The sequence below is a fragment of the Capricornis sumatraensis genome, chromosome 3 (genome assembly GCF_032405125.1).
Source record: "Capricornis sumatraensis isolate serow.1 chromosome 3, serow.2, whole genome shotgun sequence".
Taxonomy (NCBI): Eukaryota; Metazoa; Chordata; class Mammalia; order Artiodactyla; family Bovidae; genus Capricornis; species Capricornis sumatraensis.
Window position 1 is genome coordinate 105,897,021 of NC_091071.1, and position 72,089 is coordinate 105,969,109.

The window sequence follows — 72,089 nt, forward strand, 5'->3', positions numbered from 1 at the left end:
TAAGTAACTTACGTAGTGGAGCCAGGACTCAAATTCAAAGCCCAAGTGCTTAACTGCTGAGGCTATGCCAACAACTCGAAAATGCTGCTTCAGGTACAACTGGATTCTGGTGCAAGGTTCCAAGTGAGTGCTCCTTTATTGTACACATTTTTGTAGAGCAAAAGACTTCCCCATATTTGCCTTTTAAAGAGGACAAGTAGGATTAGCTAATGCCAATTTTCTTGGGGAAGGGCTGTATGCAGGAAAGTTGTTAGCCCGTCTAGTAACTGTGCAATCCAGAACTAAGTTCTCTTAGTCCAGGGTGATTGGCTGGGCTGGTAGAGTCTGAGCAGATTTCAGCAGCCCTGGACCTTGGCTACCATAGATGGTAATCCCAGCCATAGGAGTGCAAGAGGGAGTCACAGGAAACCTTCATGGAGTGAGAAGCACTCATTCCATCACAGATGTTGGGGGCCATGTAGTCTGCCCTCTATCCCTGAGTTGCCAGAGGGAGTAACTGCTGACTGGCTCTCTCTCCCTACACCTTTGCTCCAACAGCCACTGGTTTCCAAAGCACCAAAGCCTATGTCAAGGGCCTCTCAACCCAGACAGAGCACAGCAGGTCTCTGTAGCCCAACTTAGTAAGCCACGACTCACTCTGCTTCTTGGGCTCCCATCACACTCCCCTGCAATCTAACTCCCACCCCCTCCACAACCTTGAAACCTCTCCGGCCATGTTCAGTCTCTGTCCTCCTTGACACTCTGCAGCCTTCACTAACGACAATGACTGGTTCTAGAGTCTTCTCTTTTGGTTTTTCAGTTTCTCTTCCTATTTTTTTGGCTGTTCTTTCCCAGCCTCTCTCGTGGCATTTTCCTCCTCAGCCTCCTTTTAAATGTTGGTATTCCCCAGGGTCTCATGCATGGACCCACCTTCTCTTTCTTCAGATGCTCTCTGGGTGATCACATCTATGACTGAGGCTTCCCTAGTGTCTCGTCTGAGGAGTCCTCAATTTGTTTCAGTTGCCTAAATTTTTCTTAAACTTGAGAAGAAAAAAAAAAAAGTGAATTTCAACAAACCTCTGCTTATACAATTCTTTAAATAAAAAAATTTTTTATTCTTTTTTTACTCTTATTTTTTTCATTGTCTCTTTTTTTTCTTTGCAAAGTCTTAAGCACTGGGTTACCAGGGAAGTCTGAGTACTTTCATTTTACAATGCTCTTTAGATACACATTAGCCAAAACCTTAGAGCTCAAGATTTAGGTCACTCAATATCCAGAAATATCCACTGCAAAACACTTAGCAAAGCCTATCCTTGTTGTAAAAAAGTTAGCTAAATCACACTGTTTTGTTAGGGAAAAAAATCCAATTTTGTTTTTCAGTTCAAACAAAAATGTCAATATTGTTTCAAGAAATAGTCTTAAAAAACACTGAGAGACAAAATACGGAACATACTTAGAAAAATTAATGATTAAAAACAGTCAAATTGATATTAAAATAATACTGATATAATTCAGTTCAGTTCGGTTGCACAGCCATGTCCACTCTGCCACCCACGGACTGCAGCATGCCAGGCTTTCCTGTCCATCACCAACTCCCAGAGCTTGCTCAAACTCATGTTCATTGAGTCGGTGATGCCATCCAACCATCTCTTCCTCTGTCGTCCCCTTCTCCTCCTGCCTTCACTCTTTCCCAGCATCAGGGTTTTTTCCAATGAGTCAGTTTTTCGCATCAAGTGGCCAAAGAGAATTTCAGCTTCAGCATCAGTCCTTCCAATGAATATTCAGGACTGATTTCCTTTAGGATTGACTGGTTTGATCTCCTTGCAGTCCAAAGGACTCTCAAGAGTCTTCTCCAACACTACAGTTCAAACGCATCAATTCTTTGGTGCTCAGCTTTCTTTAGAGTCCCAGTCTCACATCCATACATGACTACTGGAAAAACCATAGCTTTGACTAGATGAACCTTTGTCAGCAAAGTAATGTCTTTGCTTTTTAATATGCTGTCTAGGTTGGTCTTTTCTTCCAAGGAGCAAGCATCTTTTAATTTTGTGGCTGCAGTCACCATCTGCAGTGATTTTGGAGCCCCCAAAAATAAAGTCTGTCACTGTTTCCACTGTTTCTCCATCTATTTTCCATAAAGTGATGGGACCGGATGCAATGAGCTTAGTTTTCTGAATGTTGAGCTTTAAGCCAACTTTTTCACTCTCCTCTTTAACTTTCATCAAGAAGCTCTTTAGTTCTTCTTTGCTTTCTGCCATAGGGTGGTGTCATCTGCATATCTGAGGTTACTGATATCTCTCCCAGCAATCTTTATTCCAGCTTATGCTTCATCCAGGTTGGCATTTCACATGATGTACTCTGCATATAAGTTAAATAAGCAAGGGTGACAATATACAGCCTTGACGTACTCCTTTCTCAATTTGGAACCAGTCTGTTGTTCCATGTCCGGTTCTAACTGTTGTTTCTTGACCTGTATACAGATTTCTCAGGAAGCAGGTAAGGTGGTCTGGTATTCCCATCTCTTGAAGAATTTTCCACAGTTTGTTGTGATTCACACAGTCAAAGAGGTGGTAAGAATACACAGAAGAACCATACAAAAAATATCTTAATGACCCAACCTCGGTGGTGTGATCACTCACCTAGAGCCAGGGCCTTAGGAAGCATCACCAATATAATTAAATTACCGATTTTTATAACAGCTATAAAAACAGGAATACATTTATATGCTGCTTTACTTTTCTTAATTTACAATAATATAAAGTAAATATAGTCAAAAATAATGTTTTTATATAAATTGAAAAGTCTAATGAAAGTTTTAAATATTTTTGCAGTAACTGTATTTGTGTATAATTCTTTGGAAAAAATTACATAGGAATTATATAAAAACAGGTAAGAGAATTTCCTGGCAGTCCAGAGGTTAAGACTCCACATTTCCAATGCACCAGGTGCGGGTTTAGTCCCTGGTGGGGGAACTGAGGATCCTGTGTGCCATGTGGCACAGCCAAGAAAATATTTGTAAGAATAAATTAATTAAATTTTTTTAAACAGATAAAAACTGCTATCATTGCCTCTTTCCTCACCAGTCCTTTTCCCGTACATCATGACTAAATTTCTCATACATAAGTAACTAAAGAGGAAGGCAAATGACTAAAAAGGCATTTAATCATGTACTGCCTAAAATGAATTGGTCAGCAGCTAACATATAATTCTCTTATTTTGCCAATAAGAAGTAATATATAATAAATATTTTAAGAGGATTGACTTTCTTTGGAGGAAAATATTTCATACTATGATTTGATAAATATATTATTGAATATTGTATACCACCTAAAATAAACCATGTAAAAATTTAATCTTCTGATTTTATTCAAAATACATTGAAGTGTTAATAAGCCAGGAAAATATTACAATTATTTAAAAGATTCAGTATCATCAATCTGTATTGCTACAGCCCAGCATAAGATATGTTTCAGGAAAGAAGAACCCTTATCTTTTAGAGAGTCTTTCTGAAATATCTACAAATGAAATAACATGAAATTCTTTTGAAGGATTTCCTTCAAAGTCATAAAGGAGTGGTGAGAATTGTACTTTACCTCTATGGTCTTCTTCCCAAACCCCTTAACTACAGTCTAAACATGAGAAAAATATCAGACAAATCCCAATTGTGGGATATTTTGCAAAATACCTGAGCAGTAATCTTGAAAACTATCAATGTCATCAAAATCAAGAAAATTCTGAGAAAGTGTCACACCCAAGGAAACTAAAGAGATACAAGAAATGTGATATGGTATTCTGGGTGGGATCCTGGAAGAGAAGAAGAACATTAGGTGAAAACCAGTGAAACCTGGAGAAGGGAATGGCAACCCACTCCGGTATTCTTGCCTGGAGAATCCCAGGGACAGGGGAGCTGGGTGGGCTGCCTTCTATGAGGTCGCACAGAGTTGGACACGACTGACGCGACTTCGCCGCAGCAGCAGCAGTGAAATCCAAATGAAGTATGGAGTTTAGTTAATAATACTGTACTGAAATTGGTTCTTTAGTTGTGACAAATGTACTGTGATAACATAAGATGTTAACAATAGGAAGAAACGGGCACAGAGTATATGAGAACTCTGTACTATCTTTTGCAAGACTATTTTAAAAGACAATTCCAGGGACTTTTCTGGTGGTCCAGTGGCTAAGAATCTGCCTGCCAATGCAGCGGACATGGGTTAGATTCCTGATCTGGGAAGATCCCACATGCTGGAGGGCGACTAAGCCAGTGAGTCAAAACTGTTGAGCCCAAGCTCCGCAACTAGAGAAAGCCCTCAAGCAGCAACAAAGACCCAATGGAGCCAAAAATAAAAATAAATAAATAAAAGACAATTCTAAAATAAAAATTTTAAGGGACTTCCCTGGCAGTACAGTGGTGAAGACTCTGCTCTCAACATGGGGGACGCTGGTTCAGTCCTTGACTAGGGAACTAAGATCCCGCAGGCTGTGCAGCCAAAAATAAATAAATAAAGTAAAAATTTTAAGATAATCATTATGGAGAGGGAAAAGCAGATGGGGTGTATGGTTGGGACAGAATTGGCCACATGTTAGTGGTTACTGGGGCTATGTAATGGAAGTTCACTATACTTTTCTGTCTGTATTTATTTATGATTGAAATTATTATATGGTTAAAAAATACATATATTGTGTTGGGGGGGTCCTCAAAGCCATCCACAGGTTCTATGATTTGCTAGGAGGACTCTTGTTATTCAGCGGCTCAGTCATGACCTACTCTTTGCAACCCCATGGACTAAAGCATGCCAGCCTTCCCTGTCTCTCACTATCTCCCAGAGTTTGCTTAAACTCATGTTCATTGAGTCTATGATGCCATCCAACCATCTAGGACTCAGCATATAATCATACTCACAGCTCTGAATTTTTTTTGTTTATTATAAGCTTTATTTGAGTTAAATATAGAAAACAATATACTTTTATTTGCAATTTAATGATGCAAGTTGTTATGGTAATCTTAAATAGTTTACAGTAATTCTTTTTATATTATATATCATATTATCCTTTTGAACATTATATATATGTAAGGAATAAAGCTAATCATTTATGAATTTTAACAATAATCAGAAATTTTCTTCCAAAAGAAGTTCCTTAAGTATGATGCTAGGTATAAAGCTCGTAATTGACAAAATATTTATATTAAGTGTGTGAACCCGCCATTAAATAAAGATAAATATCCTTACAGTGAAAGGACAGAAAATAAAATCAGCAAAGGGAAAAAGCACAGGGGGCAAAGTTCAGACAAAACCAAGCACAAGCTTCCTAGAGTCCTCTCCCTCTGAAGTCATACAGAATTCACTTAATTCTTTCCCAGGATCACACGTGTCTACCAGGGAAGCTCAACTGAAGAAGCCCAGTGCTGTTACTGAAGATTGGTTACATAAGCACCCTCTGCCTAGCACATATCAAGATTCCAGACTCTCAGAAAATATTCAGTATCAACCACATTGTAAAACATTTTAGGCACAGTGAGCCATCCATATGCAGGTCAGGAAGCAACAGTTAGAACTGGACATGGAACAGACTGGTTCCAAATAGGAAAAGGAGTACGTCAAGGCTATATATTGTCACCCTGCTTATTCAACTTATATGCAGAGTACATCATGAGAAACGCTGGACTGGAAGAAACACAAGCTGGAATCAAGATTGCCGGGAGAAATATCAATAACCTCAGATATGCAGATGACACCACCCTTATGGCAGAAAGTGAAGAGGAGCTAAAAAGCCTCTTGATGAAAGTGAAAGAGGAGAGTGAAAAAGTTGGCTTAAAGCTCAACATTCAGAAAACAAAGATCATGGCATCTGGTCCCATCACTTCATGGGAAATAGATGGGGAAACAGCAGAAACAGTGTCAGACTTTATTTTGGGGGGCTCCAAAATCACTGCAGATGGTGACTGCAGCCATGAAATTAAAAGACGCTTACTCCTTGGAAGAAAAGTTATGACCAACCTAGATAGTATATTCAAAAGCAGAGACATTACTTTGCCGACTAAGGTCTGTCTAGTCAAGGCTATGGTTTTTCCTGTGGTCATGTATGGATGTGAGAGTTGGACTGTGAAGAAGGCTGAGCGCCGAAGAATTGATGCTTTTGAACTGTAGTGTTGGAGAAGACTCTTGAGAGTCCCTTGGACTGCAAGGAGATCCAACCAGTCCATTCTGAAGGAAATCAACCCTGGGATTTCTTTGGAAGGAATGATGCTAAAGCTGAAGCTCCAGTACTTTGGCCACCTCATGAGAAGAGTTGACTCATTGGAAAAGACTGTGATGCTGGGAGGTATTGGGTGCAGGAGGAGAAGGGGACGACCCAGGATGAGATGGCTGGATGGCATCACGGACTTGATGGATGTGAGTCTTAGTGAACTCTGGGAGATGGTGATGGACAGGGAGGCCTGGTGTGCTGCAATTCATGGGGTCGCAAAGAGTCGGACACGACTGAGCGACTAAACTGAACTGAGCCATCCATACCATTTAGTTCAAGTGTAATATCAACGTAGGGAAATATTTAGCAGTCAAGTTCCCAAATGCAAGCCAAAAGCCAACCCTGCCAACAAGCCTTTATAAGGATAGTCTCAGGCCTAAACGCACACATACCCGCAAACATATGAACACACAGAGGCATACCACTCTCTGATACAGCACAAGGATGTTTTATAACTCACATTCTCCTCTTCTCACATGCACACACAGAGGCATACCACTCTCTGAAACAGCACAAGGATGTTTTATTAACTCACATCCTCCTCTTCTATGGAAGGTACCTCCACAATACCCACTTGGAGACCCCATCTCCTATTCTGGTCCACAGATGCATGTCTGAAGGCAGGAGGAAGGACCTGTGAGGTGTGGAGGGCTGAGAAGAACAAGTTCCAAGTTTCTCTGTGGGCATAGCCATAAATAAGCCTGGAACTCTGCACTTTTGTTCTTTGCTTTTTTCCTTCTGTAGGTGGTACTTTAGTTCTGAGAAGTCTACCTGGAGAAAGAGAAGGAAAAGAGGAAAAGAAGAAGGCCTTCTGAGAGACAGACAGAATCCCATCAGCAAAATGTTCCTAGATATCTCCTGGATCCATTCTTATGCCGGTGCAGGAGGCTTGGGAATATCATGAAACAGGTGAGTTTAAGGTTCCTAAAGTATATACAAGTGGTGATGTTCTGTGGACAGGCAGATCTGGAGCTGGTGAAGAGCTGAGGGATAGAGATCTGCAAGGGTTCCCATCCCCTTCAAATGAGGTAATACACACCATCTGATATACTACAGTACACAAGCAATGAACTTTTTTGTTAAATCTTGTAAATGTCTTATGAATAGGGCCTTCAACTTATGTGTGTGTGTTTAAAGAATGACTGTAGCTTCTATCATCCTGTTTGGCATTAAAAAAAAAAAACAACTTTCCTTTTAATATACTTAGAAACCTCAAAAAATAGGACTAAGCTAAGTTTTTCATAATTTTTGGAGGCCCAAGAAAGATAACTGGTCGGTACTACACCTTCAGAATTCATTAGCACCCAGATCTTGGTGAATTGAAACCGAAGGAATGGAGGGGCTCACCCAAGACAGCTCCTTTAGAAGAAAAGAGGGTTCTAGAACCAGAACATTTAAGGGACTCCCTAAAGAGCCACCTATAAAGGGGGCTAATCAGAAATGGCCAAAGATATAGGAGAAAAAAAGTGAAATGAGGTCGGGGAAAAATGGCCCCCAAGGGGTGGAAAGGAAAGTCAGGAAGACCCAAGTCGAGAGTGCGTTTGACAGAGGAATTAATCAACAGCGTCAAATAATCGCTGATTTTCCCCGGTCAGCACCAATCAGAATAATTATGCCAACTCCTTTCCCCCTGGTACTGTTTATACATCACTTTTGACTCTTTTTACAGGATTTTAACTGGTGGTTTACAGTTTATGTCCTCCAACTGGACGGCTCCGGGAGTTGATGATGGACAGGGAGGCCTGGCGTGCTGCGGTTCAAGGGGTCGCAGAGTCGGACCCCATTGAGCGACTGAACTGAACTGAATTGGATGGCTCAAGCAGGAGGTCTGAATCTCACTCATTTTCCTCTCTAAAGCCTTATGCCTCCTGCTCAATTAATATCACTGAAACGCTCTGAAGAAAATTTGAAAAACCACCCCCCCAACCCCACCCCACCCCCGAACAAAGACCTTATCTTTTAACCTTCAGCAGCCAAATTTCCCTGGACACGACCAACTGCGCAGGCGCAGGGGCAGACCACCCAGCTTTCTCAGGTCTTTGCATTTGGCGCGAAATCTCCGCTCCGTGGGCGGGGCTGAGAGAGAAACCGCGCTCATTGGACAGGTTTGGCGCGAACCCCGCGGCTCCTGAGCCACGATTGGCTCCGGCCTTCCAGCGAAGGGGCGGGACGGAGGCGGCGCGCGCAGAGCGGCAGCGTCGGAGGAGAAGCAACTGTAGTGTGGCGCCAGCTACCCTTCAGCATTAAGCAGATATGGACCTCGCTGCCGCGGCGGAGCCGGGCGCCGGCAGCCAGCATCTGGAAGTCCGCGACGAGGTGGCCGAGAAGTGCCAGAAACTGTTCCTGGACTTCTTGGAGGAGTAAGTCGGCGGTCGCCCCATAATCGCGGAACTTCCCCTCCCGGCTTCCGGAGTCTGGGGCTGCTTAGGGCCTTGAGCGCGTTTTGGGTACTGAGGGGTCGCGCGCCTCGGAGAGCGGGCCGCGGTGGGGAGCCTGGGCCGGACTGGGCTGGTCTCCAGGGTTAGTGAAATTCATCTGGAGTCCTTCCTCGGGCTCCTGCCGTGTGCGGTGTCCTGGGCCGAACGCTTAGGCCCGTTGTTCAGTCCTCACAGCCCGAAAGGCTGGTGGTCGCGTAGCCCCCGGTTCCCTGTGCGGACGCCGAAGCTGGGTGGGAATGAGTAACTCGTCCAGTTAGGCCGCACGTCTGACTCGTGGAGGGAGGCCGAACTGGCGTGGGAATCCTGGCGGGGGCCTCATGGGGTCCACCGAGGGCCAGGCTGCCCTGGAGCCTGTGGAGGTGAATGTGCGGGAATGAACCCGGTGCTTGACAGATGCTCGGGCTAGGGACCGCCTGCGTTGCTTACGGCCCTGGACCCACTCCCTCCATCTCTCCCTTCCTTCCCTTCCAACGCCCCAAATCCTTCTTTTTCTTTCTTTCTTTTTTTTTCCTGTTGCTTTTTTTTTAGGCTCCAGGCATCTCAACCCCCCACCCCCAACTCTGGCTTGCAGCCACTGCCACCAGTTACTTTTCTTAGATCGCGCAGAATATCGCTGCTCTCCCTGAGTCCATACTCTGCTGCTTCCAGGAAGAAGTGGAAGCACTTAGGAATGAGTTAGGAAAAAAAATTTTTTAAGAGCTCAGCTTTTTAATTTGATCATTTCTTGCATTTGAAGTACTCTTCGATGACATCCTTGGCCTGAGACTCTGCAATAGTCCTAAAAAAATTATATACGATTTTACTGATATGTAGAAACTCTTAAGTTGTTAGCATTGGTTATACTGAAGCTTTAAAAAATTAGCACGTGTCTTATGAAAATACTTCCATCATTAAAGTTTCTTGTGGCTGTCTTTAGGGACCTTAATGACTTCAGTATCTTTAAGCATAACATGACAGGAAATTCTTTTTTTTGTTGTTGTGGTGGTAAAAACTCCTTTTTACCTTTTTTAAACATAGAGTTCACTGATGTTAAGTACATTTGCCTTGTAATATAGCCATCACTACCATCCATCTCCAGAAGCTTTTCTTCTTTCCAAACTGAAACTCTGCACTCACTAAACAATAGTTCACTATTCCCTCCACCCTCCAGCACCTGGCAACCACCATTCTATTTTCTGTCTGTGAATTGGGCTACTCTAGGTACCTCAGATTTGGCATTATACAATATTTGTCCTTTTGTGACCAGCTTACTTCACTTAGCATAGTGTCTTGGAGGTTTATCCGTGTTGTAGCATGTGCCAGAATTTTCTTTTTAAGGGTGAGTGGTACTCATTATGTCTATTCTACCTTTCATTTGTTTATTCATCCATCCATGGACATATGGGATGTTTCCTCACTTTTACTGTTGATAGTTCTGCTGTCTAAATGAAATTCTGATATACTTAATACCACAGTTTATATTTCCCTACTTTTTATAATGTTATTCTCTGCCTGATAACTATTTGTCCTTCGAAGCCTAGCTAAAGATTCATACCTGTTTGTTAAACCCTATGAACCTTTTAGGCAGCCCCAATCCTTTCTTCCCCTATGTTCCCAGGCTGCCATTTTCCGTTACCAGTAGTGTATCTACTGCCAGCTATTTCATCTGAATATGAATCCTATGCTCAACCCCACCTAGCCACCATACCACTTTACAAAGGTCCTCAACTATGTTTGATATTAACAAATAATATAGTTACCTTCACTTCCTTGTAGTTTGCCTTGCAGCTAACTGCTGGGCACGGTGAACAAGACAAATAATCCTTGTATTTGTTGAGAAAAAAATGTTAACTCCCTCTCAAAATACCAACATTGATTTGTCATTCCTTATGAAATAAAGTCCAAATTCTTCACAGCTGTCCTTTCTAGTTTCATCTTCCACAACCATTCTGTCATCATCCACAGTCCTCCCATACCTTTCCTGACTGTCACATACTTGGAAACCTCTGTAGCCAGTCTATCACTCATTTTTTCCTTTCAGATTTTAAGTCTTCCAGGCCAAATTCCAGTGCCACCTGTTATATTCACCTGTCAAATTTCTTTCACCTGTTTTTTTTTTTGGCGGAAAGAACACTTAACATGAGATCTACCCTCTTAACAAAATTTTAACTGTACAGTGTATTGTTGTTCAGTAGATTCTGTTAGAACTTATCCATCTTGCTTCACTGAAACTTTTTTTAACTTTCATAATTTTTATTTATGTTTTAATTTGAATATTGTGTTAATTTCTGCTATACATCAACATGAATCAGCCATAAGTACACATATGTCCCCTCTCTCTTGAACCTCCCTCTCACCTCCTACCCCATCCCACCCCTCAAGGTTGTCACAGCACCAGGTTTGAGCTCCCTGCATCATACAGTAAATTCCCACTGTCACCTGTTTTACATATGGTAATATATATGTTTCAGTGTTAACTCTTTCAGTTTGTCCCTCCCTCTCCTTCCCACACTGTGTCCACAAGTTGTTGTCTTTGTGTCTCCCATCGCTGCCCTGCCAATAGATTCATCAGTACCAGCTTTCTAGATTCTGTATATATGCGTTAATAAACAATTTGTTTTTCTGATTTCACTTTGTTTAATAGGCTTTAGGTTCATCCATCTCATTAGTATCGACTCAGATGCATTTCTTTTTATTGACTGATAATTTTTATTTTTTATTGTCTATAATACCTCCACATTTTCCTTTTCCTCCAACCAACATTCCACTCTTTGATTCTATGAATTTGACCTTTTTTGGGGGGCTTCACCCCATGACTTGTGTGATGTTAATTTCCTGACCAGGAATTGAACCCCAGGCCCACAGCAGTGAAAGCACAGTCCTAACCACTGAACTGCCAGGAAATTCCCAAATTTGACTCTTTTAGATACCTCCTATAAGTAGAATCATGCAGTATTTGTCTTTGTGTAATTGGATATTCATTGGAAGGACTGATATTGAAGCTGAAACTCCAGTACTTTGGCCAACTGATGCGAACAACTATTTGAAAGGACCCTGATGCTGGGAAGGATTGAAGGCAGGAGGAGAAGGGGATGACAGAGGATGAGATGGTTGGATGGCATCACTGACTCAATGGGCACGGGTTTGAGTAAACTCTGGGAGTTGGCGATGGACAGGAAAGCCTGGCGTTCTGCAGTCCATGGGGTTGCAAAGAGACATGACTGAGTGACTGAACTGGACTGGACTGAATTGGTTCATTTCACATAGCACCATGTCCTCAAGATTCATTCACATTCAGACATTGCAGAATATCCTGTTTTAAGATTGAGTAAACATACCAAGAGAGTAACATGGAAACTTACATTACCATGTGTAAAATAGATAGCCAATGGGAATTTGCTGTATGATTCAGGAAACTCATACCGGGGCTCTGTAACAACCTAGAGGGGCAGGATGGAGAGGGAGATAAAAGGGAGGAGACACATGTATACCTATGGCTGATTTCAAGTAGATGTTTGGCAGAAACCAACAAAATTCTGTAAAGCAATTATCCTTCAATTTAAAAATAAATTTTAAAAAAGATTGAATAAACATTTTGTTTATTCATTTGTCTTAGACATTTAGATGTTTTATCCCTCTCTTTAATAGAAATGTCTCTTATGAGAGTGTCAACCCTAGGAGAAGAGCAACACTGTTATTTCCAACTTACGGTCCCTCTGGCATAGTGCTTTCCAGAGAGATGTTCATAATGTATTAAACAGAACATTCTGTATTTGAAGGAGGAATTTAGTTTTCCTCAAAACTATCTGCGTGGTTATGTTAAAAGAATAAAAAGTAAATATGTTAGTATGATACTTGTTAGGAAAAAACACCCCAGCTTTACTTTGTGTGTATGTACATTTTCATTTCCCTGAGGTCTTGAGCCCTGAAGCACCTCGTTTCCGTGTATTTATTGATATTCTTGTACTTAAATGAGCAATTAATCTGTCAGTTTTCCCTTTAGAAATTAAATCTTTGGATTATAACCTGAGTTTTTTTATTTAATATTTTCTAATCAACAAATGCTATCTGTTGTTTTATTGTTGTTATGTACAATTAAGATTGGGAAATGTTAGATCAAGAAATTCAGATTTGGGACTTCCCTGGTGGTCCAGTGGTTAAGAATCCACCTTGCAATGCAAGGGATGTGGGTTTGATCCCTGGTCAGGGAACTAAGATCCCACATACCATGGAACTAAGCCTGCGAGCCTCAACTACTGAACCAGCTGGCACACCACAACTAGAGAGTATGCGCTGCAATGAAAGGTCCCAAACAACATAGTGAAGATCCCACATGCCACAACTAAGACCCGATGCAGCTAAATCAGTAAATATTGGGGGTGTTCAGATTTAAATCTGAAGACCTAGTTTTTTATGTTCCCAACTTTGTACAAAAGATTTCATAGGCATTCTCTCATTTAATCTTCACAGTTAACCTTACAGGATCATGTTCTAATCTTTTTCATTATTATTATATTCAAAAAGAAGAGGGATATGTTTAGAGAAGATAGGTAACTACCCTTAAGGTATACGACTACTAAAATGGGCCTCTCTGGCCCTAAAGCTGATGATCTGTAACCAGTACACTGAATTATCAGGCATTCAGATTGTTCTTTTTACTGCCTAATTTCAGTTTAATCTGATTTGTATGTATCTGCAGGTTCCAGAACAGCGATGGAGAAATTAAGTACTTGCAGTTAGCTGAGGAGTTAATTCGTCCTGAGAGAAACACGTTGGTTGTGAGTTTTGTGGACCTGGAGCAATTTAACCAGCAACTTTCTACCACCATTCAAGAGGAGTTCTATAGGTCTGGTATATTAATCTTTAAGTAGACATGGAACCTGGGAAGCCAGCTCTTATTGGAATGGAATTGTTAATTTGTGAGGATAAAGGGAGGGCAGATGTCACAGAAGCCCTTTTTTACAGCCAGTGGTTATTTTAATGCTGCTCTGAACTAATTTAGGCCTTTGTGGGGTTGACTATTTTTCACGTGCAGATATTGAAAATCTCTGCTTTCTATTGATAGTTTTTCCAAGTGTTAAGAGAATTGTTTACTTTATGTCAGGCATTCAGTGCTATTGCTCTGTCATTCATTTAATCCATTCCCCATCCTGTATTAAATAAAATCCCTTGAAACATTTTAAAAGCTGAATGATATTTTGGGGGCAGAAGCTAGACATTAGGCTTTTAATTTGCTTTTGATTGCTATGTAAATCAAGAAACCTCTTTCTACACAAAATTCTGTCTGCATTTGGATTAAATAAATGTGACAATCTGTATAAATAAAATCAGGTTAAAATAAACCCTGTGGACAGTTATGAAGGAGAAATGAAGACCCAGGAATAAGGAGTCACAGTCCTGTTTTTCACCTGGTGGACTGGGAGATGGATATGTCTCAGTGTTTCTAGTCTTATCTAACCATCAAGAATGACTAGAAGGATAAGCAGCAGAGTTTATTGTGAAAGTATGTAGTAGGAAAAGTTGTCCTGACAAGTGAGAGGGAGGTAGAAAATTGGGCTGATGGGAGAAACACTATGTCCATACTCCATGCACAGACTGTGCCACACAGTTCTGTCTCCTGAGAGTAGCTGATCTTTCAGAGGACTTCCAGATCCTACTGCTTAAACCAAGCCACTGCAGCTGTTTAAAACTTAAATCATGCACACACCCACCTAACCAACCAGGTGAAACGTTTCTGCCAACTTGTTCTCACATCAGTACACAGATTCCTTACCTACCCTTATCCATTTCCTGTCAATCAAGAATTAAAACCTGGAAGAATATACTAGGCCTTGACACCAAATGGGAAGGGTCCTGCATAGTTAGCTTCTAAAGCTTGGTTGTAATCAGGTGAAATTCCTTAGTTTCAGCTATTGGGAAGCATGAAAAGGAAAAGAGGGCTTGGTAAGCCTCTTAAAGTTGGTTTTCTTTTTGTTTGCTTTTCAGAGTTTATCCTTACCTATGTCGAGCCTTGAAAACTTTTGTCAAAGACCGTAAAGAGATCCCTCTTGCCAAGGATTTTTATGTTGCATTTCAAGACCTACCTACCAGACACAAGTAAGAAACTCTTTGAAAGGAAAAAGAATTCATTGACTAGTACACCTATCACTTGTCATCTGTAAAGAGTTACACCCAGTTATCCAGAACATTTAGTTGCAGGAAAATCTATATTTCCAGGGATTATAATACTTCAGGACACCTTTTAAGGGATGTTTAGATGAATTATTGGAGGAAATTAAAGTGCTATTTTGAAAACTTCTAACTACTAAAATTACCTATAAAGTTACCGAGTTATTTAATATAAGATGAGTTTCTGAAATAAAGTGTTTTCTAAACCTTCAAGTTCAAACAAACAAGTTTTCCCCCATGACAACTGTACTATGAAAATACTTATTTAGAAATGTAGGTCAGCAGAAAATATTTTTGTGTGTGTGCTCAGTCACACCGTCATGTCCAACTCTTTGCGATGTCATGGACTATGGCCTACCAGGCTCCTCTGTCCGTGAGCTTTTTCCCAGCAAAAATACTGGAGCGGGTTGCTATTTCCCTCCTCCAAAGGATCTTCCCAATCCAGAAATCAAACACACATCTCCTTCATTGACTGCATACAGTCTTTACCACTGCGCCATTTCGGAAGCCCCTGTTTTGTAATTATAATTGCATTTCTTTCATGTCCTTTGCTTAGGTGTTTTGTTTGTTTGTTTTCATTTATGTATTTTGTTGTGGATGCATGTACATTATACTTCAGGAATGGGCATGTTGACTAAATCACTTTCAGTAGAGTCTAAAGAATACCTTGTCTCTTATTTTAAGCATAAATTATCTTTGAATATCCTCTCATTAAAAGTGAAAATTTTTAGTTTGGACATGAACATTTACTAATGCAGTATCTTTCCTTAAACAGAATTCGAGAGCTCACCTCATCCAGAATTGGTTTGCTTACTCGCATCAGTGGGCAGGTGGTACGGACTCACCCAGTTCACCCAGAGCTTGTGAGCGGAACTTTCCTGTGCCTGGACTGTCAGACAGTGATCAAGGATGTGGAACAGCAGTTCAAATACACACAGCCAAACATCTGTCGAAATCCAGTTTGTGCCAACAGACGGAGATTCCTGCTGGATACGAATAAATCAAGATTTGTTGATTTTCAAAAGGTATTAATTCTGTTTAGATCAGATACAGCCTGTGCTAATAATTCACTTCTAGGCACTTGTAATTATTATAAGCTTAACTTAGGCAATGTTGTAATTGCTTAAAGATCCATGACTTACATAAAAACTGACTACAAGTTTAAGCTAAAAATTTGTCAGGCAAATTTCAATTATCATTGTATAAATGTGTTCTAACTTTTAATAACTTGGATTGGAAGCTCCTTCAGACAAATAAAACATATTTGTCAAAGAATAAACAGTAGTTATCATTGTAAGTTAGAGTTATGGAAACTTTGAAGAAGTAGAAAGATTTGGAGATGGTGGTTAAGAAGGAGGAAGGCATAAGCAAAAGGACAGGTGAAAATGGACATGCTTGTCAACAGCTATGGGGATTATCATGATTCAAGTAGAGGAACCAAACTGGAGATCGTCTGAGAGATGATTTGATGTGCGGCATGGAAGTGCTTGGGTCCTCAAATTGAGAAGTTTGGACCTGTTTTGAAAAGCAAGAGGAATACGTTTTCAGAGGACGTGATTTTTTCTTTCTATCAGGAAGATTAATGGGATGACAGTGGTAGTATTTAACAAGGAGACTAACAGGCAGTTGTGGTTACCTGGGCAAGAGATAGATGGTAGCAGTTAAGAATGAAGGGGCTAAGTCTCTTCAGGACTGAGTAACTCTGGAATATGCAAGGAGGAAAGAAAAGTTGCAGCAGCTCAAGCACTAAGAGAATGAGAACCAGACTAAAATAAATAATATTAAATTCAACTTTTAGTCTTTACTTAGTTTTCTTGTATTATTTTGATATTTAGTTAGTAAGAAGCCTGTACTCTACCCATAACTTTGGGAAAGAGATGCTTTGTATCTGATAAAGAATTTGATATAAAAACCAAATATCAAACGATGAATTTAGGTTGGCAGGGGGGAAACAGCTGTAATAAAGGACGTGCTTGACAATTGGGGAAATACGAAAGTAGACTGGATAATAGAAGGCATGGAATTAAATACTTAAATCCTTGATGTGATTCATGGCATTGTGGCTACGTAGGAGATTGTCTTCACTCTTAGTAAATGAGTGCTTTAATATTTAGGGGTAAAATATCTTGATTTTTGCAACTTCTTTCAAATAATTTAGTAAAAATAGGTGTATCTTAAGTAATGTTAACAGTTGCATTGAGCTGAAGGGTATACTAGATGTGAAAATTTTCATAAAATTTCCCTGACAATTTAGAGGAGAATGGGACCCAAAACACATAATTAAAGTTAATTTCAACAAAGAGAACAAAATATGTATTGTTTAATGAGATAACATATTCAGTAGCAGAGACATTACTTTGCCGACTAAGGTCTGTCTAGTCAAGGCTATGGTTTTTCCAGTAGTCATGTATGGATGTGAGAGTTGGACTGTGAAGAAAGCTGAGCACCGAAGAATTGATGCTTTTGAACTCTGGTGTTGGAGAAGCCTCTTGAGAGTCCCTTGGACTGAAGGAGATCCACCCAGTCCATTCTGAAGGAGATCAGCCCTGGGTGTTTATTAGAAGGACTGATGTTGAAGCTGAAACTCCAGTACTTTGGCCACCTCATGCGAAGAGTTGACTCATTGGAAAAGACTGATGCTGGGAGGGATTGGGGGCAGGAGGAGAAGGGGACGACAGAGGATGAGATGGCTGGATGGCATCACTGGCTCGATGAACGTGAATCTGAGTAAACTCCGGGAGTTGGTGATGGACAGGGAGGCCTGGCGTGCTGCGATTCATGGGGTTGCAAGGAGTTGGACACTACTGAGCGACTGAACTGAACTGAATGAGAATAAAAGTGAAGTTGCAGTTTTTAAGTAGACGTAATCTCTTACCAAATTGAAAAGAATTTTTTAAGATGAATGTTGGCACATGTCAAAAGTCTGCCAACTGGTAAGATAATTTAGGATATATCAATGTTTGTGCATTTAATTTAGATCACATGGCACTTGAAAGAAATCTCTTCTCATCCTTGGCCACTTATTTGTCTCTGTTATAGGTTCGTATTCAAGAGACTCAAGCTGAGCTTCCTCGAGGGAGTATCCCCCGCAGTTTAGAAGTGATCTTGAGGGCTGAAGCTGTGGAGTCAGCTCAAGCTGGTGACAAATGTGACTTTACAGGGACGCTGATTGTTGTGCCTGACGTGTCTAAGCTTAGCACACCAGGTCAGTAATCTGTGGCTCAGGTTTAACAAATTCTCAGTTATTGCAGAACATCTAGCTTCTTGCCTCTTCCTTGTCTTATTTTTGGCTACCAATCAGAGTGAACAAGGAACTATAATGATAACAAAGACTAACTGGTTTTGCTACAGAAGGTACTCTTCTGAAAATTCCAAAGCCTAAATGAAGTTTTAGATTTTTTTGGTTTTATTTATCTGAGCAGTTCTGATTATCAGTACCTTCAGTATCTAGCTATGAAACAACCTGTCATTCAATGTTTCAGGAGCACGTGCAGAAACTGATTCCCGAGTCAGTGGTGTTGATGGATATGAGACAGAAGGTGTTCGAGGTCTCCGAGCCCTTGGTGTTAGAGACCTTTCATACAGGCTAGTCTTTCTTGCCTGCTGTGTTGCACCAACCAACCCAAGGGTGAGTGTCTTAGTAGAATGGCAAAGCTTAAGAAAGACATTACCTGAGGCTGCCGCAAATTCAGTGTTAAAGACAAAGGTTTGGGTTGAGATTTGCTCTTTAGCTCTAAAACCAGACTTTTTCATGCCTTGTTTTCCTGACCTTAAGGAAAAGTCTTATTTTTATGTGTTCAAGTTCAGTGCTATAAGCGTATTGGTGCTATTATTGTTAATGGTGGTTTTTCTGGAGGTGGGGGTGGTCTTGTTTGTTTTTTAATTGTTACAGTTCCTCTGTCACACTCCTTGAGAAAGTACAAATAGAAAAATTTCGTAATCTGGGCAATAGCTTATAAATTACTCTTTCTGAGAGTGATTGACTCCCTGGTATTGTAGTGGTTGAGAACTTAATTTTGTTTGCAAGATGGGAAAGCAGTGAGAAAAAGTTTGGAAAATAGTCCAGTGTTGGGAAATGAGGAGTGAACATAATATTCTGTTCATTCTCATCTTCATAACAATGATTACCATTTTATTATGGCTCATCTCTTGAGCATCTGGATTCATTTAGATAGCAATGCAAAACAATGGTGATAGTTTTTTTTGTTATTTATAGATCACTGGACAGATGACAAGCTCTTTGGTATTTTGGCTAACTTAGGCCTTTCTGGTTAGAAGATTTTTTTTAAAAAGACCTTTACGGGCAACAGATTTTGACCTCCCAGGATGTATTTTGTTTGTGGTGATGTTTCTTCTCTTTCACATTATTTTGACTTATTTCTATACTACTATTTTTTTCCTTTCTCCTCCCCCTCAGTTTGGAGGAAAAGAGCTCCGAGATGAGGAACAGACAGCTGAGAGCATTAAGAACCAAATGACTGTGAAGGAGTGGGAGAAAGTGTTTGAAATGAGTCAAGATAAAAATCTGTACCACAATCTTTGTACAAGCCTGTTCCCTACTATACATGGTAAGAAGTCTATCTGTGAAATAAGCTTGAAGTCAAAGTAATGTTTGTAAAACAGCAACATGTGACTTCTTAAAATACACAAATCAGATGTTAAAAGGTTTTTAGTGGGTTTAGAAGGGGTTTTTATAAAAGGACAGATATTACATGATTCCAGTTGAGATGAGATACTTAAAATAGGTAAATTCATAGAGAAAGTAGAAAAAGATTACCTGTTGAGGAGAGAAATAGGGAATTGTTTATGGATAGAATTTGTGTTTGGTGTTATGAAAAGTCCTAGAAGTGAATGGGTGATGGTTGTAAAAGATAGTGAATGAATGTACTTAAACCCCTTCTGAACCCCTTAAAAATGGTTGCAGTGGTTAATTTTATGTTGTGTGTATTTTGCCAGTTTTCTTTGGAAAAAAGAAAAAATCATTTAGTCTTTTTCTGGCTTTACGACAGAACTGCACTTAAGTATATTCTTAATATGCCAGATTAACATCCTGATCTCTTTTTCTTGTTAGTTTTCACAATGGGAAGAGATTTCATATTTTTTTTGATTATATGTACTGTGCCTAAGCCTGGCATGCTGCAGTTCGTGGGGTCACAAAGAATTAGATACAGCTTAGTGACTGAACACCTGTGCCTATACCTTGTGGTTTCTGTTTTAGCACTTTCTTAGCTCTTGGTTGCTAGCTGCTCACTGTCATTAAATCCCTTGCCCACTGAAGGATATGACTAACTTTTCAGATCTCATGCTTTGTTTTTTTTCCATCCCTCCATATTCAGTTGAAGTAAAGGCAAGAGTTCATAAGATTATGGTTATTTGTCTTAGTTATGTATTTTTAATCATTGAAAATTAACCTTTTTTTCTGCTTAAATATTTGGTCAGTGAAATTGAACTGAAATCCTTAATATTAATAATCCTTTGTGGGTTTTAGAGTATCCTCCCTTCGAATGCTGCTGCTGCTAAGTCATGTCAGTCGTGTCCGACTCTGTGTGATCCCATAGACGGCAGCCCACCAGGCTCCCCAGTCCCTGGGATTCTCCAGGCAAGAACACTGGAGTGGGTTGCCATTTCCTTTTCCAGTGCAGGAAAGTGAAAAGTGAAAGTGAAGTTGCTCAGTCCTGTCTGACTCTTCACGAACCCATGGACTGTAGCCTACCAGGCTCCTCCATCCATGGGATTTCCCAGGCAAGAGTACTGGAGTGGGTTTGCCATTGCCTTCTCCTCCCTTAGAATGAGTAGGTATCAAATTTTTATACTGTTCCATTCCCCCACCATAAATTAATCTATTGCTACATAACAAATTATCCCAAACTTAATGGCTTAAAACAACAAGCAATATTTCATACTGTCTGTAGATCAGAAATTTGAGGGAAACTTAGCTGTGTGGTCTTGGTCAGTCTTTGTAGATTTTGTAGCCAAGGTGTCAACTAGGGCTGTAGTCATCTGAAGGCTTGACTTGAGCTGGAGGATCCACTTACAAGGATGCACTCACTGCTTATCTGTCAGTGCTTGTTGTTAGCTGGAAGCCTCAATTCCTTACCATATGAGTCTTTTCACTGGACTGTTTCAGTGTCCTCATAGCACAACAGCTGGCTTCCTTCAGAGCATGCAGTCCACGAGAGCAGAGCCAGGAGGAAGCAAAATGCTTCTCGAGACCTAGTGCTAGAAGTTTTGCACCTTCTCTTCCACCATATGCTAGTTGTGGGAACCAAGTTACTAAGCCCAGCCACACTGAAGGAGAGGAGAATTAAGCTGTCATCTAGAAATGAGGATTAGCAAAGAATTTGTGGGTTAAACTACCACACCTCCAACGCATTTGTTTCATACAGGTTATAAGTCAGAGAAATTTTGTTTTGGGAATGGATTTTAAATTTTCTGCTTCTAAGGAGTGCTTTGTGTACCTGTGCCAGCATTTCGTTGATGGCATTCACAGAAGGTCATGATAATGAAGACAGAAGAATGTTTCTTCCAATATCAAATTTCTAAAATTTGGTGTTGTCTTTTTTTTTTCTCAATTGTTCATTTCCTTCTTGTATTTAAAAACCGTTTTTAGAAGCAGCTGTAGATCACATTCAGCATCTTGCCTAATCCGTATCAGTTCAATTAGCTTGTATTGTATTTGTATTTAGCTTTGGGTCACTATTCCTGATACAAAAGAGTTAAGTCATGGATCATTTCCTGAAACTCTTGATAGAACTATATAACCTGCAGTTGGAATGAACTAGCGAATATGGTAGGCTGTAGTGGACATAGTTTATTTATGGGGAGAGATATTTGAGGACCGTGACATAGGGAAAGACTTTGTATAGGAAGCAGGACTTATAGACAAGGAAAGACTCTTAGAATGGTGAGCATCAGCATCTGTTTCAGGTGAAGGTATTAGTATAGTGATTAGGTGACTGTAGATTCATAGGATGAGAACCAAGATCAAGATGAGAAACCAGAAAGATATTTTAACTTTGGTCTTAGCTTTGCTTCAGCTGCCTCTGCTCTTTTGGTTGGTAAACATGCCTTTGTAGTGTCCTGTGAAATTGTTTAAACTCGTGTTGAAAAACACTTTGGGTTTTTATTTCAGGTAATGATGAAGTAAAACGGGGTGTCTTGCTGATGCTCTTTGGTGGTGTCCCAAAGACAACAGGGGAAGGGACCTCTCTTCGAGGGGATATAAATGTTTGCATTGTTGGTGACCCAAGTACAGCTAAGAGCCAGTTTCTCAAGTAAGTGCCTAAGATAGTACAACAAAGAAAACAATACGCATAGTTTCAGGCTTTCAAAAACTCTCTTAGGTTAAAGTACACCTTAGTTTGCAAAGGAGAATGTAACAGCATTTTACAGATTTTGGAATAGGTAAAAATTGTAGTTACAATCCCACATAGAATTCTTTTAATCTTTGTATAAAACTCTTTGAATGTATGAATATATGTATATCTCCATGGTTATAAGTCACAGCATGCATATTTTTAATTTTAATTAATACCTTAAATACTTCTCGATGTTTCTCTATTTTCACAATTGTTTTTTGTTGGCATATTATAGCTTAAAAGATAATTCCCCTACCCTGATATTAGACAATTTAACAGAGTAACTTATTTTAATGATCAAATACAGTGAACATCATAATGTATATAAGTTTTTATTTTATTATTTTCCTTTGGGTAAATTCCTAGGCATAGGATTGCTGAGATTAAGAATACAAATGTCTTCACGGTTCTTATACAGGACACAGTTTCCAAAAACAGTGTGATAAAGATGAGGCATTTTGTGCTGAACTTACCAATATGAATTTAGCAGTTTCTGCTCATTTTTAAAAGGTGTAAGTACTTGCTTACTTTCAGACTTAAGAAACTTAGAGGTTAAGATAATGGCAACCAGTTTTTGAGCACCTCTTGTGTTCTTCGTGCTGTGTGTGTCTGTATGTGTGTGTGTCTAGCAACATTCAGACAGGCATATAATATTGTCTTTTTTTTCAGGGAGTCAAACAAAACTCTAAGTCTCAGTAAATTGTCTAATTCCTTAGAGCTAACAGGTGGCTCTAAGCCAAGAATATTAAAATTCAACCTTTGATTGCAAAGCATGTGTTCTTCATACTGTATCAAGCTGCCTTTCCTTTATTTGGGAAATTTTTAACATGGCAGTGTTCTAGAACGTAAAATTTTTAGCTGGAGTTTTATAATTAAATATTATTTCCTTCAAGTATATCATGGACTGAGTTCTAGGTTTGAAGATAGTAGTCCTGTGTTAAATGAATTCTCTTTATTTTTCTTCATTTCTGTTGCTCCTACCTCCCATCTCCCTATCACCACCACAAAAGATGTACTACAGTGTTGCCTCTGAGCAGTAGTGTATTGTACCTGATTATATTTGTTTTTAACAATGTTAAGTCTTTTGATCCATGAACATGGGTTCTCGTTCCATTTATTTAGGTCATCTTTAATTTCAGTAATGCTTTGTGGTTTTCAGTGTATGTGCTTGTGCTTCTTTTATTAAATTTATTCCTAAGTATTTTATTCTTTATGATGCTAATATAAATGGAACTGTTTTCTTTGATTCATTTTTGGATTGTTGCAAGTGTTTAGAAATACAACTATTGAACTTTTATCTTGCAACATGCACAAACTGATTTATTCTAACTGTTTTAGTGGACTTACTAGTTGTGTTTTAGTGGATCTAACTTGTCTGCAAGATCATGTCAAATGCAGATAGTGATAGTTCTTCTTTCAAATCTGGGTGCCTTTTTCTTTTTCTTGCCTAATTGCCCTGGCTGAATCTTTCAGTGTAATGTTGAATAGAAGTGGCAGGAATAGACCCTAAGTCTTATTCCTGTTCTTAAGGGAAAAGCATTCAATCTTTTACTAGTAAGTATGATGTTAGCTGTGGGTTTTCATAGATGCCCTTTAGCAGGTTGAGGGAAAGCCTCTTCTAATTAGTTGAGTTTTTATCATGAAAGGGTATTAGCTTTTTTCACCTTTTTTTACATCTATTTTAATGCTTCTTATCTTTTTTAATATGGCATATTATTGTTTCTTAGTTATTAAGCCAACCTTCCCTTTTTCGGAATAAATTTCACATGTATTTTTGTTGTTGTTTGTTTTTTGTTTGTTTTCATTTTTTAAATGCAAGGTCTTCTAATAGGTTACCGGTACCAAACTATTAATTGATGTTTTTGTTCTGTATGAATTTCATCTTCCTTTGACAGGAATGGATTTAGCCTATTCAGAAGACGAAAGGAGAAAAGACTTTCTATTTGATCTATGGCATTTATCTTTATTAACTGCGTTTTCTTAATGCCTTTTCCAAATGTTCTCTTAAATTCTTACTTGATGTAAACTGTATCAAGCTGATAATCCTGAAAAGGATGCTTTATAATCATATATTAATGAATATGATAACCTTGAACAGGCACGTAGAGGAATTCAGTCCCAGAGCTGTCTACACCAGTGGCAAAGCGTCCAGTGCTGCTGGCTTAACAGCTGCGGTTGTGAGAGATGAAGAATCTCATGAGTTTGTCATTGAGGCTGGAGCCTTGATGCTGGCTGATAATGTAAGAACATTTTACCTGGTTAGATAGAAAGAAATCAGAATATCCCCTACCCTATCAATAAAGACCTATAAGTTCCTATTAAGGTGTTCTTTTTCAAGAAAAAATAAAATACTTTTAGTAAATAATTTATGGTTTTATTAATCTAGAAATGGGCATTATCATCATTAGTCAATACTTTCTAAACTTCTGTAGAATATATTGCCTGCCCTGGGCTTGTTGTTTGCTATGACTAGTATGTCTCAGCACTTTTTCCTTTCTAGATTGTGATACATCTATGAGTATATCTATTGCATTTTGCATGTGTTTGTCGTAGATCTATTGTTAGATCTGTGAAGGCATGTAAATTGTAGCTATAGATACAGACATTATGTTCCAACTTCATCCTTCACTTTGAGCCTAAAATCAACACTGAAGTGATCAAGAATGTTTTGACCCTGAGATTTACACAACATTTTGATGTTGAATAGAAGTGCAATAAGTATCTGCCTGTTTTTAGTTTTGCCCTTAGTTTAAAGGGCAAACTAGAGTTTAAAATGAGTTGAAAGTTGTATGGTTCTCTTGGGGATTATGTACTGTCTCACTCTAGTAGAGGGAATTGGGGAGGAATTGAGGGAATTACCTTAGTAGTTTAAAGTCACTATGGTAGCAAACTTTGAGTTTCCTTGCCATTTTGACATCTGAAAGGAAGTTTCTTATGCCAGGCTTATTTGATTACAGGGTGTATGTTGTATTGATGAATTTGATAAGATGGATGTGCGGGATCAAGTTGCTATTCATGAAGCTATGGAACAGCAAACCATCTCTATCACCAAAGCAGGAGTGAAGGTATCTGTGTCCACTTCTGTTCCACTGCATCATGCCTTAGCCTTGTAGACTAGTGTAGCTCTGGAGATGATCACTTGGATAAAATGCATTACTTCAACATGAAATGCTGTTTATTGAAATGGAAAACACAGCCCTGAGGCTTATTAATCCAAATTACAGGTGTTGGGGGCATAGCTCAGGGGTAGAGCACTTGACTACAAATTACAGGTGCTGTTAAAGGTGCTGTGAAAATTAATTTGTTATGAAACAAAGTAGAGGAAGTACTGGTGAAATTTTTAGCTCTTTCAAAATTTCCACAAAGCTTCTCTGTAGTCTTTGCTAAAATGTGCTTCCAGTTGTAACAGAAATAAAGTTGACAAATCATTTAAATGGAAATAATAAGTACAGTATTATGATTAGCATTAGAAATAAAGCTTTAAAAATAAAAGTAATACATTCAAATAGTTAAGAAAAATGTAACAGGTAAATATAAATAAAAAGAGAAATCTCCTCCTCCCAGCACCAGTAGATACTCACAAGTGTCTGCTGAGTTTATGTCACTTTTAGGAATACTTTATCATAAATAACCATAATGCACATAAAGTTTTACTCCTTGCTCATTGAACTTTATAATTTTATTTTGGTAATCTTTCTATACCAGTATATATTAGATCGACTTTGGTTTTTTATTACTCCATGATTTTCACTTGTATATACCCCAGTTTGACTCATTAGGCTCCTATAAAAAAGAATGATATTTAGGTCATTTCCAGCCTTCTTTATTACAGACAACATTGTAAGCATTGTACGTCTCTTCCTATATCTAGCTGCAAAATGAATTCTTAGTAAGAAATTGCTGACTTAAAGGGCATACACATCATACCAGCAACATCATATGGGGATACCTGTTGCTATATCAGACTTTTATTTCGATGATTCAATAGGTGAAAGATGATATCTTATTTTGGTTTTCATTAATTATGAATGATGTTGAGGTTTCTCGTATGCCATTCCATTTGTCTTTAAACCTGTCATGATTTTTTTCCTTTTGTGGTCAGGCTACTCTGAATGCCAGGACATCCATTTTGGCAGCAGCAAACCCCATCAGTGGACACTACGACAGATCAAAATCATTGAAACAGAATATAAATTTGTCAGCTCCTATCATGTCCCGATTTGATCTCTTCTTTATACTTGTGGATGAATGTAATGAGGTAACTACATGAGCCGTCCCTTTGAGCTTCCTTTATTATTTCCAGTTTGAGTAATTGATCGACACAAGCCTGGAAGATGTACTCGTGAAGAATTGGTGCACGTGTTGGCACTGACCTTTCATATCTCTGAGTGGTACAGGATTAGATAGGTTTATTAAGCAACTCGGAATCACTTTAATTGATGGTTCTGTTTTATTGTGTTAAGGAATATCAAGCTTTTTGTTTTTGTTGCTGCTTTTTAATTCTAAAAAAAAAAAAAATACAGTTCTCAACCATACCGTTTAAGATTTTTATTAGACTTTTTTTTTCATTAAGGTTGAAAAGAATTCGGATACCAAACCACTTTCCTTTTTTTCTGCAAATTATGAGTCATTTGTCTCCCTATATCTGCTTTTCAAATTATTGCATGTGTCACATTTTTTTCTAATTATGTAGCAGTTTTAAGACTGAATGTAAAATTGTGGATTTACTTACATTCTAACATGTTAGTATTAGAGTTGAAAGAAAGTGAAAGTCACTCAGTCATGTCCAGCTCTTTGCGACCCATGGGCTATACAGTCCATGGAATTCTCTAGGCCAGAATACTGGAGTGAGTAGCTTTTCCCTTCTCCAGGGAATCTTCCCAACCCAGGAATTGAACTCAGGTCTGCTGCATTGCAGGTGAATTCTTTACCGGCTGAGCCACAAGGGAAGCCCAGTATTAGAGTTACTTAGACTTAAATATTTAACAACATTGCATATCTCAGATGTATGCAGAACTGCAAAATGACCTTAGAAGGTAATATTGTACTGTACTTGTAATTACTGAGCATGGCGAGCCTACATTACATTAGGCAAAATACATAACTCTTACTTAAAGTTTTAAATTTATCTAAATAAAATTTGCCTTCCATTAATGTGACTATCAGAGGGTTTTCATGTTTTATCTTTGGGTTTAGTTCTTTTCCTTCACAAATCTATATAAAATGTTTAACCCAGTCCCCACTCCCCATTGTTGGGCATTGACTGATTTTCATATGTTTATGTCTCTACATAATTTATTTATTTTTAACTTTTTAATTAGAAATAATTTCAAACTTACAGAAAAGTTGTGCGAAATACAATAATGCGTATAGTACCCATATACCCTTTGTTCAGTTCACATAAGTTTTTGCCCTATTTGCTTTACCATTTGCTCTGTGTATCTCTACATTTTTTTCTATACCATTTGAGAGTAAATTGCATATTTTTAGTATGATTTTATTCAATGTTAGTAACAGTTTTATGATGATTATCCTCATATATTCATAAGTGGCAGCATGATATAGTGGCTAGGAGGACATATTCTGAAGCTAGACTCTTCAAATCCTTGCTCAGTTACTGTGATGTTGGACAAGTTATGTAATTTTTTCAGGCCTCAATTTACTTATCTGTAAAATGGGGTAGTGTTATCTACCTAATAAGGTTTTTGTGAGGATTGTATGAATTAATGCTTCCCGACAACACTTAAGGCAATAGATCCTGGCATTTACTGAGGGCACTAGAACTCTTATTTCTGTCAGATTAATTAAGTTAGTTAATTTCTTCAGGAATAGTCTTCATTAGAGTAAGGCACAGCTATACATTTAAGCGTTTGATTTCGGATGAAACCGATATTAAACTTTCCTCAGAAACTTGAACCCATTAATACATCTTATGGTGGCATCTTAAAGCTTGAGGTTATCATGCTACAGATAATTTCTTAATGCCTGGGATAGTCTGGAATGGATGTTGTTACAACTGATAAAAGTGATTTTCTTGTTTGGAATTAGGTTACAGATTATGCTATTGCCAGGCGAATAGTAGACTTGCATTCAAGAATTGAGGATTCCATTGATCGTGTGTATTCCCTTGATGATATCAGGAGGTATCTTCTGTTTGCAAGACAGTTTAAACCCAAGGTAACCTGCCCTTTTGTACTGTATTCAGGCATGATGAGTATGTGGCATTTAAAGAGATGCGTTACTTGGAAATTAACTGAACCTGATTTGAGGATTTTTTATGGTTGGTTGATTGGCTTGATCTGGGGGTTTGTTTGGGCATTTTTTGGAGGGGTGGATAATAGTTTATTTCTTCAAAAAGTCTTGAGAAAAAGTGTTTTAAAAGTCTGAAGAATTCATTTCTTCTACTAATTAGGTGCTAATAAAAAGGTTTTTATGAGTGAAGAGTTTTGAATAACCACACAAACTAGATTTTATTTCAGTCATTATTCCTAAGAATCTTAAAACTGTATGCTTAAATCAGTAGTCTACAGATGCTCTTGAATCTTTCTCTGAGGAAAAACTTGGGTTCCTCTAGTTCATGTAATGAACATAAATAACTACCTTACAGTAATTGATGTAGATCTTTGGATTAAACCTGCACTGGATTCAGGGTGCTCACTTGGACGTTTATTTTTGTTTGTTTATTGTTATTATTTTTTAAATTTATTTCAATTGGAGGCTAATTACTGCAATATTGTAGTGTTTTTTGCCATACATTGACATGAATCAGCCATGAGTATCCATGTGTCCCTCATTCTGAACCCCTCTCCCACCTACATTAAAAAAAAAAAAAAAAACCTCCATAATGCATATGTTGTTTGGCATTTTCCTAAAATAGAATATATAAAAATTTTTCATTTGATTTTTGTTGAAATGTCTACACTATTTCTGGCTTGACTTTTGGGAATTATGCTTAGATTTTAATCATCTAACACCTTCACTTGATAATCCATATCAGAATTGAGTCTCACTGTCCCAAGGAAAGGGTAGAATATCACTTTTGTTTGCAGAAGCATTTGTTCTCCATGACTAACCTGGTCCCTCTATAACTTTGGCTTGCTTCCTTAACATACTTAGTTCCTTGCTCTAAAAAACTGAGTATCCTTTAGTTTGCCTTACTTTGTTGTTATTATTCAACAAATGATAAGGTTTACTGAAATAGCTGATACGTATATCCCAAGTGGATACCTGAAATCACAGATAGTACCAAACCAAACACTATATATACTATGGTTTTTCCTATGAGTTAGCACAATAAGAGAATATCTGAATTGCTGGCGTCACTACTCCTGTGCTTGGGAAGCGTTAGTAAGTTAAAAAAGGGTTACTTGAACATAAACACTGTTGTACCGTAACAGTTGATCTGACAACTGAGTTTGCTACTGACTGACTAATAAGCAAGTGCCATACACACTGTGGATACTCTGAATAGAGGGATGATTCACATCTTGGGTGAAACATTTGGACAGCTACTAAGATTTCATGATACTACTCAGAAGAGCACACAATTTAAAACATTAATTGTTTCTGTCTGAAATTTTCTATTTAGTATTTTTAGACTACAGTTGACCATAGGTTAACTGAAACAACAGAATGTGGAGAAGCCAGAGTAGCTATTACATACATATTGAAATACTAACTCTGCTGTCTTCCTATTTGTAAAATTAGTGCATGGAATTCATAGTCCTTCGTATTAGTTTCTATTGAAAGATATTTCAATACTAATTTCTTGTCATTGGTTTCAAAGTCTTGACCCTCTCAGTTCCCCCAGAGTATCTCCATCTAGGAACCTTTTAACCTTCATGTTTAATGCAGCTTCCATTAAGTAGAAATGCTCTGACTTCATCAATGTTCTGAAACAGATTTCTAAAGAGTCAGAGGACTTCATTGTGGAACAGTATAAACGCCTCCGCCAGAGGGATGGTTCTGGGGTAACCAAGTCTTCATGGAGGATTACAGTGCGACAGCTTGAGAGCATGATCCGTCTCTCTGAAGCAATGGCTCGGATGCACTGCTGTGATGAGGTATCAAAGTCACTTTAACATAATGGGAAAGAGAAATTGATATTTGGCTTTAAGTGTGTTTTTATCTTCGGTATAGAACATACTAGCATTCACTGCAGATTTACTTTTATATAACTGTTAAGTTCTCATAGAATACATGACTCCTGACCCTGGGGGCTTTCCCTTAAAGAACGTTGCTGTCAAGCATTTATTGAATGTAGTAGTTAGATTAATGAGATAATCATGACATAGATTATAGAGTACAAATAGAGGTGAGTTCAAGATTAGTGCCATTTGTTCAAGAAAGATTTAAACCTTACAATGTTTAATCCTTACCATTTAAACCTTAACAGTATACTAGGCTTCTGGGCATCGGATACAAATGTGATAATGTTGCCCCCAGTCACCTAAGAAGGGAATTTACCTCCTTAGTTTTGTATAATGTGTGGATATTAAATGGTTCTTTGAGCCCTGGGTTTTACAGGTACGTCAGTGGGTATTTAGGGAGTAAATGAGGAGCGGTATGGAAGGATATTCATACCCTTATCGCTGCTTCATGCAAACCAGCCCTTCTTTATATAACTATATTTTTAAACAGTGTAAGATTTTGTTTGAGGAAAGAGTTTGGCTATTTTTCTTAAAATAGTATGATTGAGGTATAATTCACAGAAGAGACTGTACAGCTCTGACTTTTTACATACACCCTTGTGGCCACCCAGCTCAGAATACAGATTTACAACATCTTAGGAAGTTCACTTACACCCTTCCCCAGAAGTAAGCACTGTAATGACTTCATTCGCATTTTTGTCCCATAGATTTCATTTCTCAGGTGTTCGTTTGTTTAATTTTTCAAATTCTCTGCTATAGTGCTTTACTGTTTACAAAATACTTTGACACTGTCTTACTTGTTGTTCTTTGAGTCTTCTGACATTTAATGGACATCTTTATAGGTTAAGAGATGAATAAAAGAGCCCCTGTTTTCCATTGCTGATAATTTGGTGGGAGAACACATATGTTGAATTAAATATGTGAACTATGAGAGAGGTTATTATGGTAGAGTGTCATCAGCAGAGAGTATAGAGATCAATGAATTCTTTCCTAAGGAAAGTGGAGGGTTTGGGGAGAGGTCAACATTTGAACTGGATCACTGAAGGGCATATGGAATTTTGATATGCATTTTTAGAGTGAAAGGAAAAAAGTTTAGCAAGAATGCAGTAGAATCTGCAGAGAAAGAATAGGTCATGGTGGAGGGGAATTCTTTAAAACTATGCTAACATTTGTACCATTTTTTTTTTTCCATTGTAATGTTTCCTAAAATGAGTGTCATAGAACTGATGAGTCTTGGAGAATTTCTGTTAGATTTTTCTTCCCTTTTTTTTTTTTTTTTTGGTTTTTAGTAGATAGCAAATTCACATGATATGAAAATAAATATGCGTATATACACAAATACATTTCCTGAATAAAATTGAGTGTTTTTGCATATATTTAAAAGCCATTTCTACTTCCTTTTATTTTATGATCCTATTCTTTATTTTTACTTACTTTATTATAAAGGCCTCCCCTAGTCTAAGATTGTAAAAGAATTCTCTCAGGATTTCCTCAAGCATGTTTCAACCATTCCTCAAGAATGGTTTCATTGTTTGTATTTAAATCATTCAAACATTTGGTATTCTGCTGTAGGATGTAAGCTATGAATCAGTTGATTCTTTTTGAGCTAGTTTCCTAGTTGCAACACCACTTACTGAACAACCTATCTTTTCCACACTGGTTTGGTATGCTTTTATTTTATATTAAATTCTTGTGCCTATTAACGTCTCCTTCTGAATTTTTTTTTTCTGTTCCTTTGGTCTTTCAACCTTCCTTTGCATTAGTGCCACAATATTTTACTCAGTGGGGCTTTTTATTTTAAATGTACAGCTAGTTCCGCTGCATTGGTGGTGGTGTTTTTTGGCTGTTGTGAACTTAATGACCAGTTAGGTGTTTTTTTTTTTTTTTTAATTACTGATATTCACTAAGAGGAAAGCATCCTAGGAACTTGTTTGAAAAACTTGGGAATTTCCCCTTCTCTGCCCCTCCTTTGCCTTCCCCGCCATTGGTTATCTGTTTGACATATGGTAATATAAGTTTCCTTGTCACTCTTTCCATGCATCTCACCCTCTCCTTCCTCCCCTGCCCTCCGTGTCCATTAGTCTCTGTTCTCTATGCCTGTGTCTCCATTGCTGCACTGCAAATAACTTCTCAGTACCGTCTTTCTAGATTATATATATATGCTTTAGTATAGGAGGTGTATCTTTCTCTTTCTGTATAATAGGCTCTAGGTTCATCGGCCTCATTAGAACTGACTCGAATGCTTTCCTTTTTATGTCTGAGTCATGGTCCGTTGTATGGAATACACAGCTTCTTTAAAACCTGGGAACTTATGAAGAAAGCACTAACCATTCTGTCTCTAGACTGCTATACTCACCTGCAGATTCTGGACTTGAGCTGCAGTATTTCCAGCCTCCAGCCACCTCTGCTCACTTCAGACTGGTCCCTACAATCCTAATTGGCAAGAACCAAGTCCTTAATACCTATCCTGTTGCTCCTGTTTGTCCTGAATTCAGTGGTTTTTGTATACTGACAAACTCCTTGGTTTGTCTGAAGGCAAGGGGAGGGTCTGTCAGCAATCAAGGACCTCTCTGTTCAGTCCTGAAATGGGTTTTTCCTCCAGTTGCATGGCTTGTTCCTATACTTATGCTACTAAATGTATGAAGCTATGTAATTATACCACCCCCTAGATTTTCTCTAACTGTTGAATATATTGTGTAGTAAGGAAATGCATTATACCCTTAGAGCTGTCTATTCATTTATCTTTGTTTAAAAAGTCTGAACATAGGGCCAACATATACTTGAGCTCAGTGTTTGATACTCAGTTTTTAGTATTTTTATACTAAAATAAAAATAGTATACTACCAAATTATAGATATTGAGAGCATGTTACATTTGTTGATAAGAGCTGACATCTCAATGATTTTTCCTACCTAAGAAAACAGGATAACAATTAGAATCTAGTTTATGCCACTAAAAATTGCAGCTGTTTAAAACAAAAACAGTTATTTTTTTTGTTCATGCTGCATGTTCATTTATGTTAGCCAGAGGCTCTCTTCTCCACATTGCTCAGAAATTCATGCTGACAGAAGTCTCTTTGTTGACACGATACTTCCATGATCATAGAAGATAGAAGAAAAAGTGAATCATATACTGCTTCTTAACCTTCTATCTAGAAGTGACATGGCACTGCCACTCAAATTTCATTGGTCAGAGGAATTAACATGGCCATGCCTAAGTTCAAGTGGTTAAAGAAGTGCTTTCCTATCAAGTGGCTAGAATGAGAAAAGCAAACATTTGTGAACAGTTCTGGTGATTCATTCATTATCTTTCCAGTTAAGTCTTTTGTTGTTTTATTTAATGGCTTTTAAAGTTTTCTTTCTATGATTTTTGCATGATCCTTGTTGAATTTATTTCTTGATATTTTGGTTTTTTTCTCAGTATTGAAGGTAGACTTTTTTCCATTTTATATTTTGACTGATGGTTGCTTGTATATATCAACTATTGGTTTCTGTATGCTAGTTTTATACTTTATGAAACCTTTAGTTTCTTTTTCAGTCAAGTCTATTGATTTTCCAGATTTTCATTCTTTTTTCAAATGATAAATGGTTCTAGTCTTAACTGAAAAAAGTAAACTTAATCTTTTCCTGTAGTCTCTACTAATTTACTTTTGCTTTTGCTATTGCAATATAATGTCTAATAATTATGAAATTGAACATTTTTTCTTGTTCTTAGTTGGCTCTGTGGCTGAGATATGTTTTTATCAATAAGAACTATACATTTATTATTCATATCTTGAATATTGCTGTCAGAAAGATTGTTTTGTTTTTTGCCTAGTGTCTTTTTAGTATTGTGTGTGTGCTTAGTCATTCAGTCCAACTCTTTGCAGCTTCATGAACTGTCACCCACCAGGCTCTTCTGTCCATGGGGATTCTCCAGGCAAGAATACTGGAGTGGGTTGCCATGCCCTCCTCCAGGGGATCTTCCCAACCCAGGGATTGAAATCAGGTTCCCCACATTGCAGGTGGATTCTTCACTGTCTGAGCCACCAGGAAAGCCCTTTAGTGTATATGAATTAATCATAACTTTTTTTCTCCTGGATCTATTAAAATGAAAATAAATTGACTAATATCAAGGCTTCCTGGAATAAATCCCACTCTTTTAATGCATTTGGCATTTGCTTGCTGTTATTTAGAATTTTTAAACAGTACTCACAAAAAACTATGGTTGTTATTTCATTTAAATTTTTGGAAAATTTCCCAATTTTTCCTCTATGCTAGAATGGTTTTCCATTGTATTAAAATGATCTGCCCGAGAATGCACTGGCAGTGCAGTGGTTAGAATGCCGCTGCACCTTCACTGCAAGGTGCACAGGTTCAGTCCCTGGTCAGGCAGCTAAGGTTCTGCATGCTGTGTGATACTGCCATAAATAAAGTGAAATAAAAATCTGCTTTTACTGATAGGAATTCTCAACTAAAACTCTTGAGTCTGGCATATAAAATTTCTTGTTTAGATATTTTCTCTCTCCTCTTCGGTCAGTTTTGGGTGAGCTATATTTTCCTAAGAAAAGTATCCATTTCTAAGAGTTGGCAGAGTTTATTAATATCCAGTTAGAATGTATTTTTTTGGTTGCTTATTTTAATACTACATTGTGATTAGACAATTTCTCATTTAGTTTCTAGGATGCTTTCTTTGTAGCCCAATGTCCTTGTTTGTTTGTTTGTTTTCTTTTGGGCTGGTGGGTCTTGCTTTCTCTAGTTGCAGCACGTGGGAGCTACTCTTCATTGTGGTGCACAGGCTTCCCATTGCTGTGGCTTCTCCTGTCACGGAACACAGGCTCCTTGCATGTGGGCTTCACGCCGTTGCAGCACGCCGTCTTCAGTGGTTGTGGCATGTGGGTTTAGTTGCCCTACAGCATGTGGAGTCTTCCCAGACCAGTGATTGAACCCATGTCCCCTGCATTGGCAGGCAAGTTCTTGACCACTGGACCACCAGTGAAGTCCCCAGTGCCAGTTTTCATAAATGTTCCGCAGGCACTTTGAAGGGAGGCCTAGTTCCTTGTTTGTGTGCTTACCTGTGTGCTCAGTTTTATTCAACTCTGCGACCTTGTGGACGCCAGACTCCACGGTCCATGGAATTTTCCAGGCAGGAATAATACTGAAGAGGGTTGCCATTTCCTACTCCAGGGGATCTTACATCTGTGAAGGGGGAAGTTAACTTATTATATTACATAGTCCATTCTGAAGGAGATCAACCCTGGGATTTCTTTGGAAGGAATGATGCTAAAGCTGAAGCTCCAGTACTTTGGACACCTCATGCAAAGAGTTGACTCATTGGAAAAGACTCTGATGCTGGGAGGGATTAGGGGCAAGAGGAGAAGGGGACGACCCAGGATGAGATGGCTGGATGGCATCACGGACTCGATGGACGTGAGTCTGAGTGAACTCCGGGAGATGGTGATGGACAGGGAGGCCTGGCGTGCTGTGATTCATGGGGTCACAAAGAGTCGGACACGACTGAGCAACTGAACTGAACTGAACATAGACCTTCTGTGTTTTTTTGTGGGGTTTGTGGTCTACCATATCTTCTCTGAAGTGCAAGTTTAAAGTATCTTATGAATACTTCTTATTTCTCTACCAGTAATATAGTTTTGTCTCTTTGTATTTATCCCTTTACCTCCTATAGTTTCGGCTTTACTAATATTGTTCTCTTAACTGATACGTATCTTTTCATTTTGATGTGTACCCTCTAACTTTCTTGGTCTCATTTGTGCTTTTTGGCCTGAACTCTACCTTGCTTTCTTTTTCTGATATTCCTTTGCATAACTTTTTATTATTTTTAGTCATTTTTGAGTAAGTTAAGTGTGTATATACACACACATAGCACAGAGTTAGGTTTTATTTTGTGATCCAGGCTAATATTATTTTAATGTATGTTAAACCCAATTACATTTATTGATATGAGAGAGAGGGTTTTTTATTTGTTTCCTTTTTATAGTTGAAATGACTTTTCATTATGTGGTAACTTTGCTTTTGCTTGTATGTGCAGTTCTGATATTCAGAAAGTTTTATGTTTTATTTTAATGGTGACTTTTGTTATTATAATTTTAGCTTCTATCCTCCATTCTCTATTGGTTCCCTACCAGGAAGCGTGTTAAAACTAGCGTGTTTCATCTTCCTTTCTCTTCCCTTCCCTCTCAACGGCATGATTTTAGTAAATAATATTTTACAGCTTTCCTTTGTACAGTCAAATGCAGTTATCCATCACTTGATTGATCATCTGTTGACTTTCATTTGTTACGGGTGGGAGGCAGTCAGCAAATTCACTTTGGATCTGCCTTTACGTAAACCCTCTGCCTTCAGGTCATACCATATACACTGTATTCTGTCACTCTTAATTCCCACGCTTGTTTTTTAAGTCATAGTTTTTTAGATAAATATATGCATAGCTTATTGAAGATAAATTTGTTATGATTTCCTAATTTATCTCTTGGCTGATTGAAATTTGGTCCTTTTTCAAGGGTTTGGTGAAAGAGATGAGTTCATGGGACTAATTTTCTCTGCGTGTATGTGCAACAGGGTTATTTGTAGTCTTTACCTGAATGACAGATTGGCTTGATCTACAACCTATGGCTCATACTTTGTTTTCGTACGAATTTTTCTACTGTATCCTGACATTAGTTGTTCCTTTGGGGAAATCTGAGGCCAGCCCTTGATTATTAATTTCTCCCCCATAAGTAACTGGATATTTTTCTCTTCCTAAGCTATTTTTATAGACCAGTAAGTTTACTAGGATATGTCTTGATATTGACTGCTCTAAAATGACTTAAAAGTTTCCATGCAGGCAGTAGTATATTTTTTTTTAAAAAGAGCTCTGCTGGATTTATCTGTTGTTATGGGCTTCAGCTAGTTAGGAAGGGAGTATATTTAGAGAGACTGTTATTTATATAAAGACTGAAAGCAATGCCCCCTGCCCCCAAAATAGACTTGTAAGTTTTCTTCTAAGTAAACTTTTTTGTTGAGGCAAAACTTAAGTACAGAGAGTGCACAAATCACAAGTGTACAGTTCAGTTAGCTTTCAGTGAAATAACTATAATCTACACCCAGATCAGGAAGTAGAACATTCCTTATTAGCATTTCCAAGAGCTACCCTTTGAGCTTTTTCTTTACAGTCACTGCTACCCGCTTCTCTGAGGATAACCTTTTTCTTTTCTGTATTGCTGTGTAGTACTCTAACCATACTTTTCTTGATAGTTAAGTTGTTTTCAATCTTTTTCCCACTCCCAGTTGTGGTTAAAAACACATAACTGTCAGTTAAGTGTGTCATAGTGATTGGCTCATTCTTCTATTAAAATGGACATTTGGATAGTCTCCAGTTTGGGTCTTATGATATGTACATGTCTTTTGGTTCATCTGATGTATATATGTGTGCATTTCTGTTCAGTGTATACCTGCGAGTGGAGTTATTGAATTGTTGAGTCATAGATTGTATGCATACACAATTTAGTAAAGACTGAAAATGGTTTCTCATAATGGTTGTAATGGTTTATATTCCCAAGAGCAGTGAATGAAAGCAGTGTACATCCTCAGCACTCAATATTGCTGGTCCTTTTAGCCATTCTGGTAAATTTATGGTTCTCCATAAATATCTCATATTTTTATGTCATGTGAGAACAAAAATGCCACTGAAAGTTCATATGGAGAAAATCTGTTTGGTATATCAAAAAGACTGGCTTACTGGCTTACTTCATTATCTTGATTGGTTTAGGTTCAGCCTAAACATGTGAAGGAAGCTTTCAGATTACTGAATAAATCAATCATCCGTGTGGAAACACCTGATGTCAATCTCGATCAAGAAGAAGATGCCCAGATGGAGGTTGATGAGGGCCCAGATGGCATCAATGGTGAGGTGTCTGTTCATGACTGTTCTAGAGTTAGGGGCCAAAATGTTCTCTAAGATATCGTGATGAAAGTGCACTTCCTGATGGTTATGAAGTCTGTGTAGCAAAAAGGGGAAAAATAGATAATGAATTTTATTAACTATTTATAAGTTAAAATATAATCAAATAGTTGATATAAAATATATATGCTTGAAAGACTTGAGAGAAAATACACCAAAATGGAGATAGTGGACTTAATATTGCAAATGCACTTTTAGATCATGAAATCTTTTTTATCTCCCATTCTTCCCATTTCTTCCAAATGGGTTTTTGACTTCACTAGTAGCGTTTATAAAATTGTTTCTAATTTATTTGTACAGTTACTGAATACTGGGTATAATTATATGGTTGTTTTAAAATTAGTATTAAAATATGAATAGTATATTTATAAAAGCACCTGGTAGGGGGGTATTGGCACAGGAAGAAGATTTAAACGGTTAATATTTCACTTAGGTCATGCTGATAGCCCTGCTCCTGTGAGTGGAATTAACGGCCACAGTGAAGACATGAACCAAGATTCTGTTCCAAAAGCCTCCTTAAGGCTGGGCTTCTCCGAATACTGCCGAATCTCTAACCTTATTGTGCTTCACCTCAGAAAGATGGAAGAAGGTGAGGCCATACCTAGTGCTGCTCTTAAGCTGAGTCATTTACATAAGCTGTATTCACATAAACTGCTTGTGCTTGGCTAAAGATTGTGTTGTTTTGTCAGAAGAGATGATAAATTTTTAAGACGAGCTCACTTTGGCAAACAAAATCTATGAGAGAATGTCAGCATATCTACCAACCTGGATGTTTTCCCTACAAGTTCATTGCCAGAGGTTTATGACTTATTTTTACTAATGTCCTTGGCCTATTCTAATATTTGTTAAGCCAGATTTGGGATCTGATAATATATAAAGAAGCACTTAACAAACTTCTTGCAGATGTAAAGTCTTCCTTCTTTATAATGGCTCTGTTTAAAATGGATGGAATCCTTCATTCCCAACTCATGCTTTCAGTTGCTGTTGACAAACATTGTCTGGGTGGTGAAGCATAAGAAAGTGAAGTAAACACCTTCATACTTTGAAATCATAATAGCTTTAAGAAAATTGTTTATCATCTCTCTTTTTATTTTAATTTTTCTTCTCAAGATAAAGTAAGGATACTTTAACTGAAAGAATATGGCAGGTTATTTTAGGCTTAAGCTGGAACGTTGCAAACCTTATTTTAGCAGATATGTTTTCTGACAGATTGGTTATCTAATCTATGCATTATTTTGTCTATTGTGTATGCAAACTCTAAGAATTGGCAAAATAGCTTGCTATCAAGATAATTTAATCCTTTTTAAATGAATTCTTTTGTTGCAGAAGAGGATGAGTCTGCATTAAAGAGGAGTGAACTTGTTAACTGGTACTTGAAGGAAATTGAATCAGAAATAGATTCTGAAGAGGAACTGATAGATAAAAAGAGAATCATTGAGAAAGTTATTTATCGACTCACCCACTATGTACGTATATAATTAAGTTTGCTGGGGTGTTACTGAGGGAAGGTTTTCATGTTTCGTATCTTTGTAGGTTTCTTAGATGTTCATTTATTTTGAATCCTGAGGGTCTAGTCAGAATTAAAAATTGTTTAAAATAAGAGACTTACTAACTAGTTGACTTGGGAAAGTGAATTTAGGGTCTTAGTATTTGAGTGTTTTTAACCTTTGTTTTTTACTCTACCATAAACCTTCAAGCAGCCTGACCACTATCATCTAAATTCTGCATTTTATCCTTCCTCCTGTTCTTATCTCTCCCCGTTACCCAGTTTATAGTCTGTTCCATATATTTTTTCTTATACTTTCCAATTCATTCATTCTCCTTTTATACTTGCTTGGCAAAACTCCACCTTTGGTTAAAACTAGTTTGTTTACTGTACCTATATCTAAGAAGTTAAAAGTATCTGGAGAAAAGCATACAATCACATACTCACTCTTACTTTACATTAATGACCACAGATCTCAAATGGACAGTTCTTAACTTCTGTCTTACCTACTTCACAGTGGCACTGACCTCACAGTAGCAATTCCCGCTGCCATTACTTTTGCCTCATCTGTTCAGTCTCCCACTCTCTTAAAGGACCGTTACATACATACCATCTCACTGCTCCAGTCACTGCGCTATTTTCAGTATTCAACCTGTCGGCAGCGTCTGTCACAGTTGATCACTCCTAGAAATACTTTGTTTGCTTGGCTTCTGAGTCACCATATTCTCCTGGGTCTTCTCACTGTTATTTCCTCCTCTTCTCTCTCTCTCTCTCTTTTCTTTTTTTTTAAATTTTGAGCTGTGTGATTCTGTTTTATTTTCTCTTTTGGCCACATAACATGGCATGTGGGATCTTAGTTTCCCAGCCAGGGATCAAAGTTGTACCCCCTGCAGTGTAAGCACTGAGTCTAAACCACTGGACCATCAGGGAAGTCCCTCCTTTTTTATTTTTCTGACTCTTTCTTCTGTCACTTTTTAAATGAAGTACTATATGTAATCCTCAAACCTCTTTTTCTGTTTACATTCATTGCCTAAGTAAACTCATTTGGTTCCATGAATTGAGAACCATTTGTGAACCCACATTTATATCTCCAGCTCTCACCTGTCCTCTAAATTCCTAATCTATATAGCTAGCTGCTTACTCACAAATTAATAGGCATCTCACACTCAGTGTGTTCAAAACAGTGACTTCCCTGTAGTTTCACTTACTCAGTTGCTTTAGGCCAGACATCTTAGAATAAACTTTGATTCCTTTCCCCTCACAACTGTCTTTTATCAGCAAAGCTCATGAGCCTGTCTTCAGTGTTCTCTGTTCTCTTTTCACCACCATCACAGCTACCCAAGCCACCATGCCTGGAGTTGCACAGGTGCCTCCTAACTGTCCACCCTTGCAGTGGCTCTCTGCCCAGCAGCCAAACAGATCTTTTAACAAATGAAATTGTTTTAGTGTGCTGCCTTTCTTCCCTCATGTTTAGAATAAGATCAATCTCTGTACCACGGCCTGCAGAACCTTCTGCACAACCAGGCCCCTGCCCACCTCATTGTCTTCATTTCATAACCTCTTTGCTTTCCCATTCTGCACAGTGACACTGGCCTTGTCACTGTTCCTTAGACACACCAGGTATGAAGGCTTTTATACTTGCCCTTTGTTTCTTTCCCCATATTCCCTCCTCCATTCTAACATCTGCTCAAATGTTGCCTTCTCAAAGTAGTTCTTGCTTAGTCTGTTGAAATAGCAGCCTTCCTCCTTGCTGTCACCCCCTTACCCTGCTTGTTTCTTCACAGTGTTTATCACTGCCTGGCAGTATAGTCTTTGTTTAGGTGTTTAATAATGTGCAGCCACCATGAGGGCAGGGACTTTATTTTGTCAATCCCCTGTATCTGCAGTGGTGCCTAGCTCAAGAGAGGGTTCAAATGCTTGTTAAATGATTGAATTTTTCTGTTCAGATGGCAAGAGATTGCATTTAACTTCACAGTGCTCACTTTATAAATATAGTTGTCACACATCAGAGTTTATCATCTGATGAACTATTTCCCTGTAGAACTAAATGAGTCTGTGATTACAGGTGGGGGGATTTGAAGAACTATTCCATTCAAAATTTAATAAATAATATGTATAAAAATAGAGCTGAAGTGGGGGTAGTATTGTACTCGGAGTTGTCTGTCTAGTGGACGATATGTTTGCATCAGGCCAGCCCTTCCCTTCCTAGCAGCCCTGGAATCAGCGTTAAGATAAAAATAATTCATGCAAAAAGTCCACATTGGGACACATTGTAAAACTAACTGATCTAAATCGGACTTATGTTTTTAAGTTTGATTCACCTCCTGAGCCAATTTGGTACAAAAGACTAAGGAACTTGTACTGTGCTGATCAAGTGTGCTTTCTATGAAGATGTGTTAGTACATAGAGTACTTGAAAGTGTCTAATCTGTCTTAGTGGTATTAGTTAGTGTTCATACTGTTGGAGTTTTCCGTTTTTAGGATCAGATCACTATTTCCTGAGTTCCTCTGTATGGGCCTTAGGTAGAAGTCTTTGTTTGTGGACATATTAGACTGACTTATAATATCATGGCTTCAAATCTGTCATCAAGTTTATTAAGCCACATGGCATGTTCTACTTTTTTTTTACTAGTTAATAGATCAAAGTGAAAATGTTTATGTTAATTATCTTTTGATTCTACTTCTAACTGAATTATGAATGGGTGATATATGAAAGAGTTCAGTGGCCGGTAATTAAAAATTAACATAATATTAAGTATTAATATTTGAATGATAAATAGAATGGTAAACATATTTATCAGGATTTATACAATTACATGATCATAAAATCATATGTTTTTTGAAGTTATTTTTAAGTACATGATGTGATATACTAGGGAACCTGGTTAAAATCAGACATTTAGAAGGAGGGTCAAGTCCTGTGTATCTTATCATTCTTATAATATTGCTAAAGAACTGAGGACAACCATTTGTATTTCATAGGATCATGTTCTAATTGAGCTCACCCAAGCTGGATTGAAAGGATCCACAGAAGGAAGTGAGAGCTATGAAGAAGATCCCTACTTAGTAGTTAACCCTAACTACTTGCTTGAAGATTGAGCTATTGAAAGAAACTGGAGAAACTATGGCCCTCCACCTCGGGCCTGGAATCTGGATGGAGTTCTGCTAGCCAGAGAAATGCTTCTGGGAGCGATGATTCAGGAAGATTTACTTTGAGGAATAAGAACCAAGTTGATTGTCCTATCCTATATTGTCACATTCCTTTTATACCAACACAGGTTTTATCCCTTTGTTTAGTGTGCTTCTTGTCTAAAAAAAGTTGGATTGCAATAATGTGTTGTTTCTATAACTAAGACCTTATGCTTTCATGTGTAGAAAAAGGTCTGCTGCTTATATGTTATGTGATATCGTATTGGAGAAATAACTTTTTTCAAGTATCAATTACTGCTTTTTTTCACCAGAAAAAATTTTTTCAGCAGTTGTCTATTAGATTTATTTCTAGTCTACTCAAATTATTGCTTCCATTTATTCATGAATATAGAAAAGGGATGGAAATATGACATTATGGTAAACACTTAAGCATAACTTCTTGTGAGGAGAGTCCTTATTAGAATTTGATAGTATGAAAGCTAAGAGGCCTTGGAGATGATTTTAAAAGTTAAATCAAGTTCTATTTGTTTTTTTAAGAGAGTTTATGAAAATAAAACATTTATTATACTTTTCCACTACTCTTTAATAACTTTAAAAATTTCTATGTTCTAAGAGTAAGGTCTCAGAATTATTTTCTGACTGCTTTTTTAAGGGAACTTTATCATTTTCTATATTATAACCATCCTTAAATTTTTTCAAAGAAAATTATTGCTGTTTATGATAGTAACAGTCTCTGAGGCTTTAGCTTTGATCAGTATGTTTATGATGTACCTATTCCTATTGTTGCAGCTTTTGGCAACAAATGGGAAATGTCATTTTTCTATATATACAACCACCCTTATATTTTACAGCATTTTTCTAGGAAAAGAATTACTGCAGTTTATGATACTAACAGTCTCTGAGGCTTAGCTTTGATCATAGGTTCATGGTGTAGAAGTTACTGTTGTTGCAGCTTTTGACAATAGATGGTATTTGGGGGGTCTGTGGGGCTAGTCAGGGAATGTTAATACATGTTACTCACGTTCACTAATAGAAACTTCACTCACCACTAAAGGTAAGGGAGATTGGAAACAGAGAAGTTGCGCAGTTAGCAGATATAGGGTATAAACTTGTGTGAAAACTATGTTACTAATTAATGGGGGTAGGCAAGCCTTTTGAGACAAGGAAACTTCAATGTGCAGGATCTCAGACTTATTGTTGAGCAGGAGCTGCTGGAGTAAGGCATGGACTAAGACGGAAGGTTCCAGTAATAGGTGATAGGAAGAACAACTAGTGAAAACTCAGAAAACAGCAAGAAAGAGTTCCTTCCCTGCACTAGTTCCCAGCTTGGTAAAGAAGATGGGGTAAGGCGTTTCTGAATAGAGAAACGCCTGACAGGAATTTGAAAACTTCAGTTTGATCAAAGGAAAGTGTGACGGCCAGGAAAGATGAGTTGCTTAATGGTGAATCTGTCTTCTCCCCCAATTTTGCTATTAGTGAAAGTGGGGACTCTGAAGCAAAGTGAGACCGTTAATACAACTAAAATAAGTTTTTATACATCTGAGTAAGTGTGCTTCCATTTTCACACATCCCCTCTATCTACATGTTTTGTCAGAGAAGTGAAGTGGCTAATGGGTGATGGATTATGTATAAGGTCTTTATGAAGAAAATTAGACAAGTATTTAGTAAGTGGATAGATGTAAATTGTTTCTGAAAAGGACATCTTGAATATTGTAAATTGTCAGCCATCAGTTTAATCTGTTTTCAACCAAATCCCAACACATGTCCATCAGAAAGGAAATGACTACATAAATTATGATAACAGCCATGCTCTCTGCATTATACAAACTAAAATGAGGGAAATGAAGATGTTTGAAATGGAAATATCTCTAGGACATATGGAAAAGATGTGCAAATAAAGTCATGGAGCACCTGAATATATGACACAAATATTAACAAACCTAAGGGAAAATAGACAGCAAAACAATAATAGTAGACTTAAGTATCCCACTTTCATCAGTGGACATTATCAGTAAGGAAGTGTAGACTTCAAGTAGTATGTTTAGACCAGATGAGCTTAACAGGCACAGACCATTCTGTGCAAAAGCAACAGAATACAGATTCTTCTTAAGCATAAATGGGACATTTTTTAGGATAGATCATATGTTAGGCCACAAAACAAGTCTTACTACGTTAAAGATAACTGAAATAGGCATGTTTTCTGACTATAATATAAAACAAAACTACAGGCAGAAACCTAAAGTTTTCAAAAATATATAGGAATTAAGCAACACCCTACTTAACCAGTCAGTCAAAGCAATCAAGAGAGAAATTTAAAAATGAAACACAAAAATGGAAAAATGACATAGCAAAACTTGATGGGAGGCAGCAAAAGCAATCCAAGAGGGAAGTTGATAGGGATAAATGCCTTTATCAAAAAACAAAAGATCTCAGCCTAACTTTATATCTTGAGTGGGGTGGGAAATAGAGCCCAAAGTTGGTAGGAAAGAGCAATAAAACTTAAGTTTTTTTTTCTTTTTAAGGTAAAATTGACAAAACTTTTAACTAGACTCACAAAAAAAAAAGATAAGTTATACCACCGAAATATATAAAGAATCATAAGATGTTGATATTCACCAGCACATTGGACAACCTAGTAGATAAACTGCCACTGCTGCTAAGTTGCTTCAGTCGTATCCAACCCTGTGTGACCCCATAGACGGCAAGCCCGTCCCTGGGATTCTCCAGTCAAGAACACTGGAGTGGGTTGCCATTTCCCTCTCCAATGGGTAAGTGAAGTCACTCAGTCATGTCCGACTCTTAGCGACCCCATGGACTGCAGCCTGACAGGCTCCTCCATCCGTGGGATTTGCCAGGCAAGAGTACTGGAGTGGGTTGCCATTGCCTTCTCCAGATAAACTGCTAGAAAAACACTATCAATCATGACAAAAATGGAAAATCTAGTTAGTCTGCTTAGTAATGAGATTGAATAAAAAGTCAGAAACCTCCCAACAAAGTCCAGGACCATATGGCTTCACTGATGACTTCCACCAAACATTTAAAGATGAATTAATACCAGTCTTTATCAAACATTTTCCAAAAATGGAAGAGGAGGTACTACTTCCAAATGCATTTCATGAAGCCAGCATTACCTTGATACCAAAATGAGACAAGGACCTAAAGAAGAGAAAACTACAGGCCAATATCCTTGATGTACAAAATAGATGCAGAAATCCTCAACAAAACATTAGCAAAGTTAATAATATGTTAAAATGATCAAGTGGGATTATTCCAGGTATGCAAGGATGATTCAGTATCTGGAGATCAAGCAATGTGTTATACAGCTTAAAATGGATAAAAATCCTTGTCATCCCCATAGATAAGGGAAAAAGGCATTTGATAAAATTCAACATTGAATTATGATTTTAAAAAACATCAAAGTGAGTATAGAGGGAAAGTATCTCAACATAATAAAGACTAAATGGCGAGCCCACAGCTAATCATACTCTTGGGGACGAGACAAGAATGCCCATTCTCGGTATTCTTAGCCAAAACTAGGAAAGAAAGGCATCCAAAGAAGTAAAATTGTCACTATTTGCAGATAATATGATCTTGCATATAGAAATCCCTAAAGATACCACCAAAAAAAAACAGTTGGGTTCTTACTGATGGTCAAGTGGTTAAGAATCTGCCTGGCAGTGTAGGAGATACAGGTTCAGTTCCTGATCAGAGAACTAAAATCCCACATGCCGCAACTATTGAAGCCCATGTGCTCTGGAGCCTGCGTGCCACAAGTAGAAAGTCAGTGTACCAGAACAAGATCTCTGCATGACATTGAAGATCCCGCTTACTACAACCAAGACCTGATGCAGCCAAGTATTTATTTTTTTATGTATCAGAAAAAGGAGATAATCCCATTTACAGTTGTATAATTTAAAAATACCTAGGAATAAATTTAACCAAGGAGGTAAAAAACCTGTATACTGAAAAATATAAGACAGTAGTGAAAGGAATTGGAGAAGACAATGATGAACAGAAAGATATTCCATGCATACAGGTTGGAAGAATTAATATTGTTAACATGCCCCTTCATTTTAAAATCCTTCATTACACATTCAATGCAATCTCAAAATACCAATGGCATTTTTCATAGGAACAGACAATTGTATGATTGTATGGAATCACAAAAGATCCTGAATAGCCAAAGCAATATTGAGAAAGAACAAAGCTGCAGGCATCATGTGTCCTTATTTCAAGCTATATTACATAGGTATAGTAGAACTATGGTATTGGTACAGTAAAGGAAAGACATTCTCCTAAATGGTGTTGGGAAAACTAGATCAAAACGTTACACTATTCACAGAAGTTACAAATGGGTTTAAGGGCATAAAACCTGAAATCATAAACTTGTAGAAGGAAACACAGATGGTAGGCTCCTTGACATCAGTCTTAGCGATGGCTTTTTGGATTTGACACTAAACCAAGAGCAACAAAAGCAAAAATAAATAGGACATCAAACCAAAAATTACTGCACAGCAAGGAAAGCCATCAGTCAAATAAACACCTTTGCAGATAACATCTGATAGGGGTTAATATCCAAAATATATGAAAACATAATAGCAGTCTAAAAGAGGCCAATGAGCAGAATAGGCATTTTTCCAAAGAAGATATTCACATTGCCAACAGGCACATGAAGAGGTGCTCAATATTACTAATCATCATCAAGATGAAAAAGCCACAATGAGATATCAATTACACCTGTTATTAGAAAGGTTATGAAGAAAAAGAAAAAATAAGTGTTAGCAAGGATGTGAAGAAAATGGAACCCTTGAGTAATTGGTGAGAACCTCTGTATGGAAAACAGAAGTTTCCCAAAAAAAAACTAAAAATAGAACTACCATGTAATCTAGCAACTCCACTTCTAGGTATTTATCTGAAGAAAATGAAAACGCTAATTCAAAAAAATATATGCACCCTCATGTTCATTGCCACAATATTTATGATAGCCCAGACATGGAGGCAACCTGTGTTCACTGATGGATAAATGGATAAAGAAACTGTGTATAATCAAATATTACTCAGTTCTGGAAAGAAATCTTGTCATTTGTGACATGGGTGAACCTGGAGGGCATTATGCTATATGAAATGTCAGGCAGAGAAGGACAAATAGTGTAGAATCCTAAAAAAAATGTTTCCATAAAAAATGAACGCATAGATACAAAGAACAGACTGATGATTGCCAGAGGTGAAGGTGGTCAAAAGGCACAAACTTCCAGTTACAAAGTAAATGTCATGGGGCTATAATGTGCATCATGGTGGTTATAGTTACTGCTGTCTATCTGAAAGTTGCTGAGAGTAGATCATAAACATTCTTGCCACATACAAGAAAAAAATTTGTATATTAATGATGGATATGTTGACTAGGCTTACTGTGGTGGTTTTGTGCAATGTATATGATTGTGTTGTACACCTGAAACAAATACAATGTTATATGTCAGTTGTGTCCTTAAAAATTAATTTTAAAAAGGGAAAATATGAGCATTTCTTATAACTTTGCAGTAGAAGAGGCTTTTAAAAACTATATCTAGAGAGCAATAAAGAAATTAATGAATTTGACTACACCAAAATTTAATACATTAAAAATTAAAAACCAAAGCTACAGATTTGGAGAATGTTTTGTCAACCTATAATACTAGAGAAAGGATTAATGTCCAGGATAAATAAGCTGCAGATGAGAATATGCTATATATAATTACTATATATGTATATAATTATATATAATTTCAGTAGCTATATATTTTCTCAATTTACAATGGTAATAAAGTTTATTTCCCAAAATAGATACAGAGCTGATACAAATAAATTTTTAAAATCATTCAAAAATATAAAAACTAATAATTTGATAGTATTATAATAGCATTGGTAGGTTTGCTAGGAATTTAATGTTGTAATACATTACTGGTTGGACTGTAAATTGGGACACTGCTTTCAGGGGAAAATTTGTTAGTACCATTAGAAGTTAAAATATGGCTGACTACCCTATTACCCAGCAAGTGTACTCCAGTATTTTTCCTGAAGAAATACCTATCTGTGTATAGACAAAGGCGTAGATGATGACACCCAATCAACAAAATAATGATGGTGGAGCATCACACAATACAGCCCTTGAAAATAATCAGATATATCAATATTTACACAAGTGAAAAGATCTCCAAGTGTGCTATACGGTACAAATGCTAGTTGTACATCAGTACTCACATTATAGTACCTCTTACTTTGTATACTTGTAGGGAAAACTAAATTCGTTATGTACATACAGATGTAATAAATGATGGATATTTCATAGGAAGTACCTGAGATTAGGTATAAGACAAATGGAAACATTTTATCTAAATTTCAGGGATATTTATGATAATACATTTATTTACTATTTCTATAATTATATATATTTAGAGAGAAAACGATGATTATAAACAGATTAATTTGAAAATGGTATATTGACCTGGGGCTGTCAGGGTCACCTTGAAAATTCCACTAAATGAAATAAAACTATTTCTATTTATATATATATATATATATATATATATATATATCACATATTTCTAAGACAGTTCCAAGGAAAAAATGATAGGAGAGGCCATGTCCTTTCATTAAGTGAATAGATAGACAAGGACTAAAAAGTCTAGAAACACATCTAGATAAATATTTCATTTCCTTTTTTTTCCCACTCCACTGGGTCTTTGTTGCTTTGTGTGGGCTTTCTCCAGTTGAGTTGAGTGGGCTTCTCACTGCAGCCTCTTGTGGAGTACAGGCTTTAGGCAGCAGGCTTCAGTAGTTGCAGCTTGCAGGCTCAGCAGCTGTCATGTGCAGCCTCTCGGGCACACAGGCTTGGTAGTGGAAGCTTGTGGGCTCCACAGCACAGGCTCAGTAGTTGTGGCACATGTGCTTAGTTGCTCCGTGGCATGTGGAATCTTCCTGGACCAGGGATCGAACCCATGTTCCCTGCATTGGCAGGCAGATTCTTATCTACTGTGCCATCAGGGAAGTCCCAAATACTTGGCTTCTGAAAAATGGCATTTCAAATAGTGGGGAAGGAATGGCCTACGCAACAACCCATTAGAAGTTTAAAAAGTCTGGTAACATGCAACATAAAGATGGAATAAAGATCTAAAGATTAGAAACAAGAATATTAAATAATACATTTGACACAAGCTTTCAAAAATATGGTACTAAGTAATGTATTTTGAAGGATACACTTCAAATAAGCCAAATTTTAAAACGGGGGGACTTTTTTTTTCTATCACATTTTAATACATGATATCCAAACTATTGAGTTCCTATGTCATAGTAAGTTAAATAATAAAATTGTACAATGGATATGAACCTAAATCTCAGAAGAAAAACAGGTAGCCATTTAACATGAAAAACTACCCCTCCAAACCAAAAATGTGTCCAAATGTGAATTTATAACAGGTGTGAGCAAACTAGAGAGATTTAGACACACTTAACTATAAGCAGGATTTAAGTCTGAAGAAACCTGCTTTGGATTGCAATCAAAATTCCAAATGGGCACACCATTGAGTTAGCAACTTAATTTCTAAAACTCTTATCTTAAATGTGGACAAAGATGTATAGCTAAAAATATTAATTTGCAACATATTAAAATTAAGAATCAACCAATATTCAATATGCAAGAGGTTAAATTGAAGTGCAGAGAAAAAAAAGCTAAGGAACACTGCATTAAACATAGTTCCATGTATCTTTTATATATTTGAAATGTTATACACATATTTGCATTTGTATATGTAATAATAATAGCTATCATTGAGTTGTAAGGTTCTAAATATGCTAATGAATGACCTCATTTAATTCTCACAACCCTGTATATCCCCATTCTACAGCTGAGAGAACAGAGACAGAAATTAAGTAACTTCCACCAGATGAGACTTAAACTCCTGGCACTCTGACTCCTGAATACCATTAATATATGCAGAGAAAGAAAATTGGAAGGAAGCACTGTATTGAAAATGATTATCCTAGAAAGGGAAACAAAGAGGGGAATTAGTAAATTTTTATACATATTTCTATACTGCTTGAATCTGTTATAAAATGTATTCATCATGTATATACTTATGTATATTTAAAGGAGGAAAAAAGTTTGGTGAGGAACTCACTTTTGTTCTGCTATGTAAATAAATTTTAAGATAATTTGTAAGTAAGAAAAACATATTAGTACACTCCAGGAGTTGGTGATGGACAGGGAGGCCTGGCGTGCTGCAGTCCATGGAGTTGCAAAGAGTCAGACATGACTGAGTGACTGAACTGAAGTAAGAAAAAATGTGAAGGACTTTTTTCTTCACTTTCCAGCTTCCTTGGCTTAAATTGTATGAGAAGTTTGAGGTTATTGTGCCATCTCTATGGCTTTAAAATTTTTTGATATTACATTGATGAATCATACTGTTCATGGGGTTCTCAAGGCAGGAATACTGAATTGGTTTACCATTCCCTTCTCCAGTGGGCCACATTTTGTCAGAACTCTCCACCATGACCCGTCCATCTTGGGTGGCCCTACATGGCATGGCTCATAGTTTCATGGAGTTAGACAAGGCTGTTTCATGTGATCAGATTGGTTAGTTTTCTGTGATTGTGGTTTTCAGTCTGTCTGTCCTCTGATGGAGAAGGACAAGAGGCTTATGAAAGCTTCCTGATCAGATAGACTGACCGAGGGAGATACTAGGTCTTGTTCTGATGGCCGGAGCTATGCTCAGTAAATCTTTAATCCAATTTTCAGTTGATGGGTGGAGCTGTGCTCCCTCCCTGCTATCTATCTCGGGCCAAACTATGGTGGAGGCAGTGAAGATAATGGTGACCTCCCTCAAAAGATCCCATGCATGTACTGCTACAGTCCATGCCCTCAACCTGCAGCAGGCCACCACTGACCCACGCCTTCGCCGGAGACTCCCGGACACTCACAGGCAAGTCTCCTGTGGGGTCACTGTTCCTTTCTTCTGGGTCCTGGTGCACAAGGTTCTGTTGTGCCCTCCAAGAGTCTATTTCTCAGTCCTGTGCAAGTTCTGGTGAGGTTAATGGTGACCTCCTCCAAGAGGACTTATGCCATAACCACACCCAGAGCCCCTGTCCCTGCGGCAGACAACTGCCGACCGGTACCTCCACAGGAGTCGCTCAGACACAGTTCTGTCTCAGTCTTTGTGGGGTCCCAGGTCCTGGTGTGCACAAGGTTTGTTTGAGCGTCTCTGGTGGAAATGGGGTTTGATTCTAAAGGTGAATTCGCCCCTCCTACCTTCTTGCTGGGGCTTCTCCTTTGCCCTTGGACGTGGGTTATCTCCTCACAACCACTCCAGTGAAGTGCAGGCGCCACTCCTGATCTTGGACGTGGGGTATCTCCTCTCCTCTGGCTGCTTACCGCTCCAGCAGGGCCACTGGATTCCTTATATTGACAAAGAAGGCAAGAATATACAATAGGGCAAAGACAGCCTCTTCAATAAATGGTGCTGGTTCCAAATAGGAAGAGGAGTAGGTCAAGGCTATATATTGTCACCGTGCTTATTTAACTTATATGCAGAGTACATCATGAGAAACGCTGGGCTGGAGGATGCACAAGCTGGAATCAAGATTGCCAGGAGAAATATCAATAACCTCAGATATGCAGATGACACCACCTTTATGGCAGAAAGTGAAGAAGAACTAAAGAGCCTCTTGATGAAAGTGAAAGAGGAGAGTGAAACAATTGGCTTAAAGCTCAACATTCAGAAAACAAAGATCATGGCATCTGGTCCCGTCACTTCATGGCAAACAGATGAAGAAACAGTGGAAACAGTGGCAGACTTTATTTTTGGGGGGGCTCCAAAATCACTGCAGATGGTGACTGCAGCCATGAAATAAAAAGACACCTACTCCTTGGAAGAAAAGCTATGACCAACCTAGACAGCATATTAAAAAGCAGACACATTACTTTGTCAACAAAGGTCCATCTAGTCAGGGCTATAGTTTTACCAGTAGTCATGCATGGGTGTGAGAGTTGGTTAATAAAGAAGGCTGAGCGCTAAAGAATTGATGCTTTTGAACTGTGGTGTTGGAGAAGACTCTGGAGAGTCCCTTGGACTGCAAGGAGATCCAACCAGTCCATCCTAAAGGAAATCAGTCCTGAATGTTCATTGGAAGGACTGATGTTGAAGCTGAAACTCCAATATTTTAGCCACATGATGCGAAAAGCTGATTCATTTGAAAAGACCCTGATGCTGGGAAAGATTGAAGGCAGGAGGAGAAGGGGCTGACAGAGGACGAGATGGTTGGATGACCTCACCGACTCAGTGGACATGAGTTTGGGTAAACTCTGGGAGTTGCTGATGGACAGGGAGGCCTGGCATGTTGCCGTCATGGAGTCGCAAAGAGTCGGACACGACTGAGCTACTGAACTGAACTGGACTGATGAATCATGTACTGATTTCATTATTGTAGATAAAGCAGTTACATATTAAGTGTTAATAGTTGCTTGGTATTTTACAACCTCAACTGAAGTTATAAAGTAAGTATTCCACAAACCTCCTGACAGTTCCTTGAAGATGGAGCTGGCCTGGCATTTAGTCCTTATTGTCCTTTTAAGTTTTTCTTGCTGGGGTTTAGACTGGGACTCTGATAAAAATTTCATCTCAGCTGCTGGTCCTCTAACCAACAACTTGCTACACAACCTGAGGGATCCCCTGGGAAACCAGGATCCTCCCTTTGTAGCAGAAGATGAAGAAATTTACGTTTGTCGCCAGCCACTGCCTGCATTCCTGCCAGAGTACTTTAGAAGTGTCCGTGCCAGTATGATCACCCATTACAAAGTATTTCTGCCATGGGCACAACTTCTCCCAGAAGGAATCTCGGAGAACCCAGACAAGGGAACAGTGCTATGCTATCGGCAACTGCTTGAGGCCCTCAAGACTGCTCAGCTTCAGCCCCTGGTGGTTCTACACCACCAGACCCTCCCTGCCAGCACTCTCCAGAGAACTGAGGCCTTTGCCGATCTCTTTGCTGCCTATGCCTCCTTCGCCTTCCGCTCCTTTGGGGACCTAGTTGAGATCTGGTTCACTTTTAGTGACTTGGAGCGAGTGATCACTAAGCTTCCCCACCAGGAATCAAGATCTTCACGTCTGCAGATCCTCACTGATGCCCACAGAAAAGCCTATGAGATTTACCATGAAAAATATGCTTCTCAAGGTGAGTTCACACAACCCTGATGGCTGACCCACCGCAGCCTTCATCATCCACCTTCATCCACCCTTCTTAAAGCAGGACTCAGCATTTCTTTCCACTTACTTTCAACAGTCCCTTCATAGCTATTTATAAGTGAGAAATTAATACCATCCTGAGGATTTCTTGGTGGAGGTAGGTAGGGATGGCTTGCATTGTACCATGCCCAATATCCCCTTTGAAAAATGTCTTTAAACCCTCCTTACCTAGTCTTGAGTCTACACTATTATCAATTATCTGTCTTTCCTTCTTCAGTCTTGCCTCCCTGACTCTCCCTAGGATTTCAAGATTGCCCATTCTCTTTCAGCCTCCCTGCTTTCTTTTTTACGTTTTAATTTTTTAAATTCTGACCATGCTTCATGGCTTGGGAGACCTTAGTTTCCCAACGAGGGGTCAAAACCATGCCCTGTATAGTGGAAGCTCAGAGTCCTAACCACTGGACCACCCGAGAAACCTTGAGCCTCCCTGTTTTTCTTAGGTAAAGCGAATTACATGTTCTAGTTGAAGCTTATATTCCAGCAGGGGAGACAAATACAAGATAAAACAATGATATGCTGATGGATAGTGAGAAGGGCATGATTACAATTGTCCATATTCCTGCTTCATAGCTAATGTAAGCTTCCCATTCACTAGGTCTGGACAGATTCAGGACATTGATTCTAATATATTCCCTAGATGAATCTGAGGTATACCAATTTTGAGAACCAATTAGGTTAGATTAATTAGATTAATTGGATTAGATATGCTTTTTAGTTTTTATTATATACTGTATATTTGTATACATACTATATATCTGTATACTTGTATATTCTACTTTTTAAATTTATTTTTAATTGGAAGATAATTACTTTACAATTTTGTGCTGGTTTCTGCCGTACAATAACATGAGTCCCATAAGTATACATATTCCCCCTCCCTCTTCCCATACCATATTCTACCTTTGAAACTTTACACATTTAATTAATATATTCTCATTTTAATAAAACCTCATTGAAAATATGATTTTCAGTGTTCTTACATGTTCACATTATATTAATGGCTCATTTAAAATATTTCATTTTTACATACCAGTTTAATTTTCACAGTTAAAAATTACGTTGCAATGAACATATGTATAAATGCTTGCCTTCAGATAAATTCTGACAGACTTTTTTTTTTTAATTATTTATGTAATTTATGGCTGTGCAGTCTTCATTGCTGCGCGTGGGCTTTCTCTAGCTGCACAGTGAGACGTGCAGGCTTCTCACCGCGGTGCCTTCCCCTGTGCCCCCGGGCCCTATGCTTGAGGGCTTCAGTAGCTTCAGTGCCTGGACTTAGCTCCCCATGGCACGTGGGACCTTCCTGGACCAGAGATCAAACCTGTGTCCCCTGTTTCGGCAGGCAGATTCTTTAGCACTGAGGCACCAGGGAAGCCCTCTGAGATTCTTGAAACTGAAATTACTGGGTCAGAAGATGCGCTTTCTTTAAGACTTCAAAGGATGTTGCTAAATTATTTTCCAGAAAAGTTGTAACTTTATACTAACAACTACAAAATTGTCCTTCTAACCCTACTCAGCCTGTTTTCAGTGATGTAATTGTTTTATCATTGGTGTAGACAGAAAGAGTTGATAACCGATCTATAATAAAAATAGAAAAGAGTTTTATTCAAGCCAAATGAGAACTAGATCTTTGGAGAGAGCCTCTCAGAAAGCTCTGAGGAATTCCTCAAGAAAAGCATGGTTTTAAGCACAGTTTTATATTTCATCAGAAAAAAGAACATGAACCATGACAGGGGAACGTTCCTGCAAAGTTTTGAAAAAAGACAGATTAGCATGTGCACAGAGAGTGTGTGTGGCTGGCCACCCAGGAAGGAAGCCTTATTATCAAAGGTGTACTCTCTCTGACATCCCAGGAAAAGAGGCATTCATCTCTATCTTCACAATAGACATTCTTTACTTCTGGACAATGCATCTTCTTTAATGCTTAAAGCACATGGACAATGTATGTTTAATAGACTACAAAACGGGATGTTCTAGTTAGCATTAAGTTTATGTTAAATCATGCATAAGCCAGAATGACTTCCCCATATCTCAGTACACGAAACTTTTCTTCCATCATTGGTAATTTGATGGCTGAACACTATTATCGCCTTATATTCTTTATTTGCATGTGTTCAGTTATAGAGAGGTTAGACATTTTTTCTGTGTTTAAAATAAAATCAGGGCAAGGGAAAAAAGAGTGGGAATGTGGATAGGGCTAATTTAGATATGATTGTCAAAAAGGCTGTCCTTGGGCCACCTTTTTAGCCAAGTCGAAGGAGGGAGAGAGCAAGCACAGGACCTGGAGGATTACAAGCCACTGGGTGAGAAAACAACCCTGCCGAGGGAACCACAAAAGCCCAGCTGTCGGTTTCATAAACTGTAGAGCAAAGGAGAAGAGGAGATGCCGGATTTGAATCTGGTTTCCTTAAAAGCCTATCATGGGATGAGTGAGAAAATAAATATTTATTGACTGTAATTCTACTGAAGAAGCTTTGAGTAAAATGAACTTTGAAAGAAGGCGAAGCTAGACATGGATCATCTGAAGCTGAAGAAAATCTGCCTTATTTTGAGGACCAATTCCATAGAATTATTTTAAATTATAAAGCTATACATACATGTTTGTTAAAATGTTTTACATATTTCATCAGGTTTTCATATTTTGATCCTCATCAGGTTACTAAAGACTATTTTCTTTCTTAAACTCATATTTGCCTTCTTTTCTTCTTCTGCTCATTCCTCCAGCCCACATTCCATGTTTTATCAACATCACTAGATTGTCTGTCCCTGATATAATACAGGACACTAAGTAAATTCTCTTCTCAGTCTCTTTACTATTCCAAAAGGCAGTTTTCCTTCCTCCTTTCTCTCTCTCATTCATCCCCAGCTTTTTAATCCAATTCCATAGCTTTGTTGTTCTTTGTAAAATACATTTTTAATATACCCAAATAAGTTACATATGTTGATTAAAAGCAAAATATAACTTTTCAAAAGCAGGGATATTGAATAATATCCCCTGAACTGAAAAGAAATTTGGAGACCAAAAAGTGAAGCAGGCAACTCCGTAAAGTGTAACTCCGGGGTTTATTGTGGGTAACTTACATATGGGTTGGATTGGCGATCGGGAAGCATTTGCAGCTGCATTCCCCACTGCTGGGCTTCCCTGAGAGCTCAGTTGGTAAGAATCCATCTGCAAAGCAGGAGACCCTGATTCAATTCCTGGGTCGGGAAGATCCCCTGGAGAAGAGATAGGTTGCCCACTCCAGTGTTGTGGGGCTTCCCTTGTGGCTCAGCTGGTAAAGAATCCGCCTGCAATGCGGGAGACCTGGGTTCCATCCCTGGGTTGGGAAGATCCCCTGGAGAAGGGAAAGGCCTTCAGTATTCTGGCCTGGAGAATTCCATGAACCGTATAGCCCATGGACACGACAAAATGTCGGACTCGACTGAGCGACTTTCGCTTCCCCACTGCCGAAAGGGGTACAGGGAATTTAAAGGGGCCAAAGCTAAAAATGCAAGCTGGCCACTAAGCGAGTAGCACATTTGCACCAATGGGAGCCGGGGGTTTCTCCTCCCCCTTGGGGTCTCATGACCGTTTTTCCTTGTGGACCATTAACTATCTGTGTGAGGTGAAGAGCATTCTTCCAGTTCTTGCATCACATGAAGACAGGGGTAAAAGTTGATAGGAAAGTTATCTGGCTTGGGTACATTTCTTGTGAGTACACTAGAGCTCAGTCACGCAGGAAGGGAAGTGGGTAGGACTGCAGGCCTAAGAAGGAGCTGACAAAATGCGGTCAGTGTGATTCAGCCACATAATAATTAACATCCATGAAGTGACCACACAGTCCAGCAATTAAGCTATAACAATACTGTGATGGTTTTGTAACATATAGAAATATTGAATTACTATTTATACACATGGACTAACAATGTTGTAGGTCAATTATGCTTCAATTTTTTTAAAGCAAGTAAACAGCAAAAAATGAAATTATACCTACAACATAATATCTGCTAGGTAGAGACCCAAGAGAAATAAAAGCAAATGTCAAGGCAAAAATATTTGCATCACAAATATTCATAGCAGTATTATTCTATTATTCATAATAACCAAAAATGGAAACAACCCTAATGGCCATCAATTGATGGATAAACAAAAAGTGGCATATTAGTAAAATGCAACAGTACTCAGCGCTTGAAAGGAGTGATTGATTCATGCTACAATATGATAATTCTTGAAGACATTATGCTAAGTGAAGGCAGCCAGCCCCAAAAGACCACATATTATATGATTTCATTGATATTAAATGTCCAGAGTAGAAAAATCTATTGTAAAGAAACTAAAGTAGAGTAGTGATGTCTGGGGCTAGAAGAGAGAATGGGAACTGACTGCTAATCGGTATGTAATATCTTTCTGGGTGACTAAAGTGTTCCAGAATTAGTGCAGAGAGTTGCACAGCTTTGTAAATGTACTAAAGATAACAAAATTTTATAGTTTAAAAGGATGTATTTTATAGTATATGAATTATACCTCAATTTTAATGTAAAAATTAGTTAGAAAGTTGAGGGATTATGAGACAAAACAAACCATATCACAACTTTTGTCTACTTGTATATTTTTCCCTATCTCATCTCCCATTCTCCCCACTCCATCCCAGGTTAGCACTGTGCTAAATATTCCACCCATCTTGTATTAGACTATGGCTTTCCCCCTCCAACTTTGGTGTCATAATGGATGTACAAGTTCAAGCATTTCAAATAAAATAATTAATTACAGGAAAAGTGGCATTTTATTATATACATTTTAGCCAAAAACTCACCATGTTTAAAAAATATGTTTAAAAATTAAATTCCCATTTACTGCTGATTAGAAAATAAACAATCTGAAATGAAGTTCTGATTTTTTTCCAAGGAATTTTTTACCAGGGTATGAGTTACCTACAGTGAAATGCATGGATCTTAATTTTACAGCCTGATCTATAAAATTGAACCCATACCCATATCAAGAAATAAAATTAAAACCATCCCCTCATCATGATATAAAACATTAATCAATACCTCCAAAAACCTCATTTCTGATCATTGTATCCCTTCCTAAATCCTTACCCCAGAAACAAACGTTGGTCTGGCTCCTATAGTACAGATATGAATGGAACCATACAGTGTGTACTATTTTGTGTCTGTCTTTTTCCATCAGCATGTTTGTGAGATTCATTTATTTTGTTGCTGTTAGTAATTTGCTGCTTGTTTCTTCTCAGTGGTGTTCTATTATGGATGTATCACAATTGAAGGGCACTTGGGCAATTTCCAGTTTTTATCTCTTATATAAATAGGTTGCTATGGTTTGCATGGACGTATGTTTTCATTTCTCTTGGATAATATCTAGGAGTGGAAATGCTGGATTACAGGGGAGAGATGTATTTGACTTTCTAAGAAACTGCCAATTTCCCAAAGCAGTTGTTCCATTTTATACTCCCACTAGCTATGTGTGAGAATTTAAGTAGCCTCATAATCCATACTAACATTTGGCATTTTCATCCTTTTCTATTTTAGCCATTCTGATGGTATCTCATTTAGATTGCATTACTTTTTTAATATAAATTTATTTATTTTAATTGGAGGCTAATTACTTTACAATATTATATTGGTTTTGCCATAAAGTTTCTAGCCCAACTGTGTATGTATTTAAACAATTTAGTGTCCAATTTTGCTTGGTTTGGAATTTAGCATGATGAAAGAGTATTATACTTTTTGTAGTCCTCTAGGACTTTTTTGTTTAAACAAAATTGTTTCCAAGGCTTATTGATATTGTTGAATAGAGCTATATCATCTTCTTTTCACTGCTAAATGATATTCCACTGTGGGACTAAGCCAAGTTTTATTAATTCATTTTCCTGCTTATGGACATTCTAGTTTTCAAATTTTGCTATTATGGACATAGCTGTTATGAACATTCTTGCACATGCTTCTTTCTGCATATGTCTAAGAGTTGCACTTGTGTTTATACTCAAGTGATTGCTACTTGGGGGGATGTAAATATTTAGCTGTGAGAGATAAGTTGTTTTCCATTGTGGTTATACCAACTTACATTTCCTTGAGCAATGTATAAGTTCCTGTTGACCTCTTCCAACACGTGTAATTACCAGAATTATAAATTTTTGCCTATCTCACAGATGTAAAAATATTTCTTCATCATCCTTTATCATCTTCTTTACCTGATTCCTATTCAGATTGAGCAGGTCTTCACGTGTTTATTAGCCATATTTATTTCTTTGGTATAATTCCTGTTTTGCCTTTTATCCATTTATGTTTTGACTTGTTGGAATACTTTATATATTCTTTAATCTGCATTGGGTATAAGGGATGACGGTATTTTTCCACTTCTTATCTTTTCAGTTTTTTCATGGAGACTTTGAGGAAGAGAATTTCTTACTTTATACAAAATTATCAATCTTTTCTTTTGGTAGATTTTTTTATAAGTTCATGTGTATCATTTCTTAAGATAATGTTGTTTACTTATTTGCTTTGGGCCGTGCTGGGTCCTCGTTGCTGCGCGGGCTTTTTCTCTAGCTGCGGTGAGTGGGGGTGCTCTCTAGCTGCGGTGTGCAGGCTTCTCACTGCGGTGGCTTCTCTTGTTGCAAGCATGAGCTCGAGGGCACTCAGACTTCAGAAACCGCGGCTTCTTGGCTCAGTAGTTGCAGACACTGGGCTCCAGAGCACAGGCTCAATAGTCGTGGCACACAGGCTCAGTTGCCCCGAGTCATGTGAGATCTTCCCGATCAGGAATCAAAACGGAATCTTCTGCACTGGCTGGCTAATTCTTTACCACTGAGCTGCCAGGGAAGCCCCCAATCCTTTTCCCCTCTACTGTGAATCTCAGATATTAGGTAATTGTACCTCTTTCCAAGCACATTGTTTAGTCATTTTCTGTCATTGTGTCATTGTTGATATTTCTTAATAATTAAGGGGTAATCATTTAAAAGTCAGAGATAACCTGAAAAATTAAAAGTTATTGGTGGTTAAGAGTTTTTTTCCTTTCTAATCAAGACTTTTAAAAAATTAATATTACTTTTTTTGTTGTTTTGATTTTTACTTGTTTTGCATATCCAGGGCCAAGGAAGTAATTTGTTCAGCATGTTGGTAATATATCCATAGGAAGATAGTCTATCAATACAAGCAAACCTTTAAAGCATTTTTATTTTTTATTACTTTAGTTCTTTATTTACATGTTTATTGAGTTAGAGGTACGTGAGAAAATGTTAAACCAAACAACTACTTTGAAAACAGATTGAGTTGGTGATTTGAATTTATTTGGCTATTTTAAAAAGTACTTTGCTTTACCTAAATTCACTTGAATCCAAAATTTGAAGTATCCTAGTAACTTACTGAAATAACTGAGGTAGTGACTTGTTTCAAGATTGCATACATCCTACAATAATATTACTTTTTAGAACAGTTTTAGATTTATAGAAAATTTGAGCAGATAGTACAGAGTCTCCATATGTCCCCGCCCCTGGAACCAGTTTCCCATTATCACGGGACATTTGTTGCAATTAAAGAACCAATGTTGATATCCTATTACTAACTAAAGTCCATGTTTTATTCGGAGTTCCTTAATTTCTCCTGCATGTCCTTTTTCTACTCTAGGAACTAATCCAAGATACCACCTTATATTTAGTTGCCATGTCCCTGTAGGCTTCTCCAAGCTGTGAGAGGATATACAGCCCTGTGCATTGGCGGCCAGGATGTAAATGGTGTAGCCACTGTGGAAAACTGTATGGCAGTTCCTCAAGAAATTGAGCATGCAATTACCATATAATCTAGCACTTGCGGGTATACACCCAAAAGAACTGAAAGCGGGAACTTGAACAGATATTTGCACACCCATTTTCATGGCATTATTCAAAACAATCAAAAGATGAAAAGAATCCCTATGCCCATACAAGGATGAATGGATAAATAAAACATGCTAGATACATACAATTGAATGTTATTCAGCCTTAAAAAGAAATGAAATTCTGACACATGCTACAGCAGGGATGGACCTTGAGTACACTACACCAAGAGCAATAAGCCAGACACAAAAGGACAAACACTGTATGACTCCACCTCTGTGAAGGACCTAGAATGATCAAACTCGCAGAGACAGAAAGCAGAGCAATGATTACCAGAGCCCGGGTGGAGCGGGAGTGGGGAGGTACTCATGGGCCCGGAGTTTCCGTTTGAAACTATGGAAATTTGGGGAGGTGGATGGTGGTGGCAGCTGCAGAACAAAGCCACTTTTACAAAACTTAACGGTGAATTTTACGTTGTGTATTTTTACCGCAATTTTGAGTTCTTTTCTAATGACTGTGGGTTGTTATAAACCTCCTGCTCATGTTTTCAACGTCCTACCGTGGGAAGGATATGAAAAAATTCTTGGCAGACCAGCAGGAGCATGAACACATCTCTCACAGAAAAAGTCGAGTTGCACACCGCGCCTCCCACTGCCAACGTCAGAATGCAGTCAACACTGGGCTCCCACCCTCCTCCTGAAGCACTGATACTGGCGGTTCAGTACTGGCCTCATTGATTGCTTTTATTTAAACACTTGGGGCAAAAGGGAGAGGAGCAAACAAAAGGGGCTGTTTTGTATGAACAGTAGCAATGGCTTTTAGAGGAATTACATACTTTTGTGATGGAAACAGAACTGAGCTTATCCTTAAACAAAATCTAGTAATACCTGTGAGGGACATAAACTCACACATTGCCATGCAGTGATTTTCTACATAGGCTTGAAACAGTTAATACTCAGCCCCCAGCAGATACTGATTTTGAGCTCTGTAGACAAGAACACTGACCTTTAACCATATCCAGCAAAAATTACAAGATAAATTATCTTAAGCCAGTGCAATTACCCCCCACTTCAGTCCCAAAGAAACATGAACTGCCAGCTTAGAATGAGTTCCAGTTTTGAGCAGCCTGCATTTTATGTTATTTTAAGAAGTATAGTTTGTGTTTGCACTAGGAACCAGTTAGGAATAATATCGGAAAGTTTATTTTGTATGATATGAGAATTTCTGGAACTTCTGGTACATTTGTTCACTCTGAGTCTAAACACAGCTTGTAAAGTCAAATAAGAGTGATGTGTGAGTTAATTGCACTTAGGGATTAACTGTCCTCCTGTGTCATGTCATTGATCCAGAGATAATACTAAATTGGACATTTAAAAATGTTCAGCACAGGCTGAGAACATATGTTCTACGTGTGCTGATGTGATGATAGACTGAAGTGTGGAAAATCTGTGGAAGGTGAAATGGCTCCACGGGGCACAATCACTGAATAACTGGAAAATAGCATTATCTTATCAGAAGGAGGACCAAATGTCTCTGAGTGATATTCCCTGCTCAGAGGATTTCAAAGTTCCATTATGCTTATCAAAATAAGCACTTTGGTAGTTGGCACCAGTTGGTTATTAATAGTGGTTTCATTGACTGGGGAGATCTTTCTCCTGTACAGAATTTGAATGTAGGAGAGAGGTCAGGCATATAAGCTTGTCGTTTAAGTCTCAGACTCTGGCTTTAGGCCATTTTGTTTACTGTTTCCAAAGCACAGGTCTGAGCACTTGCCTATGCACCCATCCTAAGCTTGCTATTTGCAGAGATTCGAGAAATATCGAAGCTTGCTCCTCAGGGAGCACACAATCTCAGCAGGAGATAAAGACTTTTGTGCATCAAGAAGTTAGATGGTGCTTCTGACAACTGAGGCATCCCAAGTCCACCACGTGAATGGGTGCATTCTCAGTCATGTCCGACTCTTTGCAACACCTTGGCCTGTAGCCTGCCAGGCTCCTCTGTCCATGGGATTTTTCCAGGAAACAATACTGGAGTGGGTTGCCGTTTCCTCTTCCAGGGGATCTTCCCCACCCAGGGATGAAACCCGCATCTCCTGCCTCTCCTGCATTGCCAGGTGGATTCTTTGCCACTAAGCCACCTGAGATGCCCACAGCAGCGTGTTTCAAACCAGTCTGAGCACCACTGTATCTGAAGCACCCAGGAAACTTGTTAAAAGGCCCTCATTCTTGGGACCACCCCAGTCGGCTGACAAGAAGACAGGTGATTCTGATGTACGTCAGCTTCAACACCACTGTTAGGCGATCAAATGTCAAAGCGAGAGGGTACAAGCTGCACAGGTCTATATTTCCTTCGTATTCTTCTCAATGCACAGTAAGGGTTGAATGGACATTTGCGCAGTGAATAAGGACAGGTAACAGCAGTCCCCTGAGAACACCCTACCTTTCCAAAGTCTCTCCACTTGGAAGTCTAAACTGTTGTTTAGACCAACAGTTCCCAAGCTTTAGTGTGTGTCAGAATCACCTGGAGAGCTTGTAAAGCACGCAGAGGCCAAAGTTTATTAGGAACTGAAACGTAGTTCTCTCCATTCTGCCTTTTCCATTGTGCGGGGTTAGGGAAAGGAACTGTTTTTATTCTTGCAAAAGACTTTACAAGTATCCTGCACGTCACTGTTCTGATTTATATGAAACAGTCTCTAAAGGGACATTTCTTAAAAAGCTACCTTGTTTTCTAAAATCTTTCAGCTAGAGTAAAATCATGTGAGTGATTTCTGCAGAAATCTTTTTTAAAGTTGGTGAATGTGGACTAGAAAGGCCAACAGGAAACGAGTTCACCAGTGGCTTCTGGGGTCACAGCCTCCTTCCTCTCTCACCTACATCCCCTCGTCTGTTTGGTTCCAGGTGGAAAACTCTCTGTGGTCCTGCAAGCTGAGATGGTCTCCAAACTCCTGCTAGAACCATCTACGTCTGCACTTGTCAAGGTAATGAAAGCCCAAAGAAACAGAATCTATAACTTCTGAGAAAAGTTGCAAGTTTACTTTTAAAAAAACAATAGAAATCTTTGTCGACTTGACATTCTTTATTTTAAATTTTATTTTATTGAAGTGTACTTGACCTACAATGCTGTGTTAATTTCTACTGTACAGCAAAAGGATTCAGTTATATATTTTATATATATATATATATACATTCTTTGTCACATTCTTTTCCATTATGGTTTATCACGGGATATTAAATATAGTTCACTATGCTATACAGAAGGACCTTGTTGTTTATCCATCCTACATATAATGGTTTGCTTGACATTCTTACAAATGCCTCTTCTGAGTGTTATGCATTCTCTAGATTTATAATTACTTTAAAACAAAATCTTAGTTGTTGTAGCCCCAGCTCTCACTTGGTCAAGTGTTAGCTTTTGCCTACACAAAGACGTCAAATGCCTCTGGTCTTGCTCCTTCTTAAAAAGAGCTTATCAGAAGAGAGGTCAGTTTTGTATTTTTTTGTTTGTATGTTTTTTAACAAAACAGATATTAGGGTAAGAGTTTTTTTTTAATAACATTAATAATGTGGTCCCTAGAGTGCCCATCCTGCTTTCTACCTCCTCTAAAGACAACTTTTAACTATAATTTTAATAAGAAATGTTAAAACATTTGAGAATTTAACAGCTTTGGCCCTTGTGATGTTGCCTGCTGGGCAGCGTGGAAAACCCTCTGAGAAAACAACTGATTCCTGTGGTTGTGCAGCAGTGTCTGTGCTGCGATGGAGGCCCCATGTGCCAAGGTCCAACATCAGATTTACAAGCTCAGGGATTTAAAATCCAGACATGATAAGGTTCTGAAATGACCAGGTCCAAGACTGATAGTATGACCAGAATACCAGAATATCTAAATTCTTTTACAAGGGGTGATAACTGCTATCAGTTATGAACTCAGGAGGCCAGAGTCCCGATCAGAAAATGCTTGTCAAGCAGTAGTCTTTGAACTGGTCTCTCTGCCCCCAGCTCCCCCCATGCAATACATCTTTTGCTGAATTCCCTGCTGAGAAGCTACATTCCCTTGAAACGGTGAAATTCCTCAGAGCCTCCACTGCGGCTCACCAAGGCCCTCCTGCCGGCTTGCGGGCCTCGCCTTTTCCCCAGTGTGTATGCTGTCACTCCAGCAGCCCTGCGGCATTCGCTACCCGAAGCCCTGTCCTCCTTCCTTTCCTCAAATCTCTTCCAATAAAATTCTACCCATTTTTGACATCCGTGTCAATGTGCCCAACATAAAGAGGCTTCAGTTAATAATACTTCCCCGCTAAACCGGATGTGGTCTCTCCCTGCTTGGAACATTTTAGCCATTTGTTAGATCAGCAGTTCTCAAATTTTGGTATCAGAATCACCTGGAGAGCTGCTGCTGTTGCTACTGCTGATGCTAAGTCACTTCAGTTGTGTCTGACTCTGTGCGACCCCATAGACGGCAGCCCAGGAGGATCCCCCATCTCCGGGATTCTCCAGGCAAGAACACTGAAGTGGGTTGCCATTTCCTTCTCCAATGCATGAAAGTGAAAAGTGAAAGTGAAGTTGCTCAGTCGTGTCCGGCTCTTCGCGACCCCATGGACTGCAGCACGCCAGGCTCCTCCATACATGGGATTTTCCAGGCAAGAGTACTGGAGTGGGGTGCCATTGCCTTCTCCGAACTGGGGAGCTAATAAAGTACAAAACTTACTGTGGAGGGATGCCCTGGGCTTTCACAGCCTTCCCACATTCCCAGGCGAGTCTAATCCCCACCAAGATTTGAGGTGCGGACTTTTCTTATGTCACTTAGAACTTTCTGCCTGTTCTTCATGTGGTCAGCACATTTACTAACTCTCTCTATCAAGCTGTAAGTTTCTGTGGCTCCTACTCATCTTTAAACCCTGCACAGTGACTTTCAAGAGTATGAAGTCGATGATCACGTGCTGCCTGGAGCTGACAGACAAAGCAAGGGCCGAGAGGGCCAAGGAGAATGTTCCAGTGGAGCTTGCCAGTGGGGAGCAAGCCTGTGGACTGTTGAGCAAACGTGGCAATAACTTGATTGGAAAAGCCGTAGGGAGCGGTGGAGAGTCAGATCTAAGGTCACAGTGCACTGGACTGCTCCCAGATGCCATTACCCACGGTCTCTGTCCCAAGGGAAGAGAAGGGGGGAGCACGGGAAACAATCTGGTCGTGGCCAGGAGAGAAATGGCTCGCTGAAAAGGGTGGAGACTCTGAGTCTGTAGTTCTTAAAGTATATGCAGACAGAGACAGGGTGGAGAGGTATGTCCTTAACTGGAGCACAGATAGGAGTGTCCACAGACCACGAGAGCTCTGTTCCTGGATTACAGTATGGGCCAGGCTAGGGCCAATGGGAGTGGACTTCAAGCTGTGGTTTGAAAGTAGCCAGTGACTATAGTCTACAATTAAAACTCCAAGCTCTGGTAGGGTCTGCAGAGATCACTAAGTGGACTGTGGGTGGCTGAAGCTCTACTGCCTCTGTCCTGCAGAGTGGAAGGGCCATGAGAAGGGTGCCACCCAGGGCAGCTCTGGCCTCTGACCCCTTTCCTTAGAGTTCACTCACTTGCTGGAAACCCACCCTTTCTGGCCCACAGTACTGCTTTTACTCACTCACTCACTCATTCCATCGTACGCATTTATCGAGCCCTTCCTGTGCACCAGGCACTTTGCTGAGTGTAGACATGATGCATTCCTCACAACACAGAGGCAAATCCCAAACACAGTCTCACCTTGTCCTCAGCTTTTCCTCATCCTGCTTTTTCCTTGGAAAATCCCGCTTTGGAGTATTCCATTTAGTAACAAGGAGAGAAACAAAAAAAAGGAATAGTTCTGAGCCAGCTCTTCATCTTGAAATTGCTTATGTTCTAAAGATTCTATCTGCTTATTTCCAGGATGCAGTTGACTTCGTCTCTCTTGATTTATCTTATGAATGCCACAATGAGGCAGATTTACCACAGAAGTTGAGTGAACTGCAGGTAAATTAAGCTATTTTCCATATTGATGATGAATGGCAAAGGTTCCTGAGAGCATACTAGTCAGTTAATGCTTCAGCTGATGCATAAACTGGTGGTCCAGTGGTTAGGACTCCATGCTTTCATCACTGCCAAAGGCCTGAGTTCAATCCCTAGTTAAGGACCAAAGTTCCCACAAGCCTTGCAGCACAGCCAAAAAAAAAGAATCCATATACGTGCAGACTTCCCTGGTGGCTCAGATGGTAAAGAGTCTACCTACAATGTGGGAGACCCAGGTTCAATCCCCGGGTTGGGAAGATCCTCTGAAGAAGGAAGTGGCAACCCGCTCCAGTACCCTTGCCTGGAAAATCCCATGGTCGGAGGAGTGTGGTAGGCTACAGTCCATGGGGTTGAAAAGAGTCAGACATGACTGAGCGACTTCACTTTCACTTTCTTTCATACATGCAGTTTTGTCCAAGGAAATTTCCATAGAGAGCCTCTGGAGGTTAGATAGTCTTCCCCGGAAAGGATAAAGAGAGTTGGCTTGTTAAGGTAAATATTTACATGGATCCTCTGCTCTCTCATGTAGAAAGCTATTGAGAATCAGAATTCCAGTGTTCATTCTGAGATTGAAAAAGACATTTCGTAGATGTGGTCATGGAAATATTTGCCTTAACAAGCCAGCCCTCACTCTCTACTTCCCCCAGAGAACCTGTACGCCCCTCTCTGAGCCTTAGCTGCGGCTCCCCGCCAGCCCACAGGTGTCTTAGGGCCCGGGGACCCACCGCATGTCCACAGGTTCTGAATTCTGCAGGAGCTGCCTGTGGAGGCCCTGTGTTCCCTTCTCAGAAGAAACCCTGCTCCCCAGGGAATTCCCCACTCAGCAGACGGCTCCTCCAGCTCTCCAGCCCTGTGACATCACAGGCCGCCCCACTGTGCATGGATCTTTCAGGAAGGAGAAAACCCTCTGTTCCCTTAGTAATTTGACTTTACCACCTTGACCCGGCACAGGGAAGGAACAAAGCTATGTGAGTCACAGCCCCACTAACTGGTTCTGAGCAAGTTAATCTGTTTCTCAGAGCTTAAGTCACCTCATTGTTACTGGTGGCTCTGAGAAAATAAAGAAGCTGCCAGGCTCCTGTTTGAGTAGTTGCTGTTGGTATTTCTCAGTGGCTGTTAACTCTTCAGAGAAGGGGAAGATAGTGTGGGAAAAATGACCAAACTCAAGAAAAAGTAACTTAAAATGAGGTCAAACAACTTGTCAGCCCAAAGATGTTCCTTTTGACACTGAAATGGCTAGAAATGGAAGAAAAATGACACCTGCTCCAATTTTAATGAAGATAGTTTCTTTTCAATTTCTTTATGGAAAATGTCGGACATATCCAATGGTAGAAAGAAAAACATAATGAAGCCATCTCCAGGTTCAGAAGCTGTCAACTCAGGGTTGATCTTGTTTCATTTATACGCTACCTCTCCCCTCCCCAAACCAGATTGTTCTGAAGCAAAGCATGGCGGCAGCACCTGATGGGGCTTCTCGTGTAGCTCAGTCCCCTGACATGGGCAGGTGGCCTTGTTCCTGGTCCCAATACAGCGACTAGTCCTTGTGGCCTGACGTGATAGGATGGATGAACCTATGTCTTTGGTGGGGGTCTGTATAGAGAAAGGCCTATGTTATAGAAAAGTGTAGCTTTTTCCTCCCTCGGGTCTGGAGTCAGCTCCCTTTATTAACTGACACAGCTAGAGGTCATTTCCAAAACCACACTGAGTGTTGTGGCTTCACATCTTGAAAATCTGTCCCTGTTAACTCACAACTTACTCTCAGCGACTTCGGTTCACTTGCTGGCCTATATCATTTTCAGACCATTGAACCAAAAGTGAAAGTTTTCATCTTCAGTCTGAAACTCCAGAACTGCCTCTCCACCGGGAACGACATAGCCCAGCTGCTCTTCAGCCTTCTCAAAGGTGAGTGGACCATCACTGAAGAGGTTTGCAGTGACGTTTGGTGCATTGGCTTGTAGGGTAGCAACCTTGAGAGTCTGGGGTTCCAACAGGAGGAGCGACCGAAGAAGGTCTGGTCTGAGAGCCTGCCCTAGATGCGTGCAGTGATCCTTGCCTTCTTATTGTTGGTCACTTAGTTCCCACTGACCCAAGAAAGAAGAGTAAGTTCTGTACAGCATGTGAAGGATGCCAGGGTCTCATGGAGATAAAGACCATCAGGCCAATCAAAAAGAATACATTTGAATCAGTTCTAATGAGGTAGATGAAACTGGAGCCCATTATACAGAGTGAAGTAAGCCAGAAAGAAAAACACCAATACAGTATACTAACACATATATATGGAATTTAGAAAGATGGTAATGATAACCCTGTATGCGAGACAGCAAAAGAGACGCAGATGTACAGAACAGATTTTTTGACTCTGTGGGAGAAGGAGAGGGTGGGATGACTTGGGAGAATGGCATTGAAACATGTATAATATCATATAAGAAACGAATCGCCAGTCTAGGTTTGATGCAGGATATAGGATGCTTGGGCCTGGTGCACTGGGATAACCCAGAGGGATGGTATGGGGAGGGAGGTGGGAGGGGGGTTCAGGAGTGGGAACTTATGTACACCCGTGGCAGATTCATGTTGATATATGGCAAAACCAATACAGTATTGTAAAGTAAAAATAAGAAGACCATCAGGCCAGAGATGTCAGCTGTAAGCATGGCAACAGCCCTGTGCCCATCTGTCTGCTTCCACTACTCCTCCCTCTAGGGTTTCTCATCTGTGCCCCCCTTTGCAGGACTGCTCTCTGCCCACCCCAGACACTTTTACTTTTGTACATTTCCCCATTGCCTGATCAGCGTCTTCAGTCATAGGACCCCACAACTCATGGACCATCTCCACAATGTCTCTTATTTCAAATTCTTGAGAGTGAATCTGATGGGTGGGCCATGCATCAGAAGACTTCTCCTGGGACTTCCCGTGGTGGTCCAATGGTTAAGACTCCATGCTTCCAATGCTGGGGCTGCAGGTTCGATCCCTGGTCAGGGAACTAGGATCCTGCATGCTGTACAGCATATAAAAAAGGTTAACATTACATCTGATAAAAATTTTAAAAATGATTATTCGGAGGAAGATTGTCCTGGTCCAATCTGGTCAAGGGAAAGTGGTATCCATTAAGGCCTCAGGGGCTGAGGACCACTAGACACTGCAAGAAGGGGCCAGGGACAGGCCCCTGGGTGCCTGATATCCAGTTCAGTCTCCCTGTAAGGTCAGAATATGGGAGATGTTGGTCGTGCCCTTTTTACCACCTGTAACCAGTGCTGAGCTGGCTTCACAGACCTCATGAACCACATCCATGAATGCCATAGTAACTCTTGCCCTAACTCATCTCTGGAGTAATGATTTCCTGTTCTTAAATTCCATCCCTTTCTAAGTGGTTAAAATAGACAATCTTATGTTTATTCTGCTGCTGCTGCTAAGTCTCTTCAGTCGTGTCTGACTCTGTGCGACCCCATAGACGGCAGCCCAGGAGGATCCCCCGTCTCTGGGATTCTCCAGGCAAGAACAGTAGAGTGGGTTGCCATTTCCTTCTCCAATGCATGAAAGTGAAAAGTGAAAGTGAAGTCACTCAGTCGTGTCCGGCTCTTTGCGACCCCATGGACTGCAGCCTACCAGGCTCCTCCGTCCATGGGATTTTCCAGGCAAGAGTACTGGAGTGGGTTGCTTCTTACAAAAAAGATTCCACCCTCTCTTAATGTTTGAGGTCTTCTGAGTCAGTTGTTCTCTGCGTTTGGTCTCTAGAAAAGCAGTATCAGCATCACTGGGAACTTGTTAGATATTCACATTCCAGAGCCCACCTCAGATTAGAAAGCTCTGATCAGAAGCCTGGGAGTGGGCCCAGCAATCTGCATTGAACAAGCTCCACAGCTGATGCCGCTGCACATGGAAGTTTGAGAACTGCTGTTCTTAGTAGGAAAAAAAAAATCACATGTGACTTCCTTAAATCATGGCCTTGGAATTTTCCAGAGGGGCTTGGAACCATTGCTTGGAGTTTGGCTGTGGTCTATGAGTGAGGAGAACTGTTGGTGGCGGTCATGCATGGTTGGGTGGGCTTCAGGTGGAGTGAATTAAAATTCTTCTCTTTCAGCCATAAATGAAGACCAAGT

At 39.0% G+C, this 72,089-nt stretch overlaps 2 protein-coding genes across 2 annotated transcripts in view; both read left to right on the plus strand.

The window, feature by feature from the left end:
- The first annotated feature begins 8,478 nt into the window (after positions 1-8,478).
- Positions 8,479-43,371, plus strand: MCM6 (minichromosome maintenance complex component 6). The gene is made up of 17 exons (XM_068968050.1): positions 8,479-8,585; positions 13,342-13,488; positions 14,628-14,738; positions 15,586-15,835; positions 17,850-18,015; positions 18,293-18,438; positions 19,228-19,378; positions 21,943-22,084; positions 24,267-24,408; positions 25,126-25,233; positions 26,271-26,426; positions 28,217-28,345; positions 30,070-30,231; positions 38,065-38,200; positions 38,690-38,845; positions 39,583-39,722; positions 42,724-43,371. Exons 1-17 carry the CDS (start codon positions 8,479-8,481, stop codon positions 42,838-42,840), a joined length of 2,466 nt encoding a protein of 821 aa, XP_068824151.1. The 3' UTR covers positions 42,841-43,371.
- A 10,082-nt stretch (positions 43,372-53,453) lies between these two features.
- Positions 53,454-72,089, plus strand: part of LCT (lactase) — a 48,103-nt gene continuing 29,467 nt past the window's right edge. The window contains exons 1-5 of the mRNA XM_068969467.1: positions 53,454-54,093; positions 64,870-64,949; positions 67,873-67,956; positions 69,792-69,894; positions 72,071-72,089. The exon at positions 72,071-72,089 is cut by the window's right edge and continues 60 nt beyond it. Of these exons, the coding sequence (XP_068825568.1) occupies positions 53,454-54,093; positions 64,870-64,949; positions 67,873-67,956; positions 69,792-69,894; positions 72,071-72,089 (926 nt within the window). The remainder of the gene's footprint in view (positions 54,094-64,869; positions 64,950-67,872; positions 67,957-69,791; positions 69,895-72,070) is intronic.

Coding starts and splice junctions, on each gene's coding strand:
- MCM6 (XM_068968050.1), top strand. CDS start 8,479: ATGGACCTCGCTGCCGCGGCGGAGCCGGGCGCCGGCAGCCAGCATCTG. Junction 25,234..26,270: donor TCACCAAAGCAGGAGTGAAG/GTATCTGTGTCC, acceptor TTTTGTGGTCAG/GCTACTCTGAATGCCAGGAC. Junction 38,201..38,689: donor GGGCCCAGATGGCATCAATG/GTGAGGTGTCTG, acceptor TATTTCACTTAG/GTCATGCTGATAGCCCTGCT.